General features: G+C 37.3%; 2 protein-coding genes and 1 long non-coding RNA gene across 6 annotated transcripts in view; 2 read left to right on the forward strand and 1 right to left on the reverse strand.

The window, feature by feature from the left end:
* Positions 1–9210: 9210 nt before the first annotated feature.
* On the forward strand, positions 9211–52190 carry LOC115232335. 2 transcript variants are annotated; one of them, XM_029802165.2, is made up of 5 exons: positions 9211–9481; positions 36091–36380; positions 39644–39673; positions 50834–50944; positions 51869–52190. In XM_029802165.2, exons 1-5 carry the CDS (start codon positions 9454–9456, stop codon positions 52004–52006), a joined length of 597 nt encoding a protein of 198 aa, XP_029658025.1. In that variant the 5' UTR covers positions 9211–9453; the 3' UTR covers positions 52007–52190. The 2 variants fall into 2 exon arrangements, with proteins under 2 accessions (XP_029658025.1, XP_029658026.1); XM_029802166.2 differs by lacking the exon at positions 39644–39673 and having other exon boundaries at positions 9217–9481.
* Positions 52191–52930: 740 nt separating this feature from the next.
* On the forward strand, positions 52931–53988 carry LOC118767367. The gene is made up of 2 exons (XR_005003285.1): positions 52931–53367; positions 53620–53988. It is a non-coding gene; the product is annotated as an uncharacterized LOC118767367 (long non-coding RNA).
* Positions 53989–60261: 6273 nt separating this feature from the next.
* The window catches only part of LOC115232588 (annexin A7), a 20180-nt gene continuing 12941 nt past the window's right edge, over positions 60262–67500 (reverse strand). The window contains exon 4 of one of the 3 annotated variants that reach the window (XM_036511795.1): positions 60262–60477. In XM_036511795.1, the coding sequence (XP_036367688.1) occupies positions 60355–60477 (123 nt within the window). In that variant the 3' untranslated portion in view covers positions 60262–60354. The remainder of the gene's footprint in view (positions 60478–67500) is intronic. The other 2 variants (XM_036511789.1, XM_029802552.2) reach the window with 2 other exon arrangements.

Consider the following 67500-nt stretch of genomic DNA (forward strand, 5'->3'; position numbering starts at 1 on the left):
TTTTTTACTGATCTCTGCTGAGCTCTACTGGTTGGGTACAAAACGATTTTAGAAAAGAAAAGAAAAAGATACAAATAAATCTTTTCTACTCTAGGTACAAGGTCCGAAATTTTTGGGGAGGAGGTCAGTCGATTGGATCGACCGCAGTATGCAACTGGTACTTAATTTACTGCAACTACAGTGCAATCATTTGATTTTTCTTTGTTGTTGTTCTTAAAAGTATTCATTTTCAACTGTCTACAAACACAGCCAGGTTGAAAACAATGCATTCTTCCAGGAGTGAATAAAAAATTCTCAAACTTGAGGGGATGGGCCCCTAAGATACTAACATGAGCTCCTATGTATGGATTCTAATGGCGTAGGGCCCCACTTGCCATCGAGTAAGCTGGCAACCTGGGCAGTCCGCCACTGATTGTATGTTTTTACTTATAAGAGACAAGAAAAATATTTTGTCATATCGAATTTCTAAATATGTGAGGGACCTTGTTTAAGTTAGGTCTATCGGATACTCTCTCTCTCTTTTAATCTTTTACTCTTTTACTTGTTTCAGTCATTTAACTGCGACCATGCTGGAGCACCGCCTTTAGTCGAATCAAATCGACCCCAGGACTTATTCTTTGTAAGCCTAGTACTTATTCTATCGGTCTGTTTTGCCGAACCGCTAAGTTACAGGGACGTACACACATCAGCATCGGTTGTCAAGCGATGTTGTGGGGACAAACACAGACAGACAAACATACACAGGCACACAAACACACACACACACATACATATATACGACGTGCTTCTTTCAGTTTCCGTCTACCAAATCCACTCACAAGGCTTTGGTCGGCTCGAGGCTATAGTAGAAGACACTTGCCCAAGGCGCCACGCAGTGGGTTTGAACCCGGAACCATGTGGTTGGTAAGCAAGCTACTTACGACACAACCAAATTTTTTTTGTTTTTTAAGTGATTTTGAACTTGTCCACAAAACGAGTGCAACAGTCATTTAACATTTCTTATTGATAATATTACGAAATGTATCTTCAGCGGAAACCATACGAATTTACTAAAAAGGATCATTGCATTATTTCTTTTATGTTATCGTGGAAAATATGAAATAAAATGAATTAGTTGACATATTTTTCTGCTTTTGATTGACTGCATTTAAACAGTCAATTATGGATTTCGAAACGGGGGCCTTGATATATGACAAGAAAAATTCGATAAACATTAAAATGGTTGCACGAATGTTTTAATTGGTTTTTGTTTCGTTTTTCCAGTCTGTTACCCACCGCATTTCATTATCTGGTAAGCTGAGCATATCCTTCTTTTTGGACCATCATTTGATGCTACCATGTAATGCTAACATTGGACAATCTAATAGAGTGACTTCAAATACTCATTACTGCAAACACGGACAAAAAAAGAAAGAAAAAAACCCGAAAATCTTATTGAATATTAGTTGACGTACGTTTGAACATGATCTTCAAGGTAAACACGCACACACAGACACACAGACACACACACACACACACACACACACACACACACACACACACACACACACACATACACACACACACACACACACACATACACACACACACAAAGCAATTTACGAACATGGCAAAATTTGAGGAAATGAGATCTATTGACAGTTTGTTAGTGGGTATTTGACTGATAAAACGAAATCTCCGCGATTATAGGGTCATGGACGTCAGATTCTTTTTGAAACGCAAGATCTCGAATTCCGTTGATGGAACTTAGGGACGAAGATCTGTTCGGAGAACCTGTCGGAGGCAGAGAGGAACCAGGACACGAAAAAAACAAAACAAAAAAAAAGTAAAAACCCCAAACCCTATTTTTGAAACGCAAGATCTCGAATTTCGTTGATGGAACTTAGGGACGAGGATCTGTTCGGAGAACCTGTCGGAAGCAGAGAGGAACCAGGACACGAAAAAAACAAAACAAAAAAAAAGTAAAAACTCCAAACCCTATAAAAAAAAAACAAAAAAGAACCAACAAAAACCCTATAAAAAACCGGAACAGTTAGACATTGGGCAGCATGAAGGTTGACTGAAGCATAATTTGGATTGCTTTTCGGTGCTACTTTGGTGTGTGATCTGCAACTTCAAGGACAATTACTTTAGGTTAGTTTTTAGTTTCTTTACGTTGCAAAACACGCGGCTGCCAAACTTGTGTGATCTATGCGCTCATCTTAATTATCATATTGTTTATTCTTTGTTTCTTCTTCTTATTTACTAAGACATAAACGAAACAGGGTTTTGTTATTATCAAAATAGTAAGAATTTTGAAAAAATACATTTATAATTCTAAGTATGAACATAAGAATTTATCTTTAAAGATCTTTAACCAACATTTTAAGGGGTTTTAGAAATTGAAAAGTAAACGAAAAAGTAACCTAAATAATCGCCCTTTATGTTGTCGATCACACGCCGAAGTAGCACCTGCATTTCAATTAAAGCGATTTGAAAAAAGGGTACAGTAAGTTCTCGAATAATAAGAACACATACTTCTAGTAAAATTGTTTCGTTTACATCATTTCAGTAAAGGAAATAAATTGATACATTGAAAAATAAAAAGAGAATTAAAACAAAGAGAACCCTGGGTTATATTTACATTTATTTCAAGTAAGATATTTATTAAAAAACTTCGATATTATTCAATGAATAACAATCAAATTAAACGGAAAAATAAACTGAACTTCTGTGGCTTTTTCATATTAAATCACATAGCTACGTGCAAAAGCTTTTTTATAAACTGAAAAGGACCCGATCCGTATTTGAGAAAGTATTTCTTAATGTGGAATTTGAGGAAATATTAAAGAAACAGTTTCCCACGTCCTCTCTTCTTTTCAGTTCGAAATAATGTCAGCTTGTGAAACAATCTGAGCTTGTTTTGTTCTACTTTATTTTTGGGTGTCATTCAATAATTAGTTGACTCATCGCCTTTGCAGTCCACTCAACTGTTCTGAATTTCTAAATAATTTTAAAAGGTAAAAGCAAATGACCACAAATGAATTGAGTAAGGAAAGGAAGCCATTTAATTAACGGGAAGCTTCACAAGAGGGATTATATGGCACCAGTGATGGCTCCTGTATAGGCATTACGGAGCTGCGGCACCCCCTATTTCCACTCGATATCATCGATAACATTCAATATAATGAGTTCTTATTCCTTTAATTCTTTCTTTATACTTGTACATTATATAATCGTTAAGCTAAATGTCAGTAGCCATACTCTAGTTTATGAGAAAAATACAAAAATCTTCACATGTTCGAGATAGGAAGCTAGACGCTAGGGAGAGAGAGCACTGTCGTTTACGCACTGTGCTGGTGAAAGGTAGTATTTCTTTAAGGCGGCGATCTGGCAGAAACGTTAGCACGCCGGGCGAAATGCTCAGCGGTATTTCGTCTGCCGTTACGTTCTGAGTTCAAATTCCGCCGAGGTCGACTTTGCCTTTCATCCTTTCGGGGTCGATAAATTAAGTACCAGTTATACATTGGGGTCGATATAATCGACTTAATCCCTTTGTCTGTCCTTGTTTGTCCTCTCTGTGTTTAGCCCCCTTGTGGGTAGGAAAGAAATAGATAGTATTTCTTTTTGACCCGCGTGTGTTGTGCTTAAAAACGTGTTTATATTCTTGAGTGTGATAAAGTGTAAAATTAGATAATTATTCTGCTTCCAGTTATAGTGTTGTTACCAGGATCTAAAAAAATAGGGCAGATTTCCCTCCTTTATCTTGTGATTTAGTAGGGATTTTTGAAAAACAAGGGGGAATTCGCGGCGGTGTTCAGTGAACAAATTAAACACACTACTCGGCAGTAGCTAAAACGCGAACCGGTCAAGTTTATCTATAAATTTTGTTTTTATATGTTTCCTGTTACACAATATTAAAACAACGGTAAACAATTTTCTGAAGCTGCACCCCAACTAATCTTATCTACGATCCGCCACTGTATGGCACCATCTCTAATCTGGCGCACTCGCACATCTGAGTTCCTTCCTTTCATCACTCATATCGAAAATTTCAACCTAGATCCCACTCTCACTACATTACTCAGTCCTTCTGGAAAACGCCAACCTTTTGGAATTTATTTCCCATTCAGGTTTTAGTCCTCGTAGATGTCGAGTCGTAAGTGTTTAATCTGAACATCGGCCTTTAAAATATGATTTGTAATAAAGGGCCTGTTTTTCTCTCCTCTGATAAACAGTAAGTATCACTAGAATATACTTTCAGCAAAAGGGATGAATTGTTAATTTTATACGACATTCACCACTCACACCAGAGAAAAATAGCCCCTCACCGTGCTTAATGAATCAAATTTGACTTTTATCCTCGTGAGATCGATAAAATAAAGTATCAATCAAGTATTCGGATCGATGAAATCGGCTATACCCTACAGCTGGATTTCATCGCATCTATCACTCCATCAATTTTCCTGCATCATCCGTAGCTTCCTCTGCACTGTTGCTTTTACAGCCTTGAAATATGTAGCCACTGTCCTGTTCGTTGACATGTCAACATTTTGCAACATGTTAAATGCCTTTCGCTTCTCCTCTAAGATAAGATTAACTTTTTCCTCATTATCATCCAACCAATCTTGGTGGTTTTTTTACAACAAGGCCAAGAATGATACTACAAATCTCGTACACTATTTGAATGACTTCCAGCTTCCATCACAGGACAAATTATTTATCTCACTCACAAACTCACTGCGTACTGACGGAATCTTAAGTTTATTCACATCAATCAGTTTAGGTAATTTGACATTATTTGCTCTAACTTTACGCTTGACAACAAAATTCACCTTGGCACGCAAAAGCCTACAATCAGTCCAGCACTCTGCACCACGCATCACTCGTACAATAGCAAAGTCCCTAGTATCTCCTTTCCTGGTGAGGATGTAATCTATACGATGCCATTTCTTAGAACCAGGGTGCATCCTTGTCGTTTTATACTTATTCTTTAGTCGAAACATTGTATTCATGACACACAAATCTATCTCTACGCACATTTGTAACAGTAGCAAACCATTACTGTTGGAACTCCCAAACCCCATGCTTTCCTAGGACACCCAAGGTCTCCCAATCTGCACCAACGCGAGCATTAAAATCACCCAAAATGACAACATTGTCATCATGGGCGATATTGCGTATGATTTCTGTAAGTGATAGATCGCAGGCAAGTTTATTATCCTCTGATGAATTCATAGTTGGAGCATATGCACTTGTGAGGGTTGCATAGCGACCTTTTCTTAATGGCAGCCTTATAGACATTAAATGATCCGAATGACCGCGTGGCAGTTCCTCAAGTTTTGATAGCAAATCCCACTCCTTATTCTCTCTTATAGGTCTCCTCTCTACTGTTCCAAAAGAAATGATATCCAGCAGATTTCTCTACGAAATCCCCACCAACCACAGAGCTTAAAATACAATATATACAGTACACACACAAACACTCCACTCCACAAATGCACGTAGTTGAATGACTGTTGACTACTTTGTAGTTCCTCCGCTCTTTGACGGATCTTATTTTTTGTCCCGCAGGGTGTTCAACAAGCACCCACCTCACCAAGCAAGCCTGTTGGGGTTGCCAATTTAGTCGCCTACGACCCGACCATGGAACAAGTTGTACTGGACTACATGGTACCAGTAGCACTGAAGAGCGACATGGCATAACATACATACATACATACATACATACATACATACATACATACATACATACGTACGTACGTACATACATACGTACGTGCGTACATACATACATACATACATACATACATACATATACATACATACATACATACATACATACATACATACATACGTACATACATACATACGTACATACATACATACATACATACATACACACATACATACGTACATACATACATACATACATACATACATACGTACGTGCGTACATACATACGTACGTGCGTACATACATACATACATACATACATACACACACACACTCATACATACATACATACATACATACATACATACATACATACATACATACATACATACATACATACATACGTACATACATACATACGTACATACATACATACATACATACACACATACATACGTACATACATACATACATACATACATACATACATACATGCATACATACATACATACATACACAACATACATACATACATACATACATACATACATACATACATACGTACGTACGTACATACATACATACGTACGTACGTACATACATACATACATACATACATACATACATACATACACACACACACTCATACATACATACATACATACATACATACGTACATACATACATACGTACATACATACATACATACATACATACACACATACATACGTACATACATACATACATACATACATACATGCATACATACATACATACATACATACATACATACATACATTCATACATACATTATGGCGGCCCCCTCGTTATCGAGTATGGCCATTGCACGAATCTTAACTGTTACTGGTGCTGTGATCGAAAGTGACTTTTTAGCCCAGCCAAGGATCTACAATGTCTTGTACAAAATTGCCAACTGAAACCTTTACTGGTAACAGCCGGCTGTAGTTGTAACTGGGCTTCATGTACTATTGGATGTCGTTTAAGTCCTCCTGCCGAATTACACTGTCTTCCACATGCCCGACAGATATGAGTAGTATGGTGTGTTACACCACCACCAGTGGCCAGGTTGTCACTCATCTCTCTCGCTTTATGACTAAGAAGATGACTTTTGAGTGCAGCTTTACTGAGGCAGGATCTTGCACATACATTGCATATCAGCATCAAAGGAAGACCCTTCCCATATGGAAGTGTAACAGCGATGCCCTTCTTGACATCCCTCCTTACTTTCTCATGTGCAACTCGAGATTTCTTAAAAGTAGCTGTCCCCTCGTGCACAATCCTTCTCCACCTGCTACGACCAATAGCTATGCCTTCCGTTCCGTAGCAGCTATTGATCGAAGGCATAACCATACATACATACATACATACATACATACATACATACATACATACATACATACATACGTACATACATACATACGTACATAGTACGTACGTACATATATATATATATCTGTGTGTGTATGTATATATATATATATATAAATTTTTTTTCGTTATGAGATAAAAAACCAAAGCTGTATAGATTTTAGAACATTTATAAACGTTGAACCCCTTATTCGCATAATCACCGAACCTGGAACTTAAATACGACCCATCAATAGCACTTATTGAGCACCTGACACCTTTGGGGTCTCAATGACACCATTACCTCTCATAACCTACATATATATATATATATATGTATATATACATAACTCTCTCTCTCTCTCACACACACACACACACACACACACACACACACACACACACACACACCACACACACACACACACACACATATATATATATATATATATACACACATACACATACTAGTACACTCATGCTTTTATATACATACATCCACACACCTACACATAAGTAAGAACATACGAATCGGTACAAAACTCTTTAGCAGGTAGCATTTGAGTAAAGCGGCGATCTGGGAGAATCGTTAGCTCGCCGGGCGAAATGCTAAGCGTTCTGAGTTCAAATTCAGCTGGGGTTGACTTTGCACTTCATCTTTTCAGGATTGATAAAATAAGTACCAGTTGAATACTGAAGTCAATGCAATCGACTTATTTCCTCCATTAAAATTGCTGGCTTTTTGCCAAAATTTGAAACAAATGCGTGGAATACAGTTCTATATTTAAGAGATGAGGAATTATGTAAATTATTTACAACTACGCCATATGCCCACTGGCATATAGCGAAGTGGTTAAGAGTGCGGGCTACTAACCCCAAGATTCTGAGTTCGATTCCAGGCAATGACCTGAATAATAATAACATCGAAAAATACCTTAAGAATGAGAACCCAGGTTCGAAATTTTCACAAGACACCTGATGAAGGGTCCAGCCTTCATCAGGTGTCTTGGGTATATCAGCCGAAACGTTGTGTTAACAACAAATAAGATGAGGACAAATATCCGTTAAATGTAAATAATGTAAATATGTGAAATTTGAGTATCATGGAAAATTATAGCGATATCACAGTGACTTACAGATCTCAATTTTAAATTCTAGATTGATTATTTGTTTCAGATCACGATGAAGGAAGGAAAACTTATAATTAAGCATATATTCTCTTTTCCGTTCCCTTGTAATATTGTTGGTTCTGAGAACTCTGTTGCGGGATCTTTTCGGTTTGAACGGCAGTCTTTTAAAAATAATTTCCACGTAACTAAACACTTTTAAACTTCGTAATACTGTTAGAATGTGTTTATAAAACATCTTTTTCTCTTGGCTTTATCGAGAAAATTCTATAGTTTGTAAGATATTTGTTTGTTTTTTTCTTCAATTACTGCAATTTCAACCAATCAATGACGTCTATTGAGGTGAAAACATTCTGTGCCGTATGAATATGTCCATCGTTTAAGAAACAGATTGGGTTCATTTACATTTGTGAAGAAAAAAAGATACCCTCCCCCCCACCCCTAATCATAACCCTAACCCTAAAACAGATTGGAATGCAATAGATCGATACTAGGGTCATAATTATGGGTGACAATTTCATATGACACCGCTAGAAAAAAACTGCCGTTCAAACCGAAAAGATCCCTGTTGCGGAAGCTGGATTTGTAAGTTAGTATAAACAAACAAACATACAAACAAACAAACAAACAACTTAACGACGGCAATGATACAGCAATAAGTAGAACAAGAACAATGTAAAACAGCAGCTATAACTAATACACTTATCAACCGCCCAAGAGCAATAATAACAATGAAGTCCAACAACAAGAGTTTTGATCTTTCTGATAACACTGCATCTAATGTAACTTTGGTGTTTAATTTAATTTTGCTTCGCTTTTCCAAAGGGATTGGAGGATAGGAAGGAGGAGTGCTGTGAGCTAAATGACCACTTGAGATAATATACATCATTTGACTAAAGAAAACCTTCGGCGCATTCCTTTTGTTGTGCGTTTGAATACTCGACCTTACCTCTCCTCAAAACACACACACACACACACAACCACACACACAACCACACACACACACACACACACACATACACACACGCAGAGGCACGCACTCACGCACGTACAACACAACACAAACACTTGCGCATATACGAATACACACAAGGAGAAAAGTTCGGCAACTTGATCTAAGTTGGATTGTCAAATGCATTCCAGGAGGCGAACCAAATATTATTAAGCAGGATCGGCGGAAAAGATAAACGGTTTACGCAAACACACACACACGGAGGGACAAACATATATTTATACAGTTTATGTAGTTTATACATAACACATACAGTATATGCATAGCTTTTGCCCATCATCTGAGCTAAAATGGATTCAGAAGAAAATCTAATCACAAGTAAGAGCAATTATTTTTACTTTCCAAAGTAGGAAAAAAAAAATGTTTTCATTAATTAACTCTGATTTAATTTTATTCTTTCATACTCATACATTAGGGATGCTGTGAGGGCATTTAGTTGTAGTATAACCTATTTCTTGGATCTTTAAGATCCTATTTCTTTACTACCCACAAGGGGCTAAACACAGAGGGGACAAACAAGGACAGACAAACGGATTAAGTCGATTATATCGACCCCAGTGCGTAACTGGTACTTATTTAATCGACCCCGAAAGGTTGAAAGGCAAAGTCAACCTCGGCGGAATTTGAACTCAGAACGTAACGGCAGACGAAATGCGTATTTCTTTATTACCCACAAGGGGCTAAACACAGAGGGGACACGCAAGGACAGACAAACGGATTAAGTCGATTATATCGATCCCCAGTGCGTAACTGGTACTTATTTAATCGACCCCGAAAGGATGAAAGGCAAAGTCAACCTCGGTGGAATTTGAACTCAGAACGTAACGGCAGACGAAATACGGCTACGCATTTCGCCCGGCGTGCTAACGTTTCTGCCAACTCGTCGCCTTTTATCTGTAGTATAACCGTTTGTTGTTGTTGTTGTTGTTGTTAAGCAACAAGACGGGTGAGGGTGATTAGATGATGGTTTAGGGCTTAGGGGCGGGAGACTCCAGACCTTGGGAAAAAAAACTTTGGTCGTCTTGTTGTAGTCAAGGGCTCTTTGTTGACGCCCGACACCACTGGGAGGTGGCCCTCGAAGTCGCTGGAAATGGAGATCTCCAGGTCCAAATTCTTGAACGGTTGTTGTTGTTGTTGTTTAACTTCAGGTCAGCTCTAATCGATCAGATCTATGATCAAACAAAAAGTATTCGAGCCACGAACATCCCTTCTTTTAAGGTTACGTAGCACTGACCTATCCGAGCCATTTTTCCTTGTTTTAAGACGGTAGGGTGTGGTTTGAGAGAGATTTGATTGTTATTGTCCAGCTGTTAAACAGAGTCAAACTGCAACCCGAGGGACTTTCTGAATGAATGCCAGCGAAAAAGTATTTTGAACTATTTTTAGTAGTGCGGCCTACCTGATGATGAGCCCTGTCTCATGCGGCCCTGTTCTAGCATATCAAGTAACGACGCAGAAGCCGTGTACTGACTCTTTCATGACAACCGCGTATCATATCCTTTCTACTATAGGCACAATGCTGGCAGTTTTTAGGACAGAGTCTTCTCCACTGCATCGAGCCCCGGTGCTCAACTGATATTTATTTTATCGAACCCGAGACGATAAGGGCGAAGTCTGCCTCGGCGGAATTTGACATCAGAACATAATGACGGACGAAATATCGCTTAGCATTTTTGTCCTGCGCACTAACAGTTCTGCCGATTCGCTGCCTTAAGCACACACACACACACACACACACACACACACACACACACACACACACACACACACACGATCATGACTACATCACAAGATATAGGTTTTAAAATACAATTAAATAAACATATCGATGCAAAGCTCAAATATTCGATACCCTTGATAACGGACCAAAATACCTTGATTACTGATCAATATCATAACTACTGCTCCACACAGTAATTGCCGATTAAACATCTCGATTACCGCTCTCACATCTCTATTGCTGTTCTCTCATCACGATCACTACTTATACGTACATTTGAAATTATATTCTCAGTACGATCTCAGTCGTTGTAGATCTTATGCGAGAAATGTAAAGCCTACAGTCACACTAACAATCATTAAAATTACAAACTTTGGCGCACCGTTGAGCTGTGTTCTAACTTCGCTACTTCCATCACTATTATAGTAGCCGCTTCTTCTCTGGATGTCCTAAGGGTGTACCATTTATATCTAAAGACATTGTTGCACCCAGCTTTGTTTGCCTCGTTTCTCATACGTTGTCTTTCCATCACGAACCTGACAAACTAAAACAGAGGTAGGAATTGTGGCAGGTGGAACAACTGGTACGAGCCTACGATTCTGAGGGAGCTTAGACGCCTTGTTAGCAGTAACTGTGAGACCCTTTGGTTAAATAATTACTTTTTTTATAAATAGTTCTGGTTCTATTATTGTTTAGCTGCCTGTAATTACATCATGTACGCTATATATATATATATATATATATATATATATATAACGGGAAGGTTTATGAAAATAAACAAAAGACGAAGGCAGGTGGAGTAAAAACAAACAAATGTATTAGTATAGCGCTCAGGAATAGAAATAGAAAAAGTATTTTACGTTTCGAGCCTACGCTCTTCGACAGAAAGATACACAGAAAAAAACAAAGAGAGAAACAAGGAGAGAAAAAAATGCGTGTAGGAGCTAACGATCTATCATGGCGTCAGGCATCCATCATAGGACTCCTTGCACACTAGAGAGAACAGTTAAATTCCAAACCACTATTAGGGATAACATTTCGAAGGGAATGAAAAATAAAAACATTTACCATCTAACTCCTAGACTTCTCTCTAGCATGCAAGAAGTTCTATGATGGATGCCTCTTACGTGTTTAAATGTACACTGTATTTATATGAATAATATATAGGCTATTGACTAAATTTTTACACGCTAGGCCACTGGTAATGGAAATTTCTAATATATCTGATTACCCTTTGATATTATTAATTATATATATATATATATATATATATATATATATATATATATATATATATATATATATTATATATTAAATTAGAAATAAAACCACTATTAGGCAAATCGCCTAATAGTGGTTTTATCTCTAATTTAATATAATATAATATAATATAATATAATATATTTATACTATAAAATTGGATTTAATCCTAAATCTAATTTTTCCCTGTAAGTTTGGATTTATTCCCTAATATTATTATTATTATATATATATATATATATATAGCTTGAGCAGTTGCCTATGGGCCACATGGGTTTAAGGTACCCAGTGCTAATCTATGCATGCTATAGTTGTATATATAGGGATACTCCCATTGCTTTGGTTTGTCTGGGGCCCAATAATGATGTTAAAATGGTCCTTGCTATTCATGTCTTTCTTGCAGCTGTCGACTTCTAGTTGTGCAAAAAGAGCATTATTTGCATCAGTCTGACCAGTCTTGTGATGAGCGTGGATGCAGACCGCTCCTCGAAACCAAACTATTAAAACAACAAACCAAAGAAAAATACATCCTAAATCAAAAACAAAACAAAATCGTGTGACTAGGTACGAATAACATCTTTTCTTTTTTGCAGACGACAGTGTATATGGTCGGCTGCTACTTTTAGCAGGTTCAGTGACAAACAAAGATGCTTTTTTATTGGCTCCTTGAGTGCCTAGCAGTAAAGAAGTGAAGGCGCTGGCCTAGTGGTTAGGATATTTGGCTCACGATCGTAAGATCGCGAGTTCGATTCTTTGCAATGTGTCGTGTCCTTGCTGTAGTCCACTCAACTGGCAAAAATGCGTAGTACTTGTATTTCGAAAGGCCAGTCTTGTCACATTCTGTGTCACACTGAATTTCCTTAAGAACTAGGTTAAGGACACGCGTGTCTGTGAAGTGCTCAGTCACTTGCATGCTAATATCACGAGCAGGCTGTTCCGTTGATCGGATCAACTGATACCCACGATGTTGTAATCGACGGAGTGAAAGTTGTAACTGTAACGCACGCACAAACCATATATATTTAGCATTTATTACTACAAAACATGAGGAACAATTTGACATGGGCCGACATTGTACATGCAGTTTGGATCAGTTACCAAATTTGAATGGGCCTTAACAGCTATCTCGTTTTTATAGATTCTATTCTTTCGGCTCTCATCTTTCTGCATTCTTTCCTTCCTGCAAGAATCCAACTGAATATTCAATTCTTAGCATCACCCAGTTACGATTTTTTCCCCATTGTCTAATTAAATCCTACAATGGCTACGGATTCACTCCTAATTCACCGAAGATGTTTCGACGCTGTCACATGACCTGCTATAAATGGCGGCCAAATCTCCTTCAGATCATCCATCTTAAAAATAAGAAGGTTGTTGGACAATGTACTCCTGGATACTTCTAAAAAGATTGGATGGTCACGGGTGGAATGATTTTGGTCATAGGCCTCCTCAGTCAGGTTTGGTCTGCGGTTGAACAACAACAACAGCAGCAACAGCAACAACAACAACAGTAGCAGCAGCAGCAGTAACAACAGCAACAACAGTCCTTTCTACTAAAGACACAAGGCCTGAAATTTGGGGGCTGGGTATAGTAGATTACATTGACCTCAGTGTTTCACTGGTACTTAATTTATCAATTCCCGAAAGGATGGAAGGCAAAGTCGACCTCGGCGGAATTTGAACTCAGAACGTAGCGATGGGCGAAATACCGCTAAGTATTTTGTCCAGCGTGCTAACGATTCTACCAGCTCGTCGCCTTAATAATAATAATAATAATAATAATAATAATAATAATAATAATATAATAATAATAATAATATAATAATACTTAGTTAAAAAGAAAGGATTTGGGACAGTCAGAAAGGAGTTGAAACAGCGTATCATAGCAGTAGCTGGTAAGCTTTATAGATATCAGAAAAGAATAGATCAGTATCAACAGAATAGATTATTTGAGACAGATCAGAGATTTAATGACCAAATAAAAAGTGGAGAAGAAAGTACTGAAGATGAGAAACCTAATGAAGAAAAAGTTAGAAAGTTCTGGAGCAATATTTGGGATAAGCAAGTCAATCATAATGGAGAAGCAGTTTGGTTAAAGAAAGTGATGGAAGAAGTATTGAGTGAGAAACAAGCAGCCAGATCTAAGACTAACTAGTTCAATAATGAGTAAAGTGTAAGGAAAAATGTCAAATTGGAAGCGTCCAGGACCAGATTTAGTTCAAAGGTACTGGTTAAAGAAATTTCGTAGCTTACATGGGAGGCTGAGGGAACAACTTCAGGATTACCTTAATGGAGGAATAATTCCAGAATAGATGATTAGAGGGAGAACAATACTCCTTATGAAAGACAAAATCAAAGGTAATACAGCTAGCAATTATAGACCAATCACTTGCTTATCATTTGTGTAGGAGCTTCTTTCAGAACGCATTTACGAGCACCTTGACAGGTAGAATTTACTACCAGAAGAAGGAAAAAGGTTGCAGGAAGAAGGCGAGAGGAACGCATGGTCTATTATACATAGACAAAGTAGTAAAATCTACAAAGAAAAATCTAACAATAGCATGAATGGATTTATGGAAGCCTATGACATGACCCCACACTCTTGGATAAGTAAATACAGTACAGTAGACAACATAAGAGAATTTATTAATTTTAGCATGAAGAAACGGAAAGTAGAAATTTAGTATAGATAAATGTGTAATATTAGTCATTAAAACAGAACAGGTAACCAACAGTGAAGGCGCCCAATTATCAGGTGGCCAAACATTAAAATCATTAAAAGAAGAGGAGAGATATAAGTATGTAGGAGTATTAGAATCTGACAGAGTACTAAATATAGGAATGAAAGCGAAAATTGAGAAGGAGTACATCAGAAGAGTGAGGAAGCTAATGAAGTCAAAGCTAAATGGTCCAAATGTAGTGAAGACTGTAAATACTTGGACAGTGTCGTTACTTAGATACTGAGCAACATTTGTAGACTGCTTCAAATCTGAATTAGCAAAGCTAGACAGAAGAACTAGGAAGGAATTCAATATGAATGGAGGACTCCACCCAATGACAGGAGTAGCAAGATTATAATTACCTAGAAAGGAAGATGGAGAAGGGTTAATATTAGCAGAAGACTGTGTGGAATTAGCTACAGTAGATATGAACTCCTATGTAGGTAATAGTGAAGTAAGTTTATTAAGAGCTGCTAGAGTTACAGTAGAACATGGGGAAACCAAAAAGCCAAATGAAGTTTAAAACCATAAAAGAGAACAAAAGTTGTCTGACTGGCAAGAGAAGGTTTTGCATGGTAGATTCCCAAAGATAGTTACAAATAGTAGTAGTGAGACATGGTTATGGTTGCAGAAAGGAAGGCTGAAAATGGAGAGCTTGTTTGTAGCGGCACAAGATTAAACATTAAGGACTAATTGGATAAAAGCCAAGATAGACAAAAACCAAGTAGATTCCCAATGTAGGTTATGCAAATCAAAGCAGAAAAGTGCTACTCATATAGTAAGTGAATGTAGCATGCTGGCACAGAAAGAATACAAGAAAAGACATGACAATCTAGGGGGAGTAGTCCACTAGGATTTATGTAGAACGCTAGGATTTGACCATACTGATAAATGGTATGAACATGAACCTGCTAAAGTACTAGAAAGTAAGAAGTATAAAATGTGGGACTTTAACATTCAGACTAACAGAGTAATAGAAGCTAGAAAGCCTGATTTAGTAGTAGTAGTAGTAGTAGTAGTAGTAGTAGTAGTAGTAGTAGTAGTAGTAGTAGTAGTAGTAGTAGTAGTAGTAGTAGTAGTAGATAAAGACAATAGAAAGTGCCAGATGATTGATTCTACAGTCCCAAATGATGAGAAAATCAATATGAGAGGCATAGAAAAAAGTACCATAGCCTAGCCATTGAATTACAGAGATTATAGAAAGTGCAGGTAAAATGTATCCCAGCAGTTATAAGTGCATTAGGAACTATCCATAAAGATTTGAATAGATGGATAGAGGAAATAAGCATAGAACCCAGTCTAGTACAGTTTCAGAAAACAGTGTTATTAGGGACAGCTAGGATACTTGGGAGGGTTTTTGGGATCTAAGTTTACTTGTAGCCATATGTTAGGAATGTTTCTTTTCCAACAGTCTAATCTGCTGTGCGTATATGAATAATAATAATAATAATAATAATAATAATAATAATAATAATAATAATAATAATAATAATATAATAATAGTGTTAATCGAAAAAGAAAGCAAACGATGCTGGATCATAGATATAGCATGCCCAGCTGACAAGGTATGCGATAAGTAAGAAAGAAAAGTTGATAAATATGTCAGGTTAGTTTGGGAGGTTAAGTAGTTCTGGTCGATGAAAAAGGTGGTAGTAGTACCAACAATTGTCGGAGCCCTGGAAACAGTGAGTAAAAATCTTGAGAAGTACATGGCACAAATAGGGGAAGCAATAAGGGTGGAGCACTTGCAGAAAACAGCACTGCTTGGAACCGCTCGAATACTATGGATGGTGCTCGAAAAATAAGGGGTGTTACCTTAGTTCACTGGTAGTGAACACCTGACACCGTTGTACATCTCCAGCGTTAGAAGTGTGCAAAGACAATAAATAAATAAATAAATAATAATAATAATAATAATAATAATAATAATAATAATAATAATAATAATAATAATAATAATAATAATAATAATAATAATAATAACAGTAATCCCTAGGAGTCGGGAAGACACTCGGCAAGAAATGGAAGCAAATTTGAAAGAAGAAAAAAAAATTATAATAATAATAATAATAATAATAATAATATGACGATATGTGCATCTCTGATCACGAGCAGAAGTAGTGGGGGAGCATCATAGCCATGTGTTGAGAGGGATTCTTTGGGGTTTGAATAGTTCACCTCTGGAAACATGGGTGGTTCTTTCAACATCCTTAAACAACCCTTATTCAGGGACCGTTTGAGCGGGATGGGCTACTCAACCTGAAGAAAATTCTAACTGGGCCCCACCTGCAAGGTCATGTGCTGTTTATCTTGATATGAGATCACCATGTCGCGCACATATGGTTGTGATGCATGTGCCTGGTGTACCTTTATCAGACGGGTAGTCATGATGGGTATATTGGGCTTCGTATATTTTACCCCAGTGTCACTTTGATGGCATGAACTGCTCTCTCACTCAATAATAATAATAATAATGATAATAATAATAATAATCCCATTGAAACTTCAAAACCTCTTAAGGTACTGGAAATCCCATGCAAGATTGAAGTCTTGCAAAAAGCAGCCTTATTGGGCACATCTTAAGGAATGTATTATCTGTCTGAGGCCCTTGTTATGACTTGACAGGTGACTAAAGACTCCTGTGCATTTTACCTACCTGAGTAAATTTGCCATTTAATAAAACATTTCAATTCAAAATCGGATGAAAGATGTGGAAACGCATGAAAAGTACACACACACACACACACACACACACACACACACACAGACACACACACAGACACACACACACAGACACACACACACACACACACACACACATTTTGAGTTTTATAGATATAGATGTCATATGTACACCGAAAATGATGCAATGCTTACGATTGGAAAGTCTTGGATCATGGGTTTGTTAAACCATTGGTCTAATTGATCAGAGGTCTGTCTAATCGATTAAAACTGACTTGGGACTAAAGAAGAACATCTTAACCTCTCTGACTTAATCGATTTTATCGTCTTATCGAAATAATTTGTTTGGAAATGGCCAGTTTAGGGAAACTGAAAGAAAAAGTCCCACCACTATGTGATATATGTAGGTGCAGTAAATACATTTTTGCCAGAATTTCTGTTATATTTCTATTATTCTTTTGTTTCTGAGCATTCATGAGTTAAGGATTTCAGTAGTATTTTTGTTTCTCAATTGGGAACTTCCTTAGGTCGACCGTACATTCATATATTGATGATAGACATTTAATACACGATGGGTTGTCAGAATCGTTAACAACATCAGAGAAAATGCATGCAATATCTATGTTTTCTGCTCTATTCCGTTGAAGTCCACTTTGATTTTTCTGGGATTAATTAAATAACTACCAGTCAAGTATCAAAATCGTTTTGATATTCTTTCAGAATACCCTGACGGTGAACTGAATTATGTTAGAAGACTAACACGAAATAAGTATAACGTCGTACTGTGCTAGTCTTCTTTGAAACCTCCGAAATATGGGAAAAAGTTTCGTAAAATCCCTATCAAGGACTTCAATATTCGGATTTCTTTCTTGCCCGTTGATTTCCTCATTCCGGTTCAACTCTTGAGGAAACAGTCAAGTTGTTTTGTATGCCTGCTTTTCACAGTTCAAGCTTTGTAGAGATATAGAGAAGTGAGAAGGCGGATCCCTTTAAGATCTATTACCAGATGTTTACCGAAAGAGATCCGGTTGTTGACCGCAGCTTCAATAGACAAAACAAATTCGACACGATGCGGAAATATTTATTCTACAAATTGATTTGTCCTATGATAGTAGAAAATAATAGGTTTCTGATACTGTTATCCATAGAAAGGCTATGGCATTGTTCCCCAACGTCGTACGGCTAGAAGTACAATTTCTATATATATATATTTCTTTACTACCCACAAGGGGCTAAACATAGAGGGAACAAACAAGGACAGACAAACGGATTAAGTCGATTATATCGACCCCAGTGCGTAACTGGTACTTTATTTATCGACCCCGAAAGGATGAAAGGCAAAGTCGACCTCGGCGGAATTTGAACTCAGAACGTAACGACGGACGAAATACCGCTAAGCATTTCGCCTGGCGTGCTAACGTTTTCGCCAGCTCGCTGCCTTTACAATTTCTACATAATTAGGGTGATGTAGCGAATGGACAAACATTAGAGCGTCAGGTAGAATCTTCTGATTTTTGTTCTGGCTTTGAGCATTTTCACTTCCTGTGGAGGTCAACCTTTCATGGTTTCAAAGTCGATATATAAAGTACAAGTTCAGTACTGGGGTCAATGCTTCTTTTTCTTTGTTTCTGAAAGATATCCGTTGCATTCAGACCTGGAGATAATAGCTTCCGCCAGGTAAATATATGTGTAGTTATGTTTTCTGTTACTCAGAAATTGTTAATTATAGAGCCATTTTTTAAAACAGACTTAGTTGTTTCTTGTTTGAAGATATATTTCAACAGTTTGCTAATTGTTCAAGCTATTGTAGCAAGGGTTCAAGCCCTAACCTATTTCTTTACTACCCACAAGGGGCTAAACACAGAAGGAACCAACAAGGACAGACAAATGGATTAAGTCGATTACATCGACTCCAGTGCGTAACTGGTACTTATTTAATCGACCCCAAAAGGATGAAAGGCAAAGTCGACCTCGGCGGAATTCGAACTCAGAACGTTACGGCAGACGAAATACAGCTACGCATTTCGCCTGGCGTGCTAACGATTCTGCCAGCTCGCCGCCAAGGGTTCAAGCCCTAACCGCTAACCGCGAGTGAGCCACCACAATTTCATGTGATTGGTCTATAAATCGACCAATCAGTGTGAGGCTGTGGCGTGATCTGGTTTCCTCGAATGTTCTAAAATTCAACTTCTTGTCCCTTAGGAAAACATTTTGGCGCTTAACTCAGAGCCCAGACATCCGATAGACCGCTCACATCACAGACTGTCTCCTCGGACCTTTGCGCAGATCTCTCGTTTATCGGACAGACCGATTCTGAACATACACAAAATGTCCTATAGATAGCATCTACAGACACGATGCGGTTTTTACTCTTCCCTGACGGCAATAATTATTAGTCTTGCTCATTATAAATGGCCAACATCAAATATTACGCTCTGCAATTTTGCTGCAATTATTATTCATGCAACCAGTACATTTCACACGCAAACCACATCAATGATAATTAAGCCACCCTCTTCAAGGACGGTGACTCAGACGTTTGATCGTTGATCAGCTCAACACAAGCAACAAGCAAACTACGCGACGGTTAGCAATTTACGTCGTCGTTACAACATCGTGACGTATGTCATATATAATCTGACTTGCATAATACACACTGTTTCTTGTAGGTTGTATGTCTGCGTAAGTCCTTATTCAAATTATCAAGACAAAACATCTACTATTTACTGTAGCTGGCCCCTTTTCACAAAGAAATAAGCTGTCTTTTTTGTTACTGGTTAAAGCCAGGTCAAAATAGATGAATCAGAGTTATTATCAAAATATTCTCACTCTATGACAATCATTTTTTCTTTACATCTTACTTTTGTTCTATCATAAGTATTTAGGGTCACATCATTCAATCTATCACTCCTATTTTTTGTTTACACTTCAGGTACTTACGGTACCTATACCGAAGGATCGCCATTTTTTGCTTATCGCACACTTCTGTCTTTTGGTTTCTTCTCTCAGCACTTACAGAATAATGAGAATAAGTTGAGGGCCGTTGAAGGTCTAACAGAAGGCTAGTCATTCAAACGTACTTCTCATCGTTTGTTTAAATAGGGAGATGGGTGTTTCTCCATAAAAAGGGTTTCTGTTATCTTCAGAAGTGGCTTTGTTTACACTTCTGAAGATAACAGAAACCCTTTTCTCCCACCCCTAAACCTAACCCTAACACAAACCCTAACCCTAACCCTAACACAAACCCTAACCCTAACCCTAACACAAACCCTAACCCTAACCCTAACACCCCATATATATATAAAACACACTTTCTTGAAATGTATCCGGTACTTTCCGGTACCTATACCGAAGTTATGCCCAAGTAATTTGGCTACAAAAAGTTGCAGGTCTTACACCCGCCTGGCAATTTGTTTTGTTGGTTGAAGCTCTTATTACTTCATACAAGAACGAATAGAACTAAGACCACGGATATTCCAGCCTGTTGGGTGTGTTTTGAGGGAGATTTGACTGCTGCTATCTCTGCAACAACGAAGAATCGCATAGAGTAGGTATGGGCAACCTTTTTACGAGTTGCAGGGAGCAAAAAGACACAAGGTTCATCATCAAGCGAGCCGCCCCTCTATAAACAAAGTCTTGGCAATTTTTCGTTGGGTATGCAAACTCAGAAAGTACTGCGGGTCGCGGTTGTCGATGACTGACATATTTACTTTTTTACTCTTTTACTTGTTTCAGTCTTTTGATTGTGGCCATGCTGGAGCACCGCCTTTAGTCGAGCAAATCGACCCCGGGACTTATTCTTTGTAAGCCCAGTACTTATTCTATCGGTCACTTTTGCCGAACCGCTAAGTGACAGGGACGTAAACACACCAGCATCGGTTGTCAAGCAATGCTAGGGGGGACAAACACAGACACACAAACACACACACACACACACACATATATATATATATATATATATATATATACATATATACGTCTACCAAATCCACTCACAAGGCATTGGTTGGCCCGGGGCTATAGCAGAAGACACTTGCCCAAGATGCCATGCAGTGGGACTGAACCCGGAACCATGTGGTTGGTTAGCAAGCTACTTACCACACAGCCACTCCTGCGTCTATATTTTAATTGTTTGTTTATTCATTCGTCTCATTCGATTCCCTGACCCCTATGTTTGTTTTGTCTGTCCTCGTATCGTCCCCTCTTTTTCTCAACCTCATGGTTAATAAAGAAATAAACAGTACTGGTATCTAGTTGTATTAAGGAGTGGGATGGATGGAAGCACTCCGTCGGTTATGACGACGAGGGTTCCGGTTGATCCGAATCAACGGAACAGCCTGCTCGTGAAATTAACGTGTAAGTGGCTGAGCACTCCACAGACACGTGCACCCTTAACGTAGTTCTCGGGGATATTCAGCGTGAAACAGAGAGTGACAAGGCCGGCCCTTTGAAATACAGGTACAACAGAAACAGGATGTAAGAGTGAGAGAAAGTTGTGGTGAAAGAGTACAACAGGGATCACCACCATCCCCTACCGGAGCCTCGTGGAGCTTTTTAGGTGTTTTCGCTCAATAAACACTCACAATGCCCGTTCTGGGAATCGAAACCGCGATCCTATGACCGCGAGTCCGCTGCCCTAACCACTGGGCCATTGCGCCTCCACGTATTAAGGAGTAGCATACTTATCAATATTTTAACTAAGACAGTAACGGAAATATTTTGTGAAAAAGTATATAGAAAGGAACCACGTTGTCGTCCTGCCAGACACTCCTCTTTCATTCTGTGTTATTTACTACTTCACTGGGAATTCCAAGTAGATTGACGTCTGTCATGACGCACGGCTTCTGTTTGGCCATAGTAACTTTCTCTGTATCCGTCTCTTTTATTTTTATACTCCTCCCCCTTCTCTCTCTGTCTCTGTCTCTGTCTTTCTCTTTCTGTCTGTCTGTCTGTCTCTCTCTTTATGTCTCTTTATGTCTCCGTATGTTTGTATTTGTGAATGTTTTTGTGTGTGTGTGTGTGTGCTCTTGTGTGTATAAACCCAATGGCTTCAACCCTACGGTTACTGACAAAATGCTGTATTAAAACCGAGGGAAAACGGGGGTATATTTAACGAGACACCCCTTATAACATCAGTAATATTTAGTTTCTGTGTACGGCTATGTTTAAATTCGGTCCCACTACACACCATCATGGGCAAATGTGTTCTACTGTAATCCTGGGTCAAGTGAATTTTAGTGGGCAGAACCTTTGTAGAAGCCCTGTGTGTGTATGTGTGCGTGCGTGCGTGCGTGCGTGCGTGCGTGCGTGCGTGCGTGCGTGCGTGCGTGCGTGCGTGCGTGCGTGTGTGTGTGTGTGTGTGTGTGTGTGTGTGTGTATGAATGTAGGACAAAAGTCTCCTAGTACAAAAGCGCCACGCACAAAAGCTCCCTCGGACAAAAGCCCCATAATTCAAGTGTGAAAGGGGACGAAAGCCTCACGGTTATATTTTCCCATTATTTTTCGTTTTTTCTCACCTTTTACTTGTTTCAATCATTAGACTGCGGCCATACTGGTGCATCGCCTTGAAGAAGTTTTTGCCGAACCAGTATTCCTCCCCCCCTTTTTTTACTTGTTACAGTTATTAGTTTGTGGTCATGCTGGGGCACCGACTTGAAGAATTTTTAATCGAATGTATCGACGCTGGATTAAAAAAAAATCTTTACTTGTTGCAGTTATTAGATTGCGGCCATGCTGGGGCACCACTCTGAAGAATTTTTAGTCGAATGTAACGATCCCAGAATTTATTCTAATGATTTTCAACCAGCGCATGAAGTTAAGGCTTGAAGGTATCTCCGCATGCTAGAAACAACAGCCAAATCTCTTGAAATTTTTTAATGACCCCTCGTTTTTTTTTTTTTTTTTTTTATATTTTTACTTCTTTCAGTCATTGGGGCACTAGCTTGAAGAAATTTTGGTCGCAGAAAATCAGCCTTTTGAAATATATATTTAAAGTCTTTTGGTTTCTTCTCTCAGCACTTTACAGAATAATGAGAATAAGTTGGGTGCCGTTGAAGGTCTAACAGAAGGCTAGTCATTCAAACGTACTTCTTATCGTTTGTTTAAATAGGGAAATGGGTGTTTCTCCATAAAAATGACAAATTCTGGTTTTTGTGAAGGTAAAACATGTCAGAGACGTGTAATATTTACTTTCATTTTATGTGTGTCTATATATATATATATATATATATATATATAGTCATTCAAACGTACTTATTGTTTTTATGTTTGCACACATGTGTCTGTGAGTGCATGCGCGTGAGAACGTACGTTTGAGTATTTTTCCACCTGTCTCCCCACAGTATAGGTTTCTTTTCGTTCGAAAACGCCTATTGTGCTTTCATTTTGTATGTATGTATGTATGTATGTATGTATGTATGTATGTATGTATGTATTTATGTATGTATGTATGTATGTATGTATGTATGTGTGTGTGTGTATGTATGTGTGCGTGTATGTATGTATGCGTGTATGTATGTATGTATGTATGAATGTAAGTATGTATGAATGTAAGTATGTATGTATGTATGTATGTATGTGTGCGTGTATGTATGTATGCGTGTATGTATGTATGTATGTATGTACGTACGTATGTATGTATGCATGTATCTGTCTGTATGCTTGTCTGTTTCTCTCTATGGTGCTATATGTGTTTGTGTGTGTTTGTACGCCCGCGTGTGTGTATGTATGTATGTATGTACATATATACATACATACATATATATATATATATATTATATATATATATACACCCTCTTTTACTTGTTTCAGTCATTTGACTGTGGCCATGCTGGAGCACCGCCTTTAGTCGAGCAAATCGACCACAGGACTTATTCTTTGAAAACCTAGTACTTATTCCATCAGTCTCTTTTTGCCGAACCGCTAAGTTACGGGGACGTAAACACACCAGCGTCGGTTGTCAAGCGATGTTGGGGGAACAAACAGACACACAAACATATACACACACACATATATTTATACATATATACGACGGGCTTCTTTCAGTTTCCGTCTACCAAATCTACTCACAAGGTCTTGGTCGGCCCGAGGCTATAGTAGAAGACATTTACCCAAGGTGCCACGTAGTGGGACTGAACCCAGAACCATGTGGTTGGTAAGCAAGCTACTTACCACACAGCCACTCCTGCGCCTATAAACACAGCCACTGGAGTCAACAAGGAGTACGGTTGGAAATTTTTTTATCACTGCAATTGTTTCCAAGCAACGTAGTTCTCCAGGCATGCATGTGCTTGATATTGCAACTGCTTCCTTGTACTATGAGATCTAGTTGTGTTTTCTCTGGCGATATGTAAATATTATCACCGTAAGTTCACATTTTCCGCTTCAAGTACATTCTCTCTGAGAATGTGAACTAACGGAGACAATATTTATACATCGCCAGAGGAAACACAACTAGATCTCATAATGCAGGGAAACAGTTGCATTACCAAATACCTGCACACCTTGAGAACGACGTTGCGCGGAAACAATTGTAGTGATTAAAAAGAAATGTCCGACCATACTCCTTTTTGCTGACTCAAATTTTTTTTCTGTTATCCATTCACACACGACAGATGCCCAAACGCAAACCTGGAAGTACGTATGATACTACTTACTGGCTAGCACAGGGTGAATCATGGAGGTGTACGAGCTTTATACTGCACTCTACTGCATTGTTAACAGAATATACCATGACTATATATATATATATATATATATATATATATATATATATAGTTGATCCAAACAAGAAAGCACAAAAAAAACACAACAACGCGAGGACGTGGAACAAATATAGTATTATTGGACGCCCAGGAAAGAAGGAAAGAAAAAGGGTGTAACGTTTCGAGCGGAGCTCTTCGTCGGAAACATAGGAGAAGGAAAGATCCAGAGAAGGGAAGTCAAAGGAAAAAAATCGCCAACGGTACACACGCGGTCACATTTTGAATGACCATATACATACATACACACATACATACATACAAACACATACACACACACACACACACACACACACACACACATATATATATATACATGTGGAGGCGCAATGGCCCAGTGGTTAGGGCACCGGACTCGCGGTTGTAGGATCGCGGTTTCGATTCCCACACCGGGCGTTGTGAGTGTTTATTGAGCGAAAACACCAAAAAGCTCCACGAGACTCCGGCAGGGTGGCGATCCCTGCTGTACTCTTTCGCCACAACTTTCTCTCACTCTTTCTCCTGTTGGCCTGCTTGCTTACCCAGCAGAGTGGCATCACTTGAAGGCTAAAACAAGGCAAAGCGCATTGTGACCAGCGATGTGTAGCAACATCTGATAGCCTGGTCGGTCACGGTGATCACGGTGATATATATATATATATATATATATAGTGAAAATAATTAAAGGGCGGGCAGCAGGCTGCCTCGCTGCATACCGAAGGAATTAGAAAGAGATGTATATATATATATATATATATATATATATATATATATATATATATATATATATATATATATAAATTACGGGTATAAGTTTAACATTAAAGCACATAAGTATAACGAATATTTAATACGTATGGGGTGTTTTAATTAATTTATGGGTTATGAAATAGTGTAATTCACTTCGAATTAGTTTTATAATATTAGTTAAGTTCAATCGAGTTTGTCTTGTTTTGAAAAGAATAGAATATAAAAGCTTTCACGTTTATATTAATAACTATTGAAGACCGGTGGGAGAATTATCTGTACGGACTTCAAAGGCTATGTCGCTGTTTAGTTAGATAAGTTAGGAGTCAGTTATTAATTTACCGATACTGTTTTTCGTACACAGGGTAAATGTGGTTTCTTTGTCGCAGTTTAATTAATAATACTGGTGCTTAGTCCTTCCTAGAATTAAGATGGAATAAATGTGGTTATATTTAAGGTATGTTTGTTCCCAAACAACACTTATTTTTTAGTGCTGTTGACACCACCGGATTGAGTGGTACTGTCCAGGTATCGAAACCATAGTGATATCTGTGGGGACAACTGATGATGGAGGTGTGTTGGATTGTTGGTATGGCTGTTATTGTATGTGCGGAATAGTTTTATAAGACACCCATTTGATACATATATAAATATATATCAGAATTTGTTTTTGAAAATGCACCTAAATTTGAAAAACATGTAACTGCTTTAAAATTTTCAAATTCAGGTGCATTTTCAAAATTTTATATTTTTTCTTGCGTGGGAATACATTTCTTTTTTTTTTCTGATTCGATGGCAATATTTACAAACAAATATTTGGGATAGCGATGGAGACAAAAGTTGCTCCGACTTACTCTAGTCAAGTCATGGCATACATGGAGGTCCAGATATATGAGCAATCTAAATTAATATATGGCTTGAACTTCCACAGATATCTACTAGAAAACTGGAAACGTTACTTAGATGACTGCCTAATCCTATGGACGCACACATTTGAACAACTTATAGATTTCAAAAATCTAATCGACAGCATAAACAATAATATTAAGTTTACCATGGAATACAGTAAAGTACAACTACCATTCCTGGATATTCTAATCAACAAAAGAGACAAAAACATTGGAACAGATAATCACTGCAAACAAAAAGACTCTAAACAATACTTACTGTCCTCCTCATGCCATTCCAAACACACGAAGAATAATATTCCTTTAATCAAGCAAGAAGAACCTGCACAATTGTCTCAAACCCTGAAACTCGCAATAAAAGACTCCAGGAACCAAAACAAATACTACTTAAAAGACAATATCCATAAATGTTAATAAACAACGGAATAGCTCGTGCCAAAGCAATAAATATGGAAGAACTGCGAAAAACAAAATACTCTGCAAATATATCCAATACCTTACCCTTTATTACAACACACAACCCAAGAAACACAGAGGTTTACAATATTATTCACCAGAACATCCCACTATTAAAACAAGACCCAAGAATGAAGCAAGCATTCGAAATACACAAAATAATCATAAGTAAAAGACAATCGAAGTCCCTCAAAAAATTCCTCACAAGTCCTGGTATAGATTTTGCTATGAAGTCGCAATGGTGACATTGATAATTTTGATTTTGCCTGGGATTGGGTAAGTGTGTCTGTTGATTCTGTAGTTCTTTTTCTTCAACTCATTGTTTGGATGCATCTGGAGTTCTTTTTCTTCAACTCATTGTTTGGATGCATCTGGACACATATTACGCCACGCAGATCGATCTAGGCAATGACTTTCCCAAGATATCAGGTTAAGCTGTAGAGATTTTAATTATCACGTGTTACACTAAGAAGCGGTGTACGGTACTAGAATTTCTTGCGACGTCGCAAGAAATTTGAAAAGCTAAACGCGAAACCGGTCTTTCTTCTAAATTATGTCATTATAAGAGAAAAAATTTTTTTACTATTCTTCAGACATATTGACGCAAATATATATTTTTTAACATTTAAGCCTTCTGTAGTTTTTTCACTTTTTACTATTTATATATATTATATATATATATATATATATATATATATATATATATAGATATATATATATATATTATATATATATATATAGATATATATATATATGTGTGTGTGTGTGTTGGTGTGATGTGTGTGTGTGTGTGGGTGTGTTGTGTGTGTGTGTGTGTGTGTTTGTGTATGTATGTATACATGCATATACATATGTACAATGTATATGAAAATTCATTATTATCATAAAAATAAAATTGTGTTCGAGAAATTTAAAAACCAGAAGATAGTGACATACTTGATTTAATTACGAAAAGTAATCGAAAATTTTCTTTTGGGCCATTGGCCATATTATAAAATTTATTTTTTATAGGATTTGCCTATTGGATAAACCATTTGATAATGAAGTTCATTGAATGTGTGTGTGTGTGTTTGTATGTGTGTGTATGTTTGTGTGTCTGTGTTTGTCCCCCCAACATCGCTTGACAACCGATGCTGGTGTGTTTACGTCCCCGTAACTTAGCGGTTCGTCAAAAAGAGCCCGATAGAATAAGTAGTAGGCTTACAATGAATAAGTCCTGGGGTCGATTTGCTCGACTAAATGCGGTGCTCCAGCATGGCCACAGTTAAATGACTGAAACAAATAAAAGAGTAATATATATATATATATATATATATATATATATATATAGATATATATATATATATATATATATATAGATATATATATATATATATATATATATATATATATATATATATATATTATATATATATATATATATTTAATTTATATATATATATACGAAAGAAGGTTTGAAAATGCAATTTTAAAAGATGTTTATTTACTTTATGTTAACATAAAAGTTACATTTATGTTAACATGGTGGACAGGTCAGTTTTAGCTTCCCTACTATTATAATGTAAACCTTTTTGAACTCATAATATTCTGTGCGTGTTTACCAATATAATTCCTTCTGAAAATTATCTTGAGAATGTATATACTTGTTGTTATCTTTTGTGCCCAATATTTCAATGAACTTGTTAAACTTTTTTATGTTCTTAACATGCTCTTTTCACCAAAGAATGTATATATATGCATTGTAGTACTCTGTGTCAACCAATATTCTGTGCGTGTTTGAATATACAGATACAATACCAATATCCCACTGAACTTTCTAATAATTCCTTCTGGAAACTATCTTTAATATGTTCTTGAGAATATATATTTATGTGCCCAATCTTTTGTGCCCAATATTTTAAGGAACTTGTTAAACTTTTTTATGTCCTTAGCATGTCCTTGTTATCAAAGACTGTATATATGTAATGTAGCATTTTGTAACAACCAATAATTAATGCAACCAACTTCTACATGTTACTTTTGACAATCTTTTTCCAAAGAGTGAAACCGGTAAAGAAACAATTTTTAAAATTGCATTTTCAAACCTTCTTTTGTATATACATACATACACACACACACACACACACACACATATATATATATATATATATATATATATATATATAATGTATTTAGCGGGCCCCGTGATATTTCATGGAACGAAAAAATATTAGAGGAGCTATTTAGGAAAGAATGGATGATCTGCATTTTTATTGCATATAAATTTTATTGTTGTTTGTACAATAAATGACAGAAAAATATTCAATAACAATCGATATAATACTTAATGCACATATCATTCGTTAATCATTAATTCTATTGAAACTACAAGATTAATGTATAATTGCATATTCCTTATTACGCAATTATTTCTTTAATTTTTATTTACTTGTAATTCTATACAATTAATGAACACGAAACTACACAGAGAATATACACAATGTCTTTTATTCACATTATTAGTTTCAATCAAGACGGCGAGCTGGCAGAAACGTTAGCACGCCGGGCAAAATGCTTTGCGGTATTTCATCCGCTGTTACGTTCTGAGTTCAAATTCTGCCGAGGTCGACATTGCCTTTCATCCTTTCGGGGTCGATAAATTAAGTACCAGTTACGCACTGGGGTCGATATAATCGATTTAATCCATCCGTTTGCCTGTCTTTGTTTGTCCCCTCTGTGTTTAGCCCCCTGTGGGTAGTAAAGAAATAGGTAGTTCGTCCGCCGCTATGTTCTGAGTTCAAATTCCGCCAAGGTTAACTTTACCTTTCATCCTTTCGGGGTCGATAAATTAAGTACCAGTTACGCACTGGGGTCGATATAATCGATTTAATCCGTTTGTCTGTCCTTGTTTGTCCCCTCTGTGTTTAGCCCCCTGCGGGTAGTAAAGAAATAGGTATTTCGTCCGCCGCTATGTTCTGAGTTCAAATTCCGCCGAGGTCGACTTTACCTTTCATCCTTTCGGGGTCGATAAATTAAGTACCAGTTACGCACCGGGGTCGATGTAATTGACTTAATCCATTTGTCTGTCCTTGTTTGTCCCCTCTATCTTTAGCCCCTTGTGGGCAATGAAAAATAGGTATTACGCCCGTCGTTACGTTCTGAGTTCAAATTCCGCCGAGGTCGACTTTGCCTTTCATCCTTTCGGGGTCGATAAATTAAGTACCAGTTACGCACCGGGGTCGATGTAATTGACTTAATCCATTTGTCTGTCCTTGTTTGTCCCCTCTATCTTTAGCCCCTTGTGGGCAATGAAAAATAGGTATTACGCCCGTCGTTACGTTCTGAGTTCAAATTCCGCCGAGGTCGACTTTGCCTTTCATCCTTTCGGATGCCAATAAATTAAGTACCAGTCAAGTACTGGAGTCAATGTGATCGACTATGCCCCCCCCCCACTCAAATCCCAGGTTTTGTGTTCATAGTAGAAAGGGTTATTAGTTTCAATTCTGATACAAATTTTTTAAAAAATGAATATCATCCACGGCTATTTTGCTAAGATTTTTCATTTCCAGTCATTTACATGTGGAAAAAACTGGAAGGGCTGGTGCCCAATATTGGCATCAAGTGTTATATGAATGTTCGCACTGGACACCACTGCATAGTACCGAAGGCACCGTGCATTGCATCTATTATAAGAAACAGGTACTGCAATAGCCTAGGGTTCAGAGGACCACAGCCCTTCAATGCTCTGCCAAAACAATTGAGGAACTTACACGATATAGATGTGAAGTCTTCAAAAAAAAACTGGACACTCTCCTGCCCACAATACCAGACGAACCAATGGCTCGACATGAAGCACAGTTGACAGCAGTGTCAAATTCCATGATACATCAGATGGGCAACCGACAATTTCATAGGATCGCATCAGTCAGAGGAGAGGAACCACGGAAGGATTGTGGAGAGGGTACAAAATTAAAGAGTGAAAAATCATATATATACTCACACACACACACACACACACACACACACACACACACACACACACACACCACACACACAAACATATATAATATATATAAATGTATATTTATATATATTTATAACGTATTTATATGTATATAAATGTATATGTATATATGTATATGCATATATCTATATGTATATGTATATATATATATATGCATGTATATATATGTGTATGTATACACATGTATATATATATATGTGTGTATATGTATGCACATGTATATATATGTGTATATTACACGTATATATATAATGTATATATATATATATGCACATATATATATATGTATATATATATACACGTATATATATATAAATATATATATATATATATATATATATATATATATATATATATATATATATTATATTTAGGGTGGGGTATAAGAAAAATAAGCGAATATGCACATTGGAAATCAAAAAAGTAAAGGCTTTTTATGAAAAGTAACGAAAGATATATACAATTAGATGAACTGAAGTAGGAATAAAAGTAATAAAAGTCATTATTGTGAATTGTTAAAGAGATTCAAAAGCATACCGGTTTCGTAAGTTACTAATCATTGCTTTGAATACAATTATTCATTGCTTTGAATGCACACCGATTAATGAACGTTGTCGGGTCTAATAGTCCCCGAGGAAAAAGATTATGTATAAGAGAGGTTAGTTGTTCTGGATTTGGTGCAATTAAGTTAGATATAGAATTGTAATGTGAATGGTGTAAGAGATGCATGGGGGTTAGTGGTATTAATTGAAAGGTTAGTAGTTTTCTGTATTTAGTTGTGGAAGATATTTATTGATGAAAGTTGCCTCTTTATTCATTCTTTGTTGCATTGAGGTGTTCTGTGAACATTGATAGAAGGGGAAATTAGGAAATTAAGATTAAGATTCCTAGCACACCTTTCTGTGTGTTCACTAACCTGTAACTGTCTGTATTGTGGGTGGCGGATTTATTCTTTGTGGAGAGTAATTCTTCGACGGAGTGATATTCCTGTTTGGCCAATATAATTGTTACCACATCCTAAGCATGTCATGGCATAGATTAGATTTTCCGAGGCACAGGTAAAATTTGATTTAATCTTAAATATTTCACCTTGTTTAAAGTGGAATTCTGAACCCTCCAAAAGGTGGGGGCATGTACCACAGTTAGGTCGACCACATTTTTTCACTTTTGGTTCCGTTGTTAATGAATATAGTCTTGCGCTGGTTAATATTTTTTTCAGTGATTTCGATTGCATTTTGCTTTTGATAATTTTGTATGGGCTTATGTTCATTGTTTTATCTCCTGTGAGGATGGGAAGATTTTGGGTGATATTGTTGAAGGCTCCGCTTAGACTTTTTTATAGGCTTGTGACACGAGCGTAGGCCTTTCATTTTCTACCAAATGGGATGAATGTCTCTTCCTTTCAATATAGAAACGTTAGCACCCCGGGCGAAATGTTTAGCGGTATTCCGTCTGTCTTTACGTTCTAAATTCAAATTCCACCGAGGTCGACTTTGCCTTTCATCCTTTCGGGGTCGATAAATTAAGTACCAGTTTCGTACTGGGGTCGATCTAATCGACTATCCCCCTCCCCCAAAATTTCGGGCCTTGTGCCTAGAGTAGAAAAGAATATATATGAATATATATATATATGTATATATATATATATATATATATATAGATATATATATATATATATATATATATCAGGCATCCCATATGTTCTGTCGGATTTTACCTTTTTAAAAATAAATGAATTTAATAGTATTTTAGAATGTCTAATAGAATTTTAAATTATTTTTTATGCATTTGTGTACATTAAAACTAATTGAATATTATTTTACAGAATAATACAATTAAAATTCCTTTGATTAAAACCGTTTCTAACATGGAAGTATCCAAAGAGCATTTAAGGCACATAATGCTTTATGAGTACAAAAAAGGAAACTCTGCAGCCGAAGTGACTCGAAACATATACTCAGTTTGTGGGAAAGAATGCTTGAATGAAAGAACTTGCAGAAGATGGTTTGCAAAATTCAGAAGTGGAGATTTCAGCCTTGAAGATGAAGATCGAACATGACGTCCAGTTGAGTTTGATCATAAGCTCCTTGGGGCACTACTTGAAGAAAATCCTGCATTATCAGTTGGAGAAATGGCAATAAAGCTTAGTTCAAACCATACAACTGTTCATCGTTATCTTCAACAACTTGGAATGGTTCCTAAACTTGGAAAATGTGTGCCTCATGAATTGTCCGAAAGCAACCGCAAATCCTGAGTTGACTCTTTTGGGATAGACTTGTGACTGGTAACGAAAAATGGATCTTCTATCGAAATGTTAAACGTCATAAACACTGGCTTGGTAAAAGGGGAAAAGCACAACGAGAAGGGAACTTCATGGGGAAAAGGTTCTTCTCTCTATCTGGTGGGATTGCGAAGGAATAATTCATTTTGAATTGTTACTATCTAATGCAACAATCAATGCTCAAGTCTACTGTCAGTATTTAGAGCGTTTGAACCAAGCTTTAAAGAAAAAAAAAACCCGCGTTAGTGAATCGAAAAGGAGTGATGTTTCATCAGGACAATGTGCGACCCCACACTGCAAAGATGACATCAGAGAAGATCGAAGAGGTTGGTTGGGAAAAACTTCCTCATACACCTTATTCTCCCGACCTTGCTCCTTCAGGCTATCATTTGTTTCGTAGTTTACAGAATCATTTGGGGGACATAACTTTCGCTAGCCAGGAGGAGGTCGAAACTGACATTTCAGAGTCCTTCGCTTTAAAACCCAAAAGAGTTTTACATTGATGGGATTAAAAAGCTTGTAAATAGATGGAAGGCAGTCATAGATAATCAGTGAAAGTACATTGATGATTAAATTTCAATTAAATATAACATTTGATCAATTGTTTTCCTTATTCAAAATTCGGATAAAACTTATGGGATGACCTGATATATATGTATTATATATATATATATATATGATTTTGATTTTGATTTTTCCAGTTTCAGCTTATGAGCTGTGGCCATGCTGGGGCACCGCCATTTGGTGTTGCTACTTGGTTTCACTTCATGAAGGCTTTCTACAGCTGCTATTTGGTGCATGAGAGAGTTCGATGCAGCTGCCTCATATATATATATATATATATATTATATCTATATATATATATATATTATATATATATATAATATAAATATATATATATATATAATATATATATATATATATATATAATCCCTCTCTTGTTCTTCACCTTTCTGGCATTCTCTCCCACTCTTCCCTATTCTTCTCCTCTCATCTTCACCGTCCCCTCTCTCTCATTCCTCCTCGACTCTCTCGTCGCTGTCACGTGACGAAAGAGAATCTATCTTTTTGACTACTACCTTCGTAAAGACATCAACGTGCTTATACTGTCTCCTTCATAAGCTCGTCTTCCTAGCGTTCAGAACAATTTTTCCATCGTCTTGGCTTAACAGACCTCAACGTTTGTTTTTACTGTTTTGCTCTCACTGTCCTGTTCTTGTTACCATTTTCACCCTCCGCAAAAAATCCCAAACTTTATTTAATTTGCTTTGTGGGAAGGACTGATTCAACGAAGTCGCGTCTTGTCCTTACCTTCGAACGCGGAGTAGATGAAACAGGGACGACTGAAGAAGGGGAATATTCTTTATGTTGTATGTCTCGTTTCTCTGTTTGTTTTTTTTCGTTGTTCGAAAAAAAGTTCGTTTCTATGTTTTCGTTTCCCATTGTGTTCAACATTTTTTTATGTCCTGTACCCATATATGCATGTATATATGTATATTACATATATATGTAGGTATGTACATATGTATGTATATATGCATATATTTATATATATTATATATATATATATATAATATATATATATATATATTATATATATATATATATATATATATATATAATATAGATAATATATAAATATATGCATATATACATATATGTATATATATACATACCTGCATATATATGTATATATACATATATACATGCATATATGGGTACAGGACATAAAAAAACGTTGAACACACTGAGAAACGAAAACATATATTGATCAACTATATTATTGAGTGATATATTAAATCTATAGAAACTACACTTATATATTAATTATATAGTTAGTTTATTTAAGAAGTATGTCTATATTTGAACCATTTCTTATTTTGATTCCAATATTAATGGCTTGTACTAGCTTTGTGTATATTAATTAATTTTCAAGTATTGTATAATTTAAGTATTGTATTTAGTTTTCACTTAATGTATATTTAGTATCTTATTTATATACATACACACACACACACACACACACACACACACACACATATATATATATATATATATATATATTAAAGAATATATTTATATTTTAAAAGATTATTTACGTATATTTATTAATTAATTATTTTATTATTTTAATTTATTTTTAACCTGATGAGTGGCTATATTTATATCGAAGTGATTTTACTACTACTATTAATTTCTTAAATATAGCCGCGAAACACGTGTCGTTATTCTACCAACTATATGCGTTTTATTTCTTATTTTGCATATTACTTAATCATCGGTATATTAGTGTTATTTTATATCTAATATTTCTATTATATGTAATTTTCTAGATGGTGTAATTTAATTGTTCATTTTGAATGTATGTATGTATGTATGTATATCATATACATGTTTATGTATTCTTGCAGCTGAAACTGTCACAACTGAAGTTGTGGTGAAGACGGAAGAGTCAGAAACGTCAGAAAATACAACGACGATTATCATTCCACAGCCGGAAGAAAAAACTGTGGTACAGGTAACCACTACGCAAGAGACTGTAACTGTGGAAAAAAATGTGGAAGTTGAAGAGAATGAAAATCTCGAAGAGGAAATAAAACTAGAAGAGAAAGAGGATGCTGAAAAGACCGCAAGTGGTACGCAGAAAGCTGATCTCCATATTGTCATTAACCAAGAACCGACTTCAGCAGAAGTTCAACAGGTTTGTCTGTCTCTTATTTCGCAACCTTCCAATAAAACCCGTTTTAAATATAGAAGTGGGATCTTCGTAGTTTTTGTCATTCTTTTAGAGTTATCTTTAAAAAAAACCCCAAAACCAATTCTAATATATCAAATAGATGTAATTTTTGACGTTGTGTCCGAATTTGTGATTTATTCCAGAAAAATTTTGCAAAAGTGCTGGAGGGTGTTCAAAGTTTGATAATTTTCAGAATTTTCATCCAATCAGAAAACAGCGCGTTCGTAGCCTCTTCCATCATGGGGGTGGGTGCGTGAGTGACACCGGCATGTCAGAATATTAAACTAGCTACAGTAAACGGTGAAAACATTAAAACATTCGCGAGCAAATTAAATATTTAAAAGCTACGAACAAACCAACATGAGTTGCTAGAAATAACAGTCTAAAACCTTAAAATATACACGAGCAAAGTAAACAGCGAAAAACGTTAAAACTTTCGCGAGCAAATTAAATATTTAAAAGCTACGAACAAACCAACATGAGTTGCTAGAAATAACAGTCTAAAACATTAAAATATACACGAGCAAAGTAAACAGCGAAAAACATTAAAACTTTCGCGAGCAAATTAAATATTTAAAAGCTACGGGCAAACCAACAGGAGTTGCTAGAAATAACAGTCTAAAACATTAAAATATACACGAGCAAAGTAAACAGCGAAAAACATTAAAACTTTCGCGAGCAAATTAAATATTTAAAAGCTACGAACAAACCAACATGAGTTGCTAGAAATAACAGTCTAAAACCTTAAAATATACACGAGCAAAGTAAACAGCGAAAAACGTTAAAACTTTCGCGAGCAAATTAAATATTTAAAAGCTACGAACAAACCAACATGAGTTGCTAGAAATAACAGTCTAAAACATTAAAATATACACGAGCAAAGTAAACAGCGAAAAACATTAAAACTTTCGCGAGCAAATTAAATATTTAAAAGCTACGGGCAAACCAACAGGAGTTGCTAGAAATAACAGTCTAAAACATTAAAATATACACGAGCAAAGTAAACAGCGAAAAACATTAAAACTTTCGCGAGCAAATTAAATATTTAAAAGCTACGGGCAAACCAACAGGAGTTGCTAGAAATAACAGTCTAAAACATTAAAATATACACGAGCAAAGTAAACAGCGAAAAACATTAAAACTTTCGCGAGCAAATTAATATTTAAAAGCTACGGCAAACCACCAGGAGTTGCTAGAAATAACAGTCTAAAACATTAAAATATACACGAGCAAAGTAAACAGCGAAAAACATTAAAACTTTCGCGAGCAAATTAATATTTAAAAGCTACGGCAAACCAACAGGAGTTGCTAGAAATAACAGTCTAAAACATTAAAATATACACGAGCAAAGTAAACAGCGAAAAACATTAAAACTTTCGCGAGCAAATTAAATATTTTAAAGCTACGAACAAACCAACATGAGTTGCTAGAATACATCTAACATTAAAATATAAAAATACACGAGCAAAGTAAACAGCGAAAAACATTAAAACTTTCGCGAGCAATTAATATTTAAAAGCTACGAACAAACCAACATGAGTTGCTAGAAATAACAGTCAAAACGTTACTTAAAACAGACATTTATTAGTAAAGAAACTCAAGAACGAAAGTTTGTATTACATTTTAGGATTTTATAAAATAAACTCTCTCATATCTCCTACACCACATAAATTCACAAAGATAAGAGTCAACCATGGAAAGGTGTGTCCCACACTGGCGTTTGTTTCCACGCTTTAAAGATGCCCAGGTAATCTCAGTTTGTTGATTACACTCAATTTAGTGGTTACACTTCTTGTGCGCATGCACAGCATCTTTGGTTATTATGGAAACAGAGTTCTTCGCAATCAGCTATGCAACACGTGGTGCTTCTTTGCTTTGGTTACTTCGCCATTGTGATGTGTAAAATATTCACTTCTGATTGGCTAAAACACCCACATTTTGAAAAATTTAAATGCTAATAACTTTTTAATTGTGGATTTATAGGGAAAATGAATTTCATTTTCATAGTTAGTATACAAAACTTAATCCATATACCAAATTTGAAAACAATTAGAACAAAAATTGTAAACAGTGACGAAAACCACAAAGATCCTATAAGTATATACCATCTAAAAAAAATGGAAGTATGCATTACATAATGGATTATATATACACTTCCCAGCTCCCACACCAAGCCACACACTACCACACCACATCACACCACCCCGCACACACTAGCACTAACCACTTCCCAGCACCGACACCATCAGCCACACACCTACATATGCACACACCACACGTCAAGGTCACCAGCCCCAATCCACACGCACTCACTTACACGCTCTCTCATACACACGCACACACGCGCACCTTCGTTTTGGGATCATCACTACTTTATTATCTCCCCTTCTTCCTAGCTCTCCCGTCTGACCACCTCCGTGCAGACATCGCCATGATTGACCGCTAGCCACTTAAGTTTTTTAAAATTTATTTTCTCTGTTTATTTTGTCGTGTTCTTTCTGTAGAATAGCGTAGGCTCGAAACGAAAAAGACGTTCTCACCTTCTCGATCGTTAAACTAATACACCTGTCTTCGTCTTTTGTTTTTCTTTTGTAAATTCCAACTATATATATATCTATATATATATATTATATATATATATATATATATATATATATAACAAAGTGAAGTTGTAAGGTACCGCACGAGTGGAAATATATATGAAAGAAGGTTTGAAAATGCAATTTTAAAAGATGTTTATTCACTTGACCGGTTTCACTTTTTTAGAAAAAGATTGTCAAAATTAAAATGTAAAAGCTTTGTAAAAGCTTTGTTGTGTTAGGTACTGGTTGTCACAAAATATTAAAATACAGATATACATTCTTTGATAATAATAAGAAAACGTTAAAAACAGTTTACAGGGAAAATCTTGAGAAAATATTAAAAATTTTTTCAAAAATATTAGGATTTCATTAAAAATCATGTTTGTTTGGAAGTATCTATATATATATATATATATACACAGAAAGGTATCAGTTCAAAAAGGTCATATTTTGGTGGTATCTATATACACAGAAGGAGATATATTTAGGAGTTTACAAAGAATTTGAAATGAACTGATCTGTTTCACCAATTTATCGTAAAATGCTATTTACTATTTTAAGGGACAGTATGGGAGGTTGGTTTGGGTGGGGTGGGGGAAGGAAGAGCAATGTGGAATTAAGAGGTTTTTTTGTTTCTCTTTCAAGGTTCAGTGCGATGCGAAACAGGTCTTAGAGGTAAGAATGGTGTGAGTGTGTGTGTTTGTGTGTGTGTGTATACATGTGTTTTTGTTTGTGTGTGTGAGCCGTTTTTGATTGGTCCCAGGGTTTATTGTGGTGTATGTAAATGTGTCTGTGTGTGTTTAATATTTCGTAGGATGGTATGTGTATATGTGTGCACGTTTGTGTGTGTGTGTGTGTATGTGTGTGATTAATATTTGTTAGGGTGTTGTGTGTGCGCAAGTGTGTGTATGTATTTGTTCGCGTGTGTGTATGTGTGCGTCTGTGGGTGTGTGTGTATGTTTGTGTGCTTTTTGTGTTGGTGGGGATGTTATGTGTGTGTAGGTGAGTTTGTGTGTACATGAGTGTGTGTGTATCTCTGTCTTAGTATGTTTGTGTGTTTTTTTGTGTTGGTGGGGATGTTATGTGTGTGAATGTGAGTGTGTGTGTTGTGTCTGAGTATGTTTGTGTCTTAATTGTCCTTGTGGTGTGTGTGTGTGTTTATGTGAGCAACGGTATGTGTGTGTGAGGGTGCATGTGTATGTGTGTGTAAGTGTGTTGTATTTATCAGGGGTTCTGTGTGTCCATGTGTGTTGGGTTTATCTGGGTGGTGTGCATGTGTGTGCATATGCGTTTTGTGTATGTTGGTATTGAGTATGCGTGTGTGTGTGTGTGTGTGTGTATGTGTGTGTGTATGTGGGTTTGGTTTATGTAGTTTCCGTGTGTGTGTGTGTGTATGTGTGTGTGTATGTGGGTTTGGTTTATGTAGTTTCCGTGTGTGTGTGTGTGTGTGTATGTGTGTGTGTATGTGGGTTTGGTTTATGTAGTTTCCGTGTGTGTGTGTGTTGCATTTGTGAGTGATTTGTTTTGTTTGTATTGTTAGTGCAATGTGTGTGTATAGGTGTAGGTGTGTTTGTGTGGGTGTGTCTATGTGTTTTGTGTTTGTCGGGAAGGTGTGTGTCATTGTGTGTGCATGCTTGTTTATATTTTATATGTATGTTTGTGCGTGTTTGTCGTGGTTGTTGTGATGTATTGTGAGTGTATGCGTGTTTTTTCTTTTGAGTGTGTGTGTGTGTGCGATTTTATTACTGGAGTACGGGCGTATTGTGTGTGTGTGTGTGTGTGTGTGTAGAGGTGTGCATAAATGCGTGTGTGTTTTTGTGTGAGTTGTGTTGTAGTTGCGTGTTTGTTTGTATATGTGTAGGTGTGTTTGTGTGAATGTGATCTGTAATTTCGAGGTGGTGTGTGTAGGTGTGTTCATGTCCGTGTTTACATATGTGTATATATGTGTGTAAGTGGTGGTTACCCTTTGTTTACCGTTAACATGGAAAATTCAATAAACAGTTACCAGGGTAGCAAAATTAACGCAAGTAACACGGATGAAGCGACCTATTCAAATGTAGAAACTCCGGGTTAATGTGCAGTAATTTGTGTAGTATAAGTAAATAAATGGAGTTGAACGAAGATGTTAATAAAATTCCTTTACTTTCGACATATGTTTCAAAGACAACATTGGTTTTATTCCAAAGGAATAAACGGTGTAAAATGCAATCTTCTCATCAGGAAAGAAAGAGAAGCTATCTCAACAACAAGACATTATAACAATTACGATGACTTCCCAAATGTCTTGTTGAGAGAGGCTCTCTTTCTTTCCTGATGAGAAGATTGCATTTTACACTGTTTATTCCTTTGGAATAAAACCAGTGTTGTCTTCGAAACATATGTCGAAAGTAAAAGAATTTGAATAGCATCTTCGTACAACTCCATTTATTTACTTATATATATATATATGCGTGTGTGTGTGTGCGTGTGTGTGTGTGTGCGTGTGTGTATGTGTGTGTGTGTGCATATATTTGTGTGTCTGTGTTTGTTCCCCCAAACATCGCTTGACAACCGATACTGGTGTGTTTACGTCGCCGTAACTTAGCGGTTCGGCAAAAGAGACCGACAGAATAACTACTAGGCTTACAAAGAATAAGTCCTGGGGTCGATTTGCTCGACTAAAGGCGGTGCTCCAGCATGGTCACAGTCAAATGACTGAAACAAGTAAAAGAGTGAAAGAGATACGACCGATCAAAGAACTCCAAAGAATATCCCGAGCTGCCCCTACTATCAGAGGTGAGTGTCCTCTCACTCAGCTCGTGTCACTACAGATAAGTTCATACTCAAAGGTGACCCAAATTCATATTCTGATCATGACCCTGGTTATACTTGCCATTCTCACCCACTTTTGAATAAAATTTAATGGACGGCACTACTTCTCTCAACGAGAAATAATAAATTTCTAAATCTCTCAGAGAGATTTATGCAGTAGCAGCACGATAAAGTGATAGCATGTTGTCAACTTAATGTGACAGTCCCATAAAAGGGAAGAATGCTACCGTTATTTAGCCCTAGGAAACACCGTTTCCTGTTGGACTTGATACATTTCTTGTGTTCTTATGTTTTCAAAGTGGAGACAAGCACCTCTACACAGCAAAACCAGCCACCAGAGACTAGTTTCAGACTCATTGCTCATCGTCAGTCTGGAGTAGCATGGCTTGCTAACTGTCGATGCCTACCCACCTTTGAAAGCAGAGACTAGTTTCAGAATCATTGCTCATCGTCAGTCTGGAGTAGCATGGCTTGCTAGCTGCCGATGCCTACCCACCTTTGAAAACATATATATTTCAAGTGAAATAAATTCATTAATTTTTGAAAATAGAAATAATGTATTTCTAAATCTCTCATTATTATTTCTATTTTCAAAAATCCTTGAATGTATTTCACTTGAAATATATATGTTTTCAAAGGTGGGTAGGCATCGACAGTTAGCAAGCCATGCTACTCCGGATTGATGATGAGCAATGGCTCTGAAACTAGTCTCTGGATGCTGGTTTTGCTGGGTGGAGGTGCTCATCTCCCCTTTGTAAACACAAGGACACAGGAAATGTGTCAAGTCCAACAGGAAACGGTGTTTCCTAGGGCTAAATAACAGTAGCATTCTTCCCTTTCATGGGACTGTCACATTAAGTTGACAACATGCTATCACTTTCTCTCAACGACTTCTGGTGGTACCTGAAAAAGTCGTTTGATTCCTGACCTGACACAAGAAGCTGATTATTATGTTCATTAAAAAGTTCGATCGATAGAAATGTCAGAGATAGTTTACGATTGCCTACAGCAATATAGAACATATAAGCCGCAGACTTCACACATCGCTCTTGATTTCTGAACGTTGCCTCTCATTTATTTTGGTATGCCGTTCTGTTACGAAAGCTTCTGTATTCAATGGGCGATACTGAATACATTTGTCAAATGGTTAAGTCGCAATACTTCCGGATCTTCGCATTCCTTTGATAGCATAAGCATTGGTGTTAAAGGACCTCCAGCTTGGCCGTTAATTAATAAATATCCATTGGTTGCTGTCGATAAATATTCCTGTTTCTATTTGCGTTTCCTTGTTGCAATATTTCTTCATTGAGTGTCATTGTTTACTTGGACAATTTTATTGTCTATCTTCGATTTACCTAGATATGTCTATTCAGGTTGAAGGACTTGTTTCATGTGATCCAAACTGAAGTTTTACGGAGATGTACTTGCATAGCAAGTGACCTGATCTGAGATCGTGTGCTGAAAAAAACCCCAAAAAAACAATCGCTACGTTGAAGGTGTTTATAAGCCATGTGAAAACACACAAAAACCGTTCGATTCACTTCAATATTTAAATATAACTAGCAGTATCGCCCGGCGTTGCTCGGGTTTGTAAGGGAAATAACTATATAAGCATTTCTAGAGATGTAAAGTATAATAGCCATCTCAATATGGCTAACCACAAAGGCGGGGTGTTACTGTAGCTTTTTACGTTCTGAGATTTAATAATAAATTTTTAGAGAGTTACTTCCCTTATATATGCCAAAAATGCATTAAAAATCGGAAAAATTGATGGTAAATTTTTTTTTAAATCGTAGACTCATCGTAGACGCACGCTAATACCCACAAGGACTCGATATGAATCACGACTATAAGATACCCGGTTTTGGTTAAACTGCACCGCAAAATGTGGGAGTAGTTAGGAATCTAAATTGTAGGAGACAGACAGCACACAACCTCTCTTTTATATATAAAGATTTGTCAAAATGTTTTCGTCACTTTGAGACCGCGACCTGTTCACTGACATATACAGGGTGTTTCAAAAAATTTGATATTATTTGAGATGTAAATAGCACAGAAACTACACAGTCAATGCAAACCAAACTAAACTGGCTTAATGTTGAGCAACATAAGATTTATTCCTCCAAATTTGAATGAGAAATTCAAAGGTATACTCTTTTACTTGTTTCAGTCATTTGACTGCGGCCATGCTGGAGCACCGCCTTTAGTCGAGCAAATCGACCCCGGGACTTATTCTTTGTAAGCCCAGTACTTATTCTATCAGTTTCTTTTACCGAACCGCTAAGTGACGGGGACATAAACACACCAGCATCGGTTGTCAAGCAATGCTAGGGGGACAAACACAGACAAACAAACACACACGCACACACTTATCATCATCATCATCATCGTTTAGCGTCCGTTTTCCATGCTAGCATGGGTTGGACGGTTCTACTGGGGTCTGTGAAGCCAGAAGGCTTCATCAGGCCCAGTCAAATATATATATATACATATATACGGCAGGCTTCTTTCAGTTTCCGTCTACCAAATCCACTCACAAGGCATTGGTCGGCCCGGGGCTATAGCAGAAGACACTTGCCCAAGATGCCACGCAGTGGGACTGAACCCGGAACCATGTGGCTGGTAAGCAAGCTACTTACCACACAGCCACTCCTGCGCCTATGTGGATGCCATGAATAATTTCACAAATGTTCAATATGCGCACCGCTTGAGACATGGTAGTTCTGCTCCTCCCAAACACGCCACAGCATGTCTTGAGTAACAGTCTCCAGTGTGGTAGTTATTCTCTGCTCGAGTTCCTCTAGGTTTGCAGGAAGAGGGGTGGGGACATAGACCAGGTCCTTCACATAGCTCCAGAGAAGGTGTTAGGTCAGGTGAACATGGCGGCCATTTCAGCAGCACATTGTCTTCATCACCAGCACGCCCGATCCATCTTCCCCGCAGATTGTCATTGAGATAATCCCGCACAATGAGCTTCCAATGAGATGGAGCCCCGTCCTGTCGAAAAACGGTCTTCATGTTCAGTTGCAATTAGCTCATCCTTAGCCACTTCTAAAGCATTTGCCGATAAACATCGCCGATCACATTTCCCTCAAAGGAAAACGAGCCATGAAGATGCTTCTTGGAGATGGCGCAGAACACATTCACTTTTGGTGAGTCCCTCTCATGCTCAACTGTGGAATGGGGATTTTGTTCGCCCCAAATACGAACATTATGCTTATTGACTTTGCCATTCGTATAAAATGTGGCCTCATCACTGAAAACAAGATGTTCTTTGAACTAGGTTTCTTCAAGTTTCTCTTGCATATCAACCCAAAGTTGTTTGCGTTTTCGCTTGTCATCTGTCGTTATGGCCTGAACGAGCTTCTTGTAGGGTTTCATTAGCGAGTGTTTCCTCAAGACGCGCCAAACTATCGTTGGACGAATCTGGGTTTCCAGACTTGTTCTTCTTATGGACTTCTTGGGGCTTCGCAAGAGTTTTTGGCGAACCCGCTCGACCGTCTCATCCGATGTTAGTGATCGTCCAGATCCTTTTGCCTTGCACAGACAACCCTCGTCTGATTTTTTTGTGCCATGTCCAAATCTGCATTGCTGTTGGCGACTTTTTAGAGAATTCTCTCACAAACGCACGCTGCACAGTCTTGTTCGACTGAGTTCGAGCATGCTCCAACTCACAAAACGCCTTTTCTCTTCAAGTGAATGCCATTTCTATACCTGAAAAGACAGACATATCAAACATTACACATAAAATTTTGAACTGTTTCTACACATTCTGTTAAAATTTGAAATCATTTGAACAAGAACTGGCAAAGTTATTAGATTGCGAAATATCAAATTTTTTGAAACACTTTGTATATCATGACCTAACTGTTACTTTCTCAGATGCGGCGCAGTATTTTGTCAGTGAACAGGTCACGGTCTCAAAGCGACGAAAATATTTTGACAAATTTAAATGTTGAAGTGAATTTAACGGTCTTTGTGTGTTTTAAATGGCTTATAAACACCTTCCACGCTGCAATTGTCACTGTTTATACAGTTTACTAAGAAACTTTGTATTGGTTAAGCATACAAAACAACAACCAAAATAAATATAACCAAACAAAAAAAAATAATAATAATAACAAAAAAAAACCCCAAGGAATATCGAAGAACTGCAGAAGGAACAACAATAGGAACGGTAGGAATAGCAACAGCATTAGCAACAACAGTAGCATCAGTAGCAACAAACAGTCACTTCAGGATTTTATTAAAATTTAATCATTGCTGTTGTTATTACAATAGTATAATAAGGAGTGGAGGCGCAATGGCCCAGTGGTTAGGGCAGCGGACTCGCGGTCATAGGATCGCGGTTTCGATTCCCAGACCGGGCGTTGTGAGTGTTTATTGAGCGAAAACACCTAAAGCTCCACGAGGCTCCGGTAGGGGATGGTGGTGATCCCTGCTGTACTCTTTCACCACAACTTTCTCTCACTCTTACTTCCTGTTTCTGTTGTACCTGCATTTCAAAGGGCCGGCCTTGTCACTCTCTGTGTCACGCTGAATATCCCGGAGAACTACGTTAAGGGTGCACGTGTCTGTGGAGTGCTCAGCCACTTACACGTTAATTTCACGAGCAGGCTGTTCCGTTGATCGGATCAACCGGAACCCTCGTCGTCGTAACCGACGGAGTGCTTCCATCCATGAGTGCATGTCTTCTTTCTTCTGTTCCCTGGCCTCTTCGATGTATCGTCAGCGAGTGTCAGCGGGCGACTGACTGTCCTGTCAAATTTCCCTTTACCTCGTTGTCGAATTTTTTTTTATAACTCGCTGCGTCATTTGCTTTCGGCCACTTAATCTCTGTCCTCTTCACGCCTATCACTCTTTTTGACAGTTCCAATTCAACTGTGGAATGAACCTCGCTATGGTTGTTTTCCAGGAGGTTCTGGCCACACGTCTTATGGTTTATCAACCCGCGTTCTTGAATTACTTTCTTCTGACACACCTTCCCTTGGTGGATTCTCAGCCCGGTGTAACTAGCTAACACCTTTCCGCAGCAGCTGAACTCCTCATCTACCATTCCTTTACCGCTTCCTTTCTCATTGTCCATCATCGGTCCAAGTCCATTTCGTTTTTTCCCGTACAATGATTACTTAATTCACTTTATATATAGGCGCAGGAGTGGCTGTGTGGTAAGTAGCTTGCTAACCAACACACATGGTTGCGGGTTCAGTCCCACTGCGTGACATCTTGGGCAAGTGTCTTCTGCCATAGCCCCGGGCCGACCAATGCCTTGTGAGTGGATTTGGTAGACGGAAACTGAAAGAAGCCTGTCGTATATATGTATATATATAGATGTGTGTGTGTGTGTGTATTTGTGTGTCTGTGTTTGTCCCCCTAGCATTGCTTGACAACCGATGCTGGTGTGTTTACGTCCCCGTCACTTAGCGGTTCGGCAAAAAGAGACCGATAGAATAAGTACTAAAGGCGGTGCTCCAGCATGGCCGCAGTCAAATGACTGAAACAAGTAAAAGAGTAAAAGAGAGAGTATACATTTTATACACTTCCTGCACATTTTTATAGACTTAATAAACAGAACTCATAACATAAATATTAACTCTTAGCTTTCCATTTTCCCCATAAAGAAAAAAATATCCACCTATATATGATACAAAATTTAGTTCAATTGTATATACCTATTTCTTTATTACCCACAAGGGGCTAAACATAGAGGGGACAAACAAGGACAGACATAGGTATTAAGTCGATTACATCGACCCCAGTGCGTAACTGGCACTTAATTTATCGACCCCGAAAGGATGAAAGGCAAAGTCGACCTCGGCGGAATTTGAACTCAGAACGTTGCGACAGACGAAATACCGCAAAGCATTTCGCCCAGCGTGCTAACGTTTCTGCCAGCTCACCACCTTCAATTGTATATACCTGCCACGTAAATAGGCGTGAATATTTCACGGAATTGCACTTATGTGCATGCATTAATTGATAGGTGATTTAAAAAAACTTAGTTCAATTAAAAATCACCTTTCACAATCCAGTCACCCCATCACTATCTCTCTCCTGCCTCTCCTCCCCTCCATCTCTTCTTGCCACACAGCCACACCTGCGCCTATTAATATTGTTTTTTCATATAGTTATCTTATATGCTTTAATCTAACCTCACCTACAATACTAAATGACATATTACTATTATCCTTCATTAGAATCTCTATTTATACATTCGAATACCTAATCTTTAATTTATTGATGTTCTTTTTTGTTGTTGTTGATATCATCCCCAACACTTCTTAAACTTACTATTTTTCCTTTATTTACGATCTTTTATTTTCTATATTATTAACGACATATATATGAATTTTCCTTTACTTATACCAGAACTATTCAAAAGCTATACTCATTTTTTAATATCCTAATAAATTTTCCTTCACTTCTTAGAAAACCATCTTATTAATTTCTATTAATTCAATTATATTCTTATTGTCTTCCATACTTTTTCTTTAAATATTTATCTACAAACTTCTAATTTTTAATTTAATATTGTTCATATTTCTCTTATTGATATCGATCCCCATATTTCGTAAATGTTGTCTCTTAAAAATTTTTATTTAGTTTTAGTTTGTTATTTTTTCTCTATCTTTACGATTTTCATTTTCTTGATTATATATAACCTAGAAAATCACTTTTCTTTTCTTATACCAATAATATCTACTAGTTACCTTTTATTGATTTTACTAAATTTCCCTTTGTTGGAAAACTGTCTTATTATTTTCGATTAATTTTATCATTATTGTCTTCCATAACTCATATGGTTATATCTTATAATAATTCTGCTTCTCATTGCGTTACTTAGCCTGTCAGTAACGCTTTCACGGATTAGAGAACAAGAGGGAGAAAGAAAACAAGGAGACAGAAAAAAAGGGAGTGAGTAAAAGAGGGAGAGAGAAGCGTCCACGATGTGAGGTAGAGGGAATGTAATTGGAATGTTTTCACATGATTATTTGAAGGGAAATAGAGGAGAAAGAGAAAGGGGAGAGAAAAAGAGCATAAGGCAAAGAAGGAGACAGAAAGAGGGAGGATAGAAACGTCCATGACGTGAGGTAGGAGGAACGTAATATTTATTATGTTGTTAAAAAAGTTAGTTGAAGGTAGAGGAAGAGAGTTAAAAATATAATTTTAGCAGAAGGGTGATGTTCTGATGGTGAGGTTGAAGAAACGCAGAGAAAGAGAGAGAGGGGGGGAGGTGGAGAGAAAAAGATGATAGTAATGGTGGGAGTGGAGGTGGCAGTGGTGATTGAATAAAGAAAAGTGTATTTTGTAAAATTGAACTAATTTTTTTTATATCACCTATCACTTACTGCATGTGCATAAGTGCAATTCCACGAAATATTCACACTTATTTAAGTGACATATATATGCAATTTAGCTAAATGTTGTATCATATATACAGGATTTTTTTTTTGTTTAACGGGAAAATAAGAGTGAATACATATCTTATGAGTGCTGTGTATAAAGTCTATAAAATTTTGCATAAAGTATATAAAGTGCATTAGATAACCATCTTATTTCATTAATTCCATTAATTACCATTAATTCTGTGAAATATTCATGGGTTCTGCTACTTTGCATTCATGAAGCGTTATGTCAAGAGATTATTGTGGAACACAGATTTTTTCTCTCACCTGATTAGCTAGCTAAATATCTGTATTGATCTATAGATCGTTTATGTTAATACAGGCATGTAAGTGATTTACTTAATATATTTGCATGTTTTCAGCTGTGAAACAATTGTTATAAGAATTTCCAATGGTTGAATAAATTTTATCATATTTTTTTCTCTTGTATCATACTATATATTCTATATGTTTTATAGAATGATACAACAGGGAGGTTTTTTATGAGTACCACCAGATTAGTTGAATCCATATATTGTGACTTATATATATATATATATATATATTTTTTTTATGTGCCCTTTTCAAGCCTAGCCAGGCTTATGGGCCCGGTTTCCCGGTTTCTATGGTGTATGCGTTCCCCCCAGCTGGACAGGATGCCAGTCCATTGCAGTGTTACTCAAGAAACAGGAAGAGAGTGTGAAAGAAAGTTGGGGTTAAAGAGTACAACAGGGGTTGCCACTAGCCCCTATCGGAGCTCGTGGAGCTTTAGGTGTTTTCGCTCAATAAACACACATAACGCCCGGTTTGGAAATCGAAACTGTGATCCTCCGACTGCGAGTCTGCTGTCCTAGCCACTGTGGCACTGCGCCTCCACACACACACACACACACACAGACACATATATATATATATATATAAATATATATATGTATGTATGTATATATATATGTGTGTGTGAGTGCACACGTGTGCATGCATGTGTGTATACTTATATATATGAACCATAAAAAGTCAGGTGGTATGAGAGGTGAATATATCTATTTAACCACATATCATCCTTCAGACCACAGCCACTTCACAGCTTTCATGATGTGATTATAATTCCGGTGTATAAGAATTATTTTAAATATCTGCACTAATATGCATGATATGCATTATACAAGTGCATATTTACAAATCTGTGCAGATAAAAAAAGCTAGCTCATCAGATCATTAGAACATCACTGTTACACCAAATCTTCAACTCATACATTTATATGTGTGTGCTTGTTTGTGTGCATATGTATATATGTATGTCACCATCATCACGTGACCGACCAGTCCATCAGATGTAGTTACACATCGCTGGTCACAATGTGTTCGCATTGTTTTAGCCTTCGAATGACGCCACCCCGCTGGCTAAGTGAGCAGGCCAACAGAAGAAAGAGTGGTGAAAGAGTACAGCAGGGATCACCACCCCCTGCAAGAGCCTCGTGGAGCTTTTAGGTGTTTTCGCTCAATAAACACTCACAATGCCTGGTCTGGGAATCGAAACCGCGATCCTACGACCGCGAGTCTGCTGCCCTAACCACTAGGCCATTGCGCCTCCTATATGTATGTATGTATGTAAATTCTACCCTTTTTGTTATTTTTACAGACCATGGTTGCAGAAGGAATTAAAAAAGAGAACAACCTAGTAAAAGCTATCCTGGTGACTATTTTCTGCTGCCTTCCGTTAGGAATTGTGGCCATCATTCAAGCTAACAAGGTTTGCTCTATTTTCTTGTCTATTTTATACCTTTATAAACGATTTTATTATATAAGACAAAAACGATTGCACGAAAATTTCTATGTTTTTGCTACATATGTATGTATGTATATGTGTGTATGTGTTTGAGTGTCTGTGTTTGTCTCCCCAACATCGCTTGACAACCGATGCTGGTGTGTTTACGTCCCTGTAACTTAGTGGTTCAGCAAAAAATAAAAAAAGACCAATAGAATAAGTACTAGGCTTACACAGAATAAGTCCTGGGGTCGATTTGCTCGATCAACTAAAGGTGGTGCTCCAGCATGGCCACAGTCAAATGACTGAAACAAATGAAAGAGCAAAGAGTAAGAGTATATACACACTCACATACGCACATATATATGTATCTCTTTACTCTTTACTTGTTTCAGTAATTTGACTGCAGCCATGCTGGAGCACCGCCTTTAGTCAAGCAAATCAGCACCAGGACTTATTCTTTGTAAGCCTAGTACTTATTCTATCGGTTTCTTTTGCAGAACCGCTAAGTTACGGGGACGTAAACACACCAGCATCGGTTGTCAAGCGATGCTGGGGACAAATACAGACCCACAAACACATACATATACTTATATACAACAGGCTTCTTTCAGTTTCTGTCTACCAAATCCACTCACAAGGCTTTGGTTGGCCCGAGGCTATAGTAGAAGACACTTGCCCAAGGTGCCACATGGCAGGACTGAACCCGGAACCATGTGGTTGGTAAGGAAGCTACTTACCACACAGCCACTCCTGAAGATAGTGCTCGTGAATGTAGTAGTGAAGAATGAGGAGATATGGAGATATTCAAGAAATGTATAATTGAGTAATAGCCTAGGGCTAAAATTAGAAGGAATTGTTGTTGTTGTTATTGTTGTTAGAATTATTGCTGTTACTGTTTTGTTTCAGGCGAACACTGAACTCAAGAATGGAAATTTAACAGAAGCCGTTAGAAGTAATGAATCTGCCAAGAAGTTTATCAAATATGGTCTTATAATTGGCTTGCTGTTTTCAATTATCATAATCATCGTGAAGGTGGCAATATAAAATGTTTGCTAATTAGCAACGTCTCAACAGTAACCATTACTTATAGCTCTGATAAAACTACAATGCTTACTGATACCATTGAATTCATGTGATACAACTCACTGTTACCCCAATAGCAAGAAATCAACCAACGAAAATAAAAAAAAAAAAATAAAAATCAAACCAAAAAAAAAAAAACACTCCACAAATATACGTACGTGATTACTACATATATAACTATGTTTAGACATACAAATCAATGTGTACATGTGTTGTTTCCTTTGTATATATATGCATAAATACATACACATACGTAAATATTATACATATAAATAAGTAAATAAATAAATAAATAAATAAATAAATATATATATGTTTATGAATTTGTGTTGCAAGATTCCTGATGTGAAACCATGTGTTGACACAAATATTGTTTCGGGTTGGTCATTTTTTTTTTTTTTAGTGCCAAATAAACACAAGCACTGTATAGTTGTTCTTCACTCATTTATTACTGTTCTTATTCCATTGGCTAGAAATCTTTTGTAACACATCTGTGACCTCTCTTCAGTGACACTCTCCGAGAATAGACTAAGCAGAGCAAGAGCACACACAGGGATGGAAAGTGTTACTGAAGAGGTCAGAGATGTGTGATGAAAAATTTCCAGACAATGGACATGAGTTAGAATAAGAACCGTAATAAATGAGTGTGTCTGTTTATTTGGCAAAAAGAAAACAAAAAAAAGAAAAAGAAAAAAGAAAATGATCATCCTGAAATACAACAATATATATTTTTACTCTTTTTTTTTTTTTTACTCTTTTTACTTGTTTCAGTCATTTGACTGCGGCCATAATTTTTTTCCATTTTAATGCATTCTTTTCGCTATTATATAAGGGAAGTAACTCTCTAAAAATGTCTACGATGAGTCAACGATTTAAAAAAAAAATTACCATCATTTGTTTTCCATTTTTAATGCATTTTTTTGCTATTTTTTGGCTATAACTCTCTAAAAATGCTTATATAGTTATTTCCCTTACAAACCCAAGCAACGCCGGGTGATACTGCTAGTGACTAATATATGGAAACAGTGTAACGCTATGTAAGAAAAAGATGTTCTATCAGTAAAGGTTTTAGAAGATTCTTTTCAATTTGTGAGCATAAAGAATATCGTGTAATTTGAAATTTTGTTATTTACAAGAATAATTAATAAAAGGTGAGAAATAGTATTCCAGTTTTTTTTTTCTAATTAAATTCAAAAATAGTCTTTAAAATTACCATAAAAAGTGCATTGAGATTACGCTCCAAGCTAATTATTCCCATGTTCCTTTGCACATTTTTATTACAACACAGCCACACGTGCACATACACACACACACACATGTAGGTATATTGAAAGGGCGGCGAGCTGGCAGAAACGTTAGCACGCCGGGCGAAATGCCTAGCGGTATTTCATCTGCGTTACATTGTGAGTTCAAATTCCGCCGAGGTCGACTTTGCCTTTCATCCTTTCGGGGTCGATAAATTAAATACCAGTTACGCACTGGGGTCGATGTAATCGACTTAATACCTATGTCTGTCCTATGTCCTTAATACCTATGTCTGTGTGTTTAGCCCCTTGTGGGTAATAAAGAAATAGGTATATTGTAAATAGAGATTCAGTTTTAAGCTTTATCTTTTTTGTCAATTTCTTTTCATGTTTGTATGATTTCTTTACAAGTTGTTTAAAACCATGAAGTTCTATTGACCTTTATGGACGCACCATCCAGATGAAGTGATGACGGTGGGTGTGTATTAATATACATTCATAGATGCAGACACACACACACACACGCACACCAATCGCTTAATTGCATAGCTTCATGAACTGAGATTATTGTGCAGTTAACCAGAGTATGCAGCAAACCGAATTCACATTGTTGGTGATAAATTATGAGATTCCAGTACATTGTAAGTAGTCATGTAATGCAATGTAAGAATTATACATGAATAAAACGTTTCACCACAATATTTTTTTTCTGTTTTTAAAGAAAAATAAAATAAATGCGCCCTTTTAAAGCCTATCCAGGCTCATGGGCCCAGTTTTCCGGTTTCAATGGCGTATGTGTTCCCCAGCTGGACGGGACGCCAGTCCATCGCAGTGTTACTCATTTTTGCCAGCTGAGTGGACTGGAGCAATGTGAAATGAAGTGTTTTGCTCAAGAACACAATGCGTCGCCCGGTCCAGGAATCGAAACTACAATCTTACGATCATGGTGTTGACACCCTAACCACTAAGCCATGCACCTCCACCTGTTCTTCTTTTAGTGAAATATTACTTTGAGACTGTAGTAAACAATAATTTATGTTTAATATAATGGAAAATGGAGGCACGTGGCTTAGTGGTTAGGGTGTCAGCATCATGATCATAAAATTGTGGTTTCAATTCCTGTAAAGTACAATTGGCAAAACAGGTTCAATGTCCAGTTAATCATACCAAATCCTAGCTTCTGAAAAGTTATGTCCATTTGTCTTGCTCTGACCTCCAATAATTTCACCCCTTTTCATGACCAAGTCAATTAATTTGAATATTAAAATGCAGGTATAATCATTACAAGATTTTATTCAATCCCTATATTCCATTCAAAAGAAAGTATAAAACTATTTTACCGGTCAGTATACTATTATACTATCTACATAATAGAATGTGTCCAATAATAAAAGCACATTAACAGGTGAGATGTAGTTTAATACAGATGTATAAACCAAAAATTAGTATATATTTCCCATTTTCACACCTTATATGTGTTCAAATGCAAGAAACATACGATACTTGTATTTCTGTCAAATTACAGAGTTAATAAAATGTTTTCATACTATATTTCTGTCATGAAATTATCTAAAACAACCTTTACATAATGAAGTTCTATATTTAAGAGATGAGGAATTATGTACATTATTTACATTTGACCGATATTTGTCCTCATCTTGTTTGTTGTTAACACAACATTTCGGCTGATATACCCTCCAGCTTTCATCAGGTGTCTTGGTGAAATTTTGAACCTGGGTTCTCATTCCTAAGGTATTTTTCAATGTTATTATTATTATTATTATTATTCAGGTCACTGCCTGGATTTGAACTTGGAATCTTAGGGTTAGTAGCCTGCGCTCTTAACCACTACACCATATGCCCAAGGTATTTTAAAGATTAAACCTCATAAAATGAGTTTCTACTTGATAATCTTCTCTTTTGCAATGGCCACTATCTATACTTTTCTTTTCTACCATTTATCATTTTAATCTTACAGAAGTCAGTTTGCTTGTTTATATCCACAGTTCTATGCTTTTCGGAAGAGCAACCTCCATGGAACTGAAATGCAATGACAGTATGAAATTTCAAATGACTAATCTTTTGGTGATGACAATGCCTTGTGGCTTTTCATGTACACAATGAAAGAATTCAATTGCAGCGTGGAAGGTGTTTGTAAGCCATTTAAGAAACACACAAAAGCCGTTCGATTCACTTCAACATTTAAGTTTAATTTGTCAAAATATTTTCGTCGCTAAAATCCGCGACCTGTTCACTGACAAAAATCTGTGCAGCATGGATTTTTGTCAGTAAACAGGTCGCAGCCTCCCCTCTCCATGCCACCAATGTTATCCAAGGGAAAGGCAACAGCAGATACAGCTTGGCACCTGTGATGTTGCAACTCATTTCTACAGCTGTGTGAACTGCAGCAACGTGAAATAAAGTGTCTTGCTCAAGAACATAACACACAGCCCGGTCCGGGATTCAAACTCACAACCTCACGATCATAAGCTCGAAACCCTAACCACTGAGCCATGCGCCTTCACATAGAGACAGTGTAACATCATATCTCGATCCATTTTGTATCACTCCATCATGTTTTTACCCAAGTAAACATCAAAGTTTGCACAGTAGCCTGTGCCTGATCCACAACCCTCCCAAGCCTTGATACTCCATTTGGTGGCTTTAGTTGGCTTGTAATTGCTAGAAAATAAGCTATTTCTATAACCTATCATTACTTCTTCAACAAAGATTTTTTTTTCCTTCTCAGATTTCAAGTGAAGCACTGGATGCACTTTGTACAAAAGATTGTAATTTGCTTCATTTCTGCTAAGGGCATTAGCAGTGTTACTCAGGTTCAAATATTGATTTAATTTTAAAAACCTGGCTTCAGGCATAATACTGGAACCAAGCTATAAGGTGTAGTGACTGGAAGTCAAGAGTAAATTTGTTGATTGACATTGTAAGAAGTGACTACTCTGTTTCTATTTTGCATTTGGAGAATGCCACTTCTCTTGCTTCCGCTTTGAAGATTTTATTTCCTTTGCAATTACCCTTATAGTTTGGTTCCAGTATTCCAGTATCTCTCTATATATAAACGGCAGTTTGTCTGTGCGTGTTTCTGTGTGTCTGTTTGCTTGTACCCTCACCCTGACCACGGCTTTCAACCGATTCTGATGAAACTTGACACACACATAGCCCAATGTCATAATTCAAAACTAACGCAGCGAAAATTTTGAAAAGTTCCCCAGTTCTGAAAAAAATCGATAAATTCGACATGGGGTCGAGAATCAGAAACACAAACCGCAAACTGTCTAGGGGACGCAACTCCACCTTTTTTAACTAAAAAAAAAATTTACCATCATTTTTTTCCATTTTTTTGCTATTTTTTGGCTATAACTCTCTAAAAATGCTTTATAGTTATTTCCCTTACAAACCTGAGCAACGCCGGGTGATACTGCTAGTTTGCTTTATACCAAAACATCTATATGATAACAGAGAAAGCTGAGGAATTTCAACCGTGTTTCGTGGTCTTCTACCACAACAGCTCCTTTATAGGATCCAGCTAGCTCAAGATATCATCAGGATGAACCACATCTGGTTTCGGCCCCTACTCTGCTACCATTTTGACGTGGAAGCCCCCCCATCCTTTTTGGAGGTGTCTTCAGCTCTGGTGTTGGGTGCATATCTTCTTTCTTCTGTTCTCTGGCCTCTTTGATGTAGTGTCAATGAGTGTCAGAAGGCGACTGACTGTCTTGTCAAATTTTTCCCTTTAAATACCTGCTGCCAGGCTCCAGCAGGCAGCCCCAGCAAGTTGTCACGTGACACTGTCTCAACTTTAACTGACCAATGGAGGCGCATTGAAATTAATTAACTTCTACTAAAAGAAAGCAATCATTAAAGTCTCCATTGTCTAGAAAATTCTTAAAAATTCCATTTTAATATATTTTAAATCAAAATATGGTTTATAAGTTTGTTTTCAACAAAACAATTAATTTTAATTCACTGTAAGCATTTTTATCAAATCTTAAACTGCAAAAAAGCATTTTTAATTTCATACTGCCTTCTCTCTCTCTCTCTCTCTCTCTCTTCCATCTCTTTTTTGTTTATATATTTTCGATAGTTAATTCCTTTACTGAAACCTCCACTGTTAACGTTATTGTAGTTCATATAATGAGCAGGAATTAAAAAATACCATTTCCTATCTCTGTACATCCATCGTTGTATGCTTATATAGGTTGTTAATACTAAAATGTACAAATATACCAGGGTGTGCTAAAAAGTTCCTGCTTTACGGGTATCACAAAAGGTCTAGTTGGAGGCCCAACCTTCTGAGTTCTTTTACAGGGCTTAGAAAAACTGAAGGGCCACTGCAATAAGTGTGTGAATTTGAGAGGAGAATATGTTGAATAAAATTATAATTAACTGATCCTCCTGTATTTTCTTTTACCCAAAGCCAGGGACTTTTCAGCACCCCTTTGTATATATCAATAGAAAAGAAATGAGATATGCAATCACATATGTTAAAACCAACAGTAAGCCTTTTATAATGTATTTTTTCAATACATCCCTTAACATTTTTATGAAACCTTTAAAAAACACTTTGTACTTCAAAGATTCGGAATCTGCAATTGTTTTTAAATGAAAACATTTTCTTTTTTAAATAAGAGCATAGTAGTTCACTTGAAGGATTGTAATATTGGAGAAAGGAAAGGCGGCGAGCTGGTAGAAACATTAGCACACCGGGCGACATTCTGAGTTCAAATTCCGCTGAGGTCGACTTTGCCTTTCATCCTTTCGGGGTCGATTAAATAAGTACCAGTTACGCACTGGGGTCGATATAATCGACTTAATCCATTTGTCTGTCCTTGTTTGTCCCCTCTGTGTGTAGCCCCTTGTGGGCAGTAAAGAAATAGGTATTTCACCTGTCTCTACGTTCTGAGGTCGAATTCTGCCGAAGTCGACTTTAGCTTTCATCCTTTTGGGTTCAATAAATTAAGTACCAGTTGTGAACTGGGGTTGATCTAATCGACTGGCCCCTTCCTCAAACATTTCGGGCCTTGTGCCTAGAGTAGAAAAGAATATTGGAGAAAGGAAAAAGAGAAAGTAGGAACGCTTCTGACAAAGTGTAAAATTTAACCAAACCTATATATTTCAGCTTCAAAGGCCTATCCTCATGGAAAAAAAACAAAAAAAAACAGTCTGGGAAATGTTTAGCTATACAAGTTCCATTAACCCATTCAAATCCCTCAGCGTTATATTATCAGGGGCAGTCATTCATTCAGATCTCCCAGAATAACTGCTGCTGATAATATAACCCTGAGTGATTTGAATGGGTTAATGGCACCTGCCATCTCCCAGATTGTTTTCCTTCTGAGAATGGGCTGTTGTGCCTGAAGTATAAAGCTTGTATTAAATGTTCTACATTGTCAAAAGCTTTCCTATTTTCTCTTTTGCCATTTTTTTTTTAAATAACAAACTAATGATAAAAATATACATCATACAAAACAAACCAAATTAATACATATATATATATATATTTTAAATAAATGAAACATATCTATGTACAAAATTAAAGATATGCAAATGGTTATTATACAAAAAATATATTTATATACTTTAAATGAAATTTTTTTAAAACTTTAACAACTAAGAGGATGTTTAAAACTCTTTCTCTGCAATTAACACATATGTACTTATTGCATAGAGGTACACACAGAGGACACACTTTATTTGCCACCAAGGTGGTGAATATTTGGGGAAGGAATTGAAGGGGTAATTTGAAATCATAGAAGGTAGGATGGTATTGATTTCAAATTACCCCTGAGGGTGATTTTAAATAAATTTTGTCCTAGCTCCCACTTACCTTGAATGGGAAGCCAACTGAAAGGGATATTCTGAAATTCCTACATCAGCATGATTTTGCAAAAAAAAAAAAAAAAAAAAAAAAAAAAAGAGGGGAATTTGATGGTATGAAATTTTGGTATACACCTATGAATGCTTGTTATTTCTAGCATAATTAATGACCATGTAGAGGATGGACAACCTTTGAGTATTTTTTAAAATAAAATAATGAAAGAAATATTTTCCAAGTGAATGAGTACAATTCCATTAATAAAAAAAAAGATATAAAAAGAAAATCAAAAGTAATATAGATAAAAAATACACAGAGTGGGAATCAAATATGTCAATATTATTTAGCATCTAACAGAAAAACCACTTTTTGAGCAGTCTTTCTGCTAGTAGCATGCAAGATAAAAATCACTCGGATTTTAAAAGTGTCTGTGGGTCACCATAATGGGTCATATCTTCCAAGAGCAGTAATAACTTGCTCGGCATATTGATTTCTTTCATCTGCAGCAGTTTTAAAGAAAGCTTGTGGTAAAAATGAAAATGAATTGTTTAAAGGTTGAACTTTGAGAGTCAGACTCTGTTGTGGACTAGTATTTTCAATGAAACTGAGAAACATGAACAGGTGTCTACTGTTCTGTCATTTTGGAATATTATTTTGAATTGGTGTCCAGATCTTCACTACTTTCACTGTCAAAATACTCTTCCTTATAGGATAAAAATTCTGAAAGAGCTATATCTGATTTATCCCAAAACAAGCCACTGTTATTTTCTTCTTGTCTTCTACATTTTCTAAGTCTTCAAGCGTAAATCCTTCAAAAGTCAGAATCACTACTTGTTGAAGCCATGTTGGTTTCATGCCAATCTCCACATCTAACAGTGAAAGTACCTTCTTTTGAAAATTAAAAAAATTTTACAGTATTTACAATTGCATTTAAGCAGAACACGCCTTGTCTCATTATATCAGTCACGAGATTCCATGATTGTTTGCTTTCAGAATGATATTATAGACATTGGTGTTTGAGAAGCCAGATCTGGTTAGCTTGAAATAAAGCAAGAAGAATATTTTGGCTGGTTTAAATGCTAGAGCCTTAAACACCCTTTCTTAATATTTTATTGAATTAGAGGAAAATAAGTGAAAAAAAAAACAAAAAACAAAAAAACACCACCTGTCCCTACAAAAAAACAAATAATTCAATGGAAAGTTCCATCTAATAATTGTTTTAAATTGTATGTTTAGAGTCCTCCTATTATTATTATCATTATGATGGCAAACAGGACGATAACAAAAGCAAGGATAATGAACGTTTTGACACGTCTTCCTGAACTGCTAGCCACTATTCCAGTTTGGGAGTTTACCTACAAGATAGAAATAAAAGTTAGTTTATATTTGAAATATGTTAATAAAACACAACAACTGCAAACATATAGTCATATATTTACAACTCATACAAGTTACATGGTGTAAACTTGAAATTTCACTCTAATTTTTAAAATCATAGAAAGAAACTTGTCAAGGTGCTTCTTAGGAAGTTACCTGCCAGTATCCATGCCAACTTAAGGGCTTAACCCAAGACACATTACAATACAAATCAACCATTGTGCTCTAATCCAGTGTTACTTGTAAGGAGGCTGTGAAGATTGAGAGAGGGGCTAACAAACTGCCATACTATTAACCTTTAGTGTTCTGATTAATCTGTTAAATGTAATACATTTTTCACTTAAATTGTTTTGAATTAATCATACATTATCTTACAACTTTGAAGTTTCAATGGTGTGATAGTTTATTCTTAGAATGTCAATGTAGGTTAGGTGTGAGGGGCCAGATATGGCCAGTTTGAATGTAAAACATGTAGGATATTTGGGCTGGATATGGCCGGCTTAAACACCAAAGGGTTAAGGATGATTTCAAAAATTTTTAACCCTTTCGTGACTAACCCAGCTGAAACCGGCTCTGGATCTGTAGTACAAATGTCTTGTTTTCATAAGTTCTGAATTAAATTCTTTCACCAAACCTTAGTCACAATTAATGCTCCTAACACTAGCTTAATGATAACTAAGTTATTTTACTAAATTCTTTGTTATATTTAGAATAATTGAGAGAAAAATAGAGAATCTCAAAATAAATACAGTAATGAAAGGGTTAAACTAGTCGAAACATCATAGTGAAAAATGAAGAGGATAGCTGAGTGAAAAAGTTCCACTCCCTAATGGTTGAGGGAACCTGTGGAAGAGGTAGACCCAGGAAGCCCTGGGTTGAAGTGGTGAAGCACGACCTTCGAACATTAGGCCTCACCGAGACAATGACTAGTGACCGAGACTTCTGGAAATATGCTGTGCTTGAGAAGACCCGGCAAGCCAAGTGAGACCATAACCTTGTGGCCTATGTCAGGGATGTAACCAGCCCACTTATGCATACCTTTCCTTCATTGGACACAAAACTCTGCTCGTGAAGACCTGTTGAGGCAAGTGAAATCGAAATTGAAATCAAATTCGTTGACTGGCATCCGTGCTAGTGGAGCGCTAAGAACACCAGCCGAGCATGATCGTTACCAGAGCAGCTAACTGGCTTCCGTGCTGGTGGCACGTAAAAAGCACCAGTTGAGCATGATCATTAACAGCATTGCCTTACTGGCTTCCGTGCCAGTGGCACATCTAAAAACATTTGAGCGAGGTTGTTGCCAGTGCCGCAGGACTGGCTCCTGTGCAAGTAACACGTAAAAAACACCATTTGAGCATGGCCATTGCCAGTACCACCTGATTGGCCCTCATGCTGGTGGCACGTAAAAGCACCCACTACACTCTTGGAGTGGTTGGTGTTAAGAAGGGTATCCAGCAGTAGAAACTCTGCCAGATCAAGATTGGAGCTTTGTGCAGCCATCTGGTTCGCCAGTCCTCAGTCAAATTGTCCAACCCATGCTAGCATGGAAAGCTGATGTTAAATGATGATGATGATGATGATGGATGAAAACATTATTTTGTATTTTCATCAACAAAGAAGTAGAGAGTGCGGGTGGTGATGTGAGAACAAATTTCAGTAATAGCTTTGAAAGGCAGGATTGGTGGTGGTGATAGGGAGCTGGTATTATTTGTTATTTTAAGAACTGCTGGTCTTGATAGATGAGGTCTGGTCAATAACTATCCAGACTGGTGCTATAAAAACAAAAACTACATCATGTATCAGTTTAGCATTTAATCTCCTTCAAAGTAGTCCCCTTGGGAAGCCACACCCTTAATCCAACATTGCTTCCATTCCTGGAACTTGTTTTCTGGGATAATCAGCAGCTGCCTCATCACATTCACTTTGATTTCCTTGATGTCCTGAAATCTTCTTCCTTTCGATTGGGATTTGATTTTTGGAAAGAGGAAAAAGTCGCAAGGAGCGAGATCTGGGGAATACGGTAGCTGTTGGACCTGTGGAATGATGTGCCTAGCCAAAAACTGCAGCACAAGCTGCGCTGATGGGCAGGTATGTTGTCATGGTGCAACTTCCACTCACCAGGTGCATGCAATTGTGGCTCTTTCTGATGAATAGCATCCCACAAGCGCCACAAAACATCACGGTAGCACTCCTTGCTTACTGTCTGACCAGGGGGAGCATACTTATGATGAACAATCCCCTTGTAGTCGAAGAAAACGGTCAACAGTGTCTTCATATTGCTTTGACTCATTCATGCTTTCTTCAGTCTCAGCGAGTTTAGGGGTCTTCCACTGTGAAGACTGAACCTTTGTTTTGGGGTCATAGCCACAGACCCTTACACTATCTTTCATTTTTTACTTCCTTCAGTCATTGGACTGTGGCCATGCTGAGGCACCACCCTGAAGGGTTTCAATCGAATGAATCTAACACAGCATCTATTTATTTACTCTTTTACTTGTTTCAGTCGTTTGACTGCGGCCATGCTGGAGCACTGCCTTTAGTCGAGCAAATCGACCCCAGGACTTATTCTTTGGAAGCCTAGTACTTATACTATTGGTCTCTTTTGCCAAACCACTAAGTTATGGGGACGTAAACACACCTCCATTGGTTGTCAAGCGATGTTGGGGAGACACACACAGACACACAAACATATATACACACACATACATACATATATACGACAGGCTTCTTTCAGTTTCCGTCTACCAAATCCACTCACAAGGCTTTGGTCAGCCCGAGGCTATAGTAGAAGACACTTGCCCAAGGTGCCACACAGTGGGACTGAACCCAGAACCATGTGGTTAGTAAGCAAGCTACTTACCACAGAGCCATCATTTTAAAAAATTATTTTCAAAGCTAGGCACTTATTCTATTGATATTATTTGCCAAACTGCTAAACTATGAGGATGTAAACAAACCAATACCAGTTGTCAAGCAGTGCTGGAGGACAAATGCAAGCACATATACACATGAAAATACACACACACACACACATGAGGGATTCTTTTAGGCCCAGTTAAGCAAACCTACTTGCAAGGCTTTGGTTGGTTCATGGCTATAGATGGTGCCATGCAATAGAACAGAACTCCTAACCATGTGGTTGGGAAGCAGACTTCTTACCACACAGCCATGCCAGCGCCAAGATTTGCACCATGATGCATCTAAAGCAATATGTATAATTTTCCGGGCACGTAAAAAGCACCCACTACACTCGCGGAGTGGTTGGCATTAGGAAGGGCATCCAGCTGTAGAAACACTGCCAGATCAGACTGGAGCCTGGGGCAGCCCCTGGCTCCCCAGACCCCGGTCGAACCGTCCAACCCCTGCTAGCGCGGAAAACGGACGTTAAACGATGATGATGATGATTATATTGTAATAAATTATAACATATATAAAGTTTTAAATAAAATGTTTTAGACATTTGGACACTAAACTCTGCTTGCGAAGACCTGTTGAGGCAAGTGAAATCAAAATCAAAGTGAAATTCGATGACGGGCATGAGCACCATACGAGTGTGATCGTTGACAGAGCGGCTAACCGGCTTCCATGCCAGTGACACATAAAAGGCGCCATTCGAGCGTGATCATTACCAGCTTTGCCTTACTGGCACTTGTGCTCCGTGCTAGTAGGGTACTTAGAGCACCATCCGAACGTGATCGTTGCCAGAGCAGCCCACTGGCTTCCGTGCCAGTGGCATGTAAGAGGCACCATTCGAGCGGGATCGTTACCAATGTCGCCTTACTGGCACCTCTGTCATTAGCATGTGTAAAAAGATTTGAGTGAGGTCGTTGTCAGTACCGCCTGACTGGCCCCCATGCCGGTGGCACATAAAAGCACCCACTACACTCTCGGAGTGGTTGGCATTAGGAAGGGCACTCAGCTGTATGAACTCTGCCAGATCAAGACTGGAGCCTGGTGCAGCCATCTGGTTCACCAGCCCTCAGTCAAACTGTCCAATCCATGCTAGCATGGAAAGCGGACGTTAAACGATGATGATGATGATGATGAAACAATAAAATAATGTGTGAAGTATGATGCATGAAATTATTACAGTTCATTGATAGAACCAGGGCTGTGGAGTCGAAACAAATAACTTTGACTCTGACTCTGACTCCTCTACTATTGCCACCTCCGACTCCAACTCCTCTTTATGTAATTAAATAAATGTGGTCTACATATTTCATAAAGCATATGCATACGCTTGTACTTTGAGTAGGTTTATATGTTATAACAGGTTTATATTAAAGAAAAAAGATACTGTGAGTCAGAGTCGGTATAGTTTTACCGACTCTGATTCCAGCTACCCGTCAGTTGTTTCTGACTCCATCTCCACAACCTTGGATAGAATAACATATAAATGGAAAACACAGTCCAAATCAAATCATTATTATACAGGGGTTGGACAAAATAATGGAAACACCTAGCATCATAGCATCATAATTTTGAAATATCTATAAAACCATCAAAAGCTTGTTTATTTTTATATTTTTTGATTTATTATTAGTGTTGCCTAATACGTTTTGATAAAATTGCTGTTTATTTTCAAATATCATCAGAAAAAGGTAATTAAAATTCATTAAAATGTTGGACTTTCAAAGAGGTCAAATTGTTAGTGCTCATATGGCAGGCGATAGCATAACAAAAACAGCTAAAATGTTTGGTGTATCAAGAAGTACTGTCTCGAAAGTAATGACAGCCTTTGAGAAAGAGGGAAAAACCTCCTCATCGAAACAAAACTCTGGAAGAAAACCAAAACTTTTAGATAGGGACCGTCGGACTCTTACGCAAAAGTATCACAAAAGTACAGCTTCCAAAATTACTGCAGAGCTTAATGACCACCTCAAAAATCCAGTTTCCACAAAAACTGTTCACCGGGAGTTGCACAAAGCTGGATTTCACGGGTGGGCTGCAATCAGAAAATCACCATTTTCAAAAACAAATATTGCAAAACGTTTAGAGTGGAGTAAAAACCTACAGAGATGGTCCCTAGAGCAGTGGAAGAATGATATTTTCTTGGATGAGTCATTCTTTACCTTGACCTAGACCACCTTCTTTCAACTGTTAAACATGGCGGAGGATCTGTGATGATCTGGTGGTGGTGGGGGGGCTAGATCTTGAAAATCTGTTGGTCCAATGGTTTCCCTTCATGGCAGAATTAATAGTCAAGACTATTTAAGAATTTTATCTGATCAAATTCATCTTATGGTGGTGGAACTGTTTCCGGAGGGAAACACAATATTTCAGGATGATAATGCACCAATTCACACGGCTAAAGTTGTTACTGAATGGCATGAGGAACAGTCTAGTGATGTTGAACATCTTATCTGGCCACCACAGTCCCCAGAGCTCAACATTATTGAATATTTATGATGCATTTTAGAAAAAACAAGTAAGGAGTCGATATCCTCCACTATAATCACTACAAGAACTGGAAACTGTTTTAGATGAAGAATGGACAAAAATTCCTTTGGAAACAATTCAAACTTTGTACGAGTCCATATCTCATAGAATTCAAGCTGTAATTACCCAATATTGAAATAAATTTGTTTAAAATTTTAAGGTGTTTCCATTATTTTGTCCAACCCCTATATGATTGCCATTTGTTGATATGGAGATAGCCTTTGACAGGGTCTTCTGCTCCCTTATCTGGTGGACAATGTGGAAACTATTTCAGGTATGAAAGCAACTCCTGGAATCAAAGGGCCTTAGAGTTAATTTAGCAAAGACAAAGTCCTAATAAGCAGGAAAACAAACAAGTCACAACTCCCTTCAGGTAAATGGTTCTGCTTGATAGGTAGAAAAAGGTGCCGGGAGAAACTCTATATGATCTACTCAGTGGAAGCTATGGACTTATAAGCGGTACACTGGTATCACTGGAAGACTAACAGTGTAAGTAGTCTTTGCATGTGATAAATGTGCAGGTACATTAAACACCAGTAATGTACAAAAAATACTCACTCAAGTGTCAGCGGAGATCCTTAGAAGTAGTAGAGACAACTTCTGTTACATAGGTGACCAAGTTAACAGTGATGGAGGTCGTTCTGAAAAGCTGCTAGAATAAGTTTTGGTTGGGCGAAGGTCAGAGAGCTACTATGTCTGTTAGTAATGAAGGGCCTCACCCTCAGAGTGAAAGACAAACTGTACGATGCCTGTGTACAGACAGCTATGCTACATGGCCATGAAACATGGGCTGTGACTGCAGAGGTCAGGTCATGTGAAGGCTTGAAAGCAATGAAGCCAGTATGCTCTGCTGGATGGGTAATGTCAGTGTGCATGCACAACAAAGTGTAAATGATTTGAGAGGAAAACTGGTTATGTAGTGCGTAACAGAGAAGGCTGTGCTGGTACAATCATATAATGTGTATGAATGTAGACAGGTACATCAAGAAGTGCTGAGCTCGAATTGTGGAGAGAACACGTGGAAGAGGTAGACCAAAGAAGATATGGGATGAAGTGGTGAAAAAAGATCTTCAAATAGGTGCAGGAGTGGCTGTGTGGTAAGTAGCTTGCTTACCAACCACATGGTTCCGGGTTCAGTCCCACTGCATGGCACCTTGGTCAAGTGTCTTCTACTACAGCTTCGGGCCAACCAAAGCCTTGTGAGTGGATTTGGTAGACGGAAACTGAAAGAAGCCCATCGTATATATGTATATATATGTATGCGTGTGTGTTTGTGTGTCTGTGTTTGTTCCTCCCAACATCGCTTGACAACTGATGATGGTGTGTTTATGTCCCCGTAACTTAGCGGTTTGGCAAAAGACACCGATAGAATAAGTACTAGGCTTACAAAGAATAAGCCCTGGGGTCGATTTGCTCAACTAAAGGTGGTGCTCCAGCATGACCACAGTCAAATGACTGAAACAAGTAAAAGAGTAAAAAAAAAAGGTAAATGTTGGGCCTCACAGAAGGGATGACAAGGGACCAAGACTTCTGTCCATTTGCTGCTTGAAAAGACAAGTCAA

Source organism: Octopus sinensis, linkage group LG2, assembly GCF_006345805.1.
Source record: "Octopus sinensis linkage group LG2, ASM634580v1, whole genome shotgun sequence".
Lineage (NCBI taxonomy): Eukaryota > Metazoa > Mollusca > Cephalopoda > Octopoda > Octopodidae > Octopus > Octopus sinensis.

Excerpts from the sequence above, each read along its gene's own strand:
- LOC115232335 (XM_029802165.2), top strand. The coding sequence starts at position 9,454 with ATGGATTCAGAAGAAAATCTAATCACAA. Across the intron at positions 36,381-39,643 it reads CTTCAGCAGAAGTTCAACAG|GTTCAGTGCGATGCGAAACA; the intron begins GTTTGTCTGTCT and ends TTCTCTTTCAAG. Across the intron at positions 39,674-50,833 it reads ATGCGAAACAGGTCTTAGAG|ACCATGGTTGCAGAAGGAAT; the intron begins GTAAGAATGGTG and ends TTATTTTTACAG.